This window comes from Gorilla gorilla, chromosome 7 (genome assembly GCF_029281585.2).
Source record: "Gorilla gorilla gorilla isolate KB3781 chromosome 7, NHGRI_mGorGor1-v2.1_pri, whole genome shotgun sequence".
Taxonomy (NCBI): Eukaryota; Metazoa; Chordata; class Mammalia; order Primates; family Hominidae; genus Gorilla; species Gorilla gorilla.
In genome coordinates, this window is record NC_073231.2 from 133,949,605 (window position 1) to 134,021,693 (window position 72,089).

General features: G+C 41.8%; 1 long non-coding RNA gene across 2 annotated transcripts; it reads left to right on the top strand.

The window, feature by feature from the left end:
- Positions 1–1,723: 1,723 nt before the first annotated feature.
- On the top strand, positions 1,724–53,810 carry LOC134759122 (uncharacterized). Of its 2 annotated transcripts, XR_010135044.1 has the most exons (4): positions 1,724–1,846; positions 6,526–6,666; positions 39,986–47,089; positions 53,342–53,810. It is a non-coding gene; the product is annotated as an uncharacterized lncRNA (long non-coding RNA). The 2 variants fall into 2 exon arrangements; XR_010135045.1 differs by having other exon boundaries at positions 1,724–6,666.
- The last annotated feature ends 18,279 nt before the right edge of the window (positions 53,811–72,089 follow it).

Sequence of the window (72,089 nt, forward strand, 5' to 3'; positions counted from 1 at the left end):
CCAGGCCCAGCACTGTCTCTGAGCAGATATTTGATGTGTGAACATATATGCTGCAGTAGATCTCTGGAATTAAAAGGAAACAAGAACACATGGGCCTTGCCCCCAAGGAGCTTACCATTTAGGTGGGCGGGCAGACTTTGGTAACAGGTGCAAGAAAGCAGTGCCTAAATGCCTGTCACACAGCAAGGGATTTCTACTCTAAATGGGAGGGGGGATGACATTCTCTTTGCTGATCCAGCCTTTTAATTTAATCAGGCTAAATCACTTGGGGATACAGAATTTTCTCAGGACCCCTGTTTTACTGCAGTTCAGGTTGTCTCTTTTTCCCCAAACTCTGACATTCCTGGCTCTATCCCTGTCTTCTCTATCTGCCCCATTGCTCTGTCACTCTTCAGACTTTGGGCTCAAACTTGCCACACAGATTCTCTGCTCTCTTCTTTCCCTTTGGTGTCTCTTGCTGTCTGGATGAGAATCTACTGCTCCAACCTCAGGGGAGCAACCATCAGCTGGACCAAACTCCACTTCACCACCTCCAAGTCAAGAAAATGTGGTATGTGTACATGCACGCACATGCACATACACACACACACACACACACACACACACACACACACATATATATATATATATATACCCTTTATATAATAATAATGATATATAATCCCTTTTCCAAGAACCCATGTCTTCTTCAAAACAGAGTCTGGGGCAGGGGCTCTTCTGGGTGGCATAGACCTCCTTGGCAGATTGGTGAAGCCTATGATCTCTTCTCAGAATGACTTTAAATGAATTAAATAAAGATACATGGGATTTCAAAGGAAACTAATTATAGCAAAAAAACTGTTATGGAACAGTACACACACATGCACACACACACAAACTATATTAGTTATCCATTGCTGAGCAACAAAAAGTGTATTAGAGCAACAGGCATTTATTATCTCCCAGTCTCTGCAGGTCAGGGGCCTGGGCGCGGCTTAATTGGGTCCTTTTGCTGAGGTCTCTCATGAGGCTGCAATTCAGGTGTCTGCCAGAGCTGTAGTCATCTTGAGATGGACTAGGGATGAGCCTGCTTCCAAGCTCACTCACAGGCTTGTGGGCAGAATTTGGTTTCTCACAAGATGTCTGACTGAGGGCCTCATTTCCTCGCTGATTCTTGGCCAGAAGCTGCCCTCAGTTTCTTGCTATGTGGGCCTCTCTGTGGACAGCTCACAACGTGGCCTCTGGCTCTGTCAGAGTGAGGAGGTAAGAGGGAAAGTGAGTGTGAGCAAGACCAAAGTCATAATCTTTTATAATCTCCTCGTGGATGTGACACCTCCTCATCTTTGCCCTATTCTATCCATGAGAAGCAAGTCACTAGGTTCAGCTCACACTCAAGGGAGAGCTGAAAATGAGTTGTGAAAGCCAGAAGGTGGAGTCATTGAAGGTCATCTTAGAAGCCTGAGTACCACAAGTGCTCTATATGCTATTTGAAGGCATCAAAGAAGATCTAGCAGAAGTTCAGTAACTAATGTAACTTTGAAATAGACACGAGGGCAATATTTCATGATCTCTGCCACAGCTGACATATGATATTAAATTATCTGTCATTTCTGTGGATGACAAAAATCACAGCTATTGCTAATAAACTGTGTGTTGTCTACATACACAAGTGATAGAAATACTAAATTTCAATTACAGGTGAGTGCAAATCAAGCTGTATTTTTTCCTTATTCTTCACAGGCCTCCAGACGTCTGCCTTCTGATCCTTGAAGAGTTCATGGACCTAAGTTAAGAACCTCTCCTCAAGAGACTGAATGCAGGCAGAGATGGCTTATTGGTTCATCACAGGTTATGTAAACTACCCACTGTAAGATCCCCAGATTCCTTGGGGCTAAAAGGTGTCCCAAGAGGGTTTACAACATTGCCAGAAATTAGTGGGGTCACTTCTGTCCAGGTTCTCGTTTTCAGCCTTGTGTGTCTAAAAAATATATTTTTTATTCTGCATTCTAAGGTGAGCAGGGTTTAAGATTAGACTCACATTAACTAGATTTGTAAGAGGCAGAAGTATAATGCATATTTTATCCACTCAATCACTCATATAGTCAATCATTCATATAGTCTTCCATTCCTTCGGAGCACACTGTTAGGCACACACTGATTGACCACTACTGTGTGCCAGGCACAAAATACATGCTAGGATCAGTGGTCTCTGAATAGTAGTTGAAGACATAATCCCGGATCTCTGGGAACTGATGGTGGTTTACAGTGGTCCTCAGCTTCCCTTTTCACCCATGACACATGCATGACCATGATATTTACTCTAGGGAAATCCATTTTACTTCCACCCATTCCTGCATTAGCTCACTTCCATATAGAAATTTTAATCTCAGAAGAGCTTTGGAGGAAGCTTCTATCCTAGTCTGCTCTTCCCCATGAAAGAATGGCTTTCAGAGTCACATGTGTTCTCTCAGCTTCTACCTCTTCTGTAAGGTCAGTCCCCTGGGACAGCCCTTTCCCTGAGTCAGGGTGATAGGAGGGGTGGGAAAGAGAAGGAGAGAGGAAAAGAAAGAGAGAAGCTTGAAGTTTTATAGCTGTAACTGAGTAAGTCATCTCTATCAGAAGAGGCAGGAGTGGGAAACCTGTTTTTGACTCATTTCTAAGCCATGTGTTCTAATTCATATTTACCAGCATGGGAAAACAGTTCATCCCTACCTAACTCTCAGGTCTGTGGCTCATTTGAGGGGGAAAACTATAATTATCACCAATTTACACTTTCCTATGGCCATGTCCAGGTTCTCCATGTCCTTACAACTCCACAATTTTTTTCCCCAATGCAAGAATGACATTATTAAGTCCATAATTCACTTTAATGGATCTTTATTCAACAAATATGTATTAAGCACTGGGCTAGACGCTAAGGATTGAAGCAGGAATAACATCAAGGAGGAAGTGCTGCTCTCCTGGAGCTTACATTCTGGAGGACAGACACTGGTTACAATTAAACCAAGATATGGATGAGATTCTGAAAAGTTCTTTAGAAAAAATAGGCCACAGGCTGGAGAGAGAATAACCAGATGACGTTTATGTTGACAAGGTGGCCAGGGAAGTCTTCACTGAGAAGAAGGCATTTGACTTGAGACCTGTAGGACAAGAAGCTGGGCAGGTGAAGGCTGGGCAGAGAACATTCCAAGCAGAGAAAACTGCATGAGGCCTGAGTTTCAGCTGAAGCTTGGCATGTCTGGAGAAAGAAAAAGTTTGCATATTTTTACTTAATTGTGTTCAAAGAAAAATACATGTGATAATCTTGGTTTGATGTACAAGTGGTATGAATGCACAGATTACTCCTAAAAGAATTTTTCTTTATGTGTATATATGTTACTAATTTTACCTATCACACTTTGGGAAAACTAATCACTTTTAGGCCCATACTAGAGAACTTATGGATAATTCTGGAGACTTGAATATCTACCAGCCTCAGTAACTGTCTTTCTAGAACAGCACTGGATAAGTCCTGCCTTAGTCTTCCTTTTGTCCTAGACTACAAATATTCTCTTCATGTTGATCCACTTTATCTTCAGTTTGACATACCTTAGACTTTTAAACAATCCATTCACATAGCAAGCTTCATGCAATGTCATCCAAAAAGATTTCTAATTTCTCTAAAGTTTTGGCCCTTCTTCCTGTCTTTGGTGAGATTCCTTCACCCCTAAGGACCTCTGCAATGTTATAAATATTCACCATTTATTATATATATTTTTTTTCTCTAGCTGTTTCCAAGTTCCTACTCTGGGAGCAAGCCATACCCAGCACTTCCTCTTCTCCCTCTCTGTGTCCCACTGCCACTGAGTGAAGCCACACTCGGTCCAACTGGCGGATCTTTCTACCCTCCCTTCCCTCTAAATATCCTTTGGCCTCAAATGCTAATTGAAGAGCTCAGAAAGAGGACATTAAGAAGGGGGCTTTCTGGTGGGCAACAATGAATCACCGGCAGAATCACTGTTCAGACAGGCGGAGACGGGTCTTTCTCGCCCTCTGATGAGTCACCACTGTGGTGGGGGGGAGTGGACAGTCAGCCAGACAGATAATGTGTCAGTCTCTCTCCTCAGCCTGACCCTGGACATCAAAATAGACTGCGGTTCCCTCCTTCTGGGCCCATTGCTGGCATTTGACCTAATGCTGTAGAAATTTAAACCAACAAGGAGGGTAGTAAAGTTAAGCTTTCTAGGCCATTGAGCTGAAGTTTTAATATTGTAACAGAGATTCTTAAGACAGGCTTGTCACCCTGGCCAGCGGCTACCCAAGTAATGTCTTGCTGACCCAGGCCATCCTCTCCACCGATATAAATGCTCTGTGCTTCATCTCAATGTTCTCATCGTTGAGGTCTCGTTTCATTTGACAGTGAAAAATGCAGACCAGATGAAAACCACTTTCTGCAAGGCAAACAATAACAACAGCTTCTGTGAATTAAACATCTACTGTGCCAGGCACTTGGCAAACATCATCTCATTTAATTCTCACACCTTCTCAAGTAGGTATGGCTCACTCTACGATACAGACCATGAAACTGAGGCTCAGAAAGTTGCAGCCATTTCCCCCAAGTGTTCACGGGTAGGAAAGGGTAAAACTGACTATAGAATAAGGTGATTATAGAACTTATCATCCAAAACAGGGCACTTTTGAAAGTAAAAGGGAGAACTAGTAATAATTTCACAGCCACAGATGCAAAGGGGAAATGTCCCAGCAAGCCAGAATATAAAAATGCCTGAGTTTTGAACCAGTCTTTTTGGCTCTACAGCCCAGCCCATTCACCCAATTGGTTGTCAGGAAGGTAACAGGAGAAGTTCGTAATCAGCTCCCCTCATTCTCTTATGATTTTTTTGCTTGCTGTTTCCTTTCCCTCTCTTTTCGTTCTGAGATAGTAGGATGAAGCCCAAACCTCTGTGCTTTCAAGCAGCCCTGTGGACGATTCTGATGTGCTGCCAGGCATGAGTACTCCTGACGATATGATCTTTGAGGACAGGCATTTGTTCTTGTTCATCATTGTATCTTAATAAGTAACATATGGGCATGCAGTAAGTGCTTAATAAATGTTCATTCAATGAATGAGTATGTTATTGAATGAATGCAATGATGTGCAGAAGCAAGCAGGGAGGAGTATCACTGTGTGTCTGAGGAATATAAATGAGTTTGGGGCATCCATATAAAGAGAAATGAGAAAGAGGAAACAGTGGACACATCTGCCAGGCTGAGCTTCAATTTCATCATTAAGGCAGAGCCACCAGTCTCTGAGTAGGAAAGTGACACAGTCTGATTTGCATTTTGGAAAGAACATTTGTGTGGTTGTGTTCCAGGTTAAGCCTATGAGAAACTAGACACTGAAGGTATTTAAAACATGTTTTCAAAAGGGCTACCGAGTGCCTAGCATAATATAACCTTTTACATATTTGAACAATTTCCAAGCTGGGGCTAGCACCACCCCTGCTGGGAGTCAGAATCTGGACACTTTCTGGACCGTAATTGCTCACCTTGTTGGGACACCTACGAGCCACTCTTTCGGGGGAATGTTTTCTGTCTGTTTGTTTTCTGGCTTCTTCCCCAATATTAGCAGTTCTACCATGGGGTGGCTGGGTGGGTGGAAGGGACCCACGACATTCAGGAAAGTGAGGAGCAGTTTCTGTGATTATAGCAGACCCATTCACTGGAATTTTTCCTGACATCTCTCCATGACCTTTATGCCTCCAAGGGCCTGGACACAATGCAGCAGCTCTCCAGCTGGGACAGGGCACATGAGGGGGTATCATACATGAGTGTTCCCCCAAGTGGGGCTGTGGCCACTGCAGAGCAGCCCAGGGGACCTTGCTGTGCACAGCCCTATGTCCTGGGGTTTCCCGCAAAGCTTTGCCCTGTCTGGTGAGACGGCTGCCAGACAGTATGAGATGAAAGACACCGTTCACACTTAATGGTGACTGGAATGTGCGCCATGTAAACCAGATGATGTGGAGACCAATTCATAACCACTTCACAGTTCAATGATGAATGGTGGGTCCCTTGTACTGACTCTTTAACTAGCTCCCTTCAAGGAACAGGCGGTTTCCGAGATCGTCTTAAAGCAGCGTGGGATGTCCAGGCCCTGCCCAGGTCCTATCTTTTCTTCCAGCACCATCCACCTCCCTGAAATCTTCTCATAGCACCTGGTCCTCACCTCGTTCTTCTCGTTGAATTCTGTTTCCTCCTTGGTGTCTACCTTGCTACATTCATTCCACAGGCATCTCTGTTCTATTAGGCAGTCCTTTCTGTAAGCATTTCCCATGGATATTATAACCTAACCTTCAAGCTTTGTCAAAACTTATCAGCAGAATTCTGCTTGTATCTTGGGCCAGAATGAGTCACAGCCCATCCCTGGATGCAGAGAAGGGTAGGAACTCTGATACTTGGCTTCTCAGCTTCCATACAAGAGGTAGCAATGGAGAAGAGTGTTGGGAGAAGATTTTAGTAGGGAATCAACAGTGTTGACTCCACACCTACCATTGTCATTCTATTTTACAGATTAAAAAACCAAGTCACATGGAAGATAAATAACATGCTCAACATCACCCAGCCAGAAGTGGTGGAGACATGGCCAACATCACAGGGGACAACTCCTGAGCCTGTGCTAGGAACAGCCAGTCTTCCTGAATTCATGATAAAGTAAGAGGTAGAACCGTGGCCAATTGTCTTTGGGAGAAAGTGGGATCAAGGACAACTCCAGGATTCTGCCTGAGATGGGACACACTAGAGCATTACTTGGGAATGTAAATAATAATATCAAATTATTGAATGATTTCCATGGGCTACTCTCTTCATACACCAGTTCTAATTCTGATAAGCTTGTATCATTATCTTCTTTTTAAAAAGCATGAAAACAGAGGCTCACAGAGATCATATTATTTTCCCCAAGTTGCAATGATGGTAAACACAGATGACAGCTGGACATCAACTAGGTCTGGGTGGCTTCCAACTCCAGTGACTCAATGCTGCTCCACACGGCCTTCTTACAAGGAAAAATGAGAACAGGCCGTGGGCCGGCTTCTGTAAATCGCGTGTTGTTGGAATTCCTGTCCTTCCTTGACCCAGATTTGTAAACAGAGGCTGTGGAAGCCAAGGTACACATGGGCAGATGCAAATGAGCCGTCTGCTGAGGAGAAAGTCGAATGTGCTCGGGGTGGGTGCGCGTCTGCCTGAAGCACGTGTCCCTGAGGCCTCCTGCTGTCTCCCCAGCCGGCTGACGGGCCCGGTGGTCTGCAGATGGCCACGAAGTGTCTCCGGGCTGTCCAGCTGCAGCCTGGGCGGGCTGGCGGTTTTTTTTTTTTTGTGGGGGGAGTGATTCTGAGGGTGCTGGGTGGCCACTGACAGAGCTTCCTTCTGCTACTTTTAGGCTTGTAGCTGAGCCTTTTTAAAGGGAAGGGGCGGAAATAAGCAAAGATATTTGCTGTGACCTGGAACTGAAATGCCTCACTTTAAAAACAGCTATCATTTACTCACTCATCCAAGAAATACAGGTTGAGCCCCTTCAGAACAACAGGCCCTGTCCTCAGTGCAGCGGATGCAGCAGGGATGCATACAGAGTACCTGTCCTCAGGGAACTTGCAGTTTATTGGATGGAGACAGACAACCCATAATGATTTGTATAAATGTCTAATATATGCTATAGAAAGAGAAGCAGCAAAGGAAAGGGGTGAAGGATGAAAAGGCCGGGGGATATTTTTCTGATGAAGTGACATTTGAGCAGAGACCCAAACAAAGCAAAGCAGTGGGCCCAGCAGATATCCGAGGCCAGGATGGTCTCTGGCAAAGGGAACAGCGAATTCATAAGCCCTGAGCAAGGCGAGCCTTCAAGGGTGTAGGCCTTCTTCAGATGTGTAAAGAGCACCGTGCTTGGGGAGGGTCTGGAAGCCGCGGCCTGGGAACAAGTGAGAGAACTGAGGTGTTTAGGGCAGAAAAGGGAAGTCTTGTGAGTAGCAGGCAGCTTTCCTCACGTAAAGGGTTCAAATGTGGAAGAAGGATAAGACTTTTTATTACATAATGCCAGAAGTTGTAACCAAAGACCAGACCAGCTGATGGAAGTTGCTGGAGGCTGTTTGCAAAGGTATGTTGAATAATGCCCAAAGCATTGGCTCTAAAGAGAAGGAACCCGATATTAGTGTACTAGGGCTGCCATAATAAAATATCATAGACTGGAGGCCTCACACAACAGAAATATTTTCCCACGGTTCTGGAAGCTGGAAGTCTGAGATAAAGGTGTTGGCAGTGTTGGTTTCTTCTGAGGCCTCTTTCCTTGGCTTGTGGGTTACCATCTTCTCTGTATGCCTTCACATGGTCCTTTGTAGGACCATCTGTGTCCTAATCTCCTCTTTTTTTTTTTTTATTTTATTTTTTGAGATGGAGACTCGCTCTGTTGCCCAGGCTGGAGTGCAATGGTGCAATCTCCGCTCACTGCAACCTCCGCCTGCAGGGTTCAAGCAATTCTCCGGCCTCAGCCTCTGGAGTAGCTGGGGCTACAGGCATGAGCCGCAATGCCTGGCTAATTTTTTGTATTTTTTTAGTAGAGATGGGGTTTCACCATGCTGGCCAGGCTGGTCTCGAACTCCTGACCTCATGATCCACCTTGCTCGACCTCCCAAAGTGTTGGGATTACAGGCTTGAGCCACCGCACCCGGCCCTAATCTCCTTTTCTTATAAGGACACCAGTCATATGGGATTAGAGCCTACTCACATGACCTCATTTTTACGTACTTACCTCTTTAAAGGCCTTATCTCCAAACAGAGTCACATTCTGAAGTACTGGGGGTTAGGGCTTCAACATCTTAATTGTAAAGAGGGGACACAGTTTAGCTCCTAACAAACTTTTCCTCACAATTTAAATTTATTGAAGAAGCTGAGTTGTCTGTTCTGCACTGAGTTATTCATTCTGTCTGGATTTCTCAGATTGCCTCTCTGTGGTTCACTGTTTTCCTGGTAAATGGTACTTAGATCCTTGATGGAATTTAAGTTTGATTTTCAGGCAAGAATACTACATCAGGTGGTGGTGCATACTTCCATCCAGAGGCAAATGATATCTTCTTGTCTCTCTGTAATACACAAAACAATTTTCAACCAGAAATGTAGATGAGTGAGGATTCTGACGTACCTAGAATATTTGGATGACTGCTGCTTGAATGGGTGGCCTTGAGACACCTGAAGACCCTGATGTGCCTTCTGAATCACACCACGATTCAATTACATCCACCATTTAACAACAATAACAACTCTAGAAGGTACTTATTTTGTAGATGTCATTACATTCGTGTATGAGACTGGAGTCTGGAACAGAACCCCCGACTAACCTGTCATGCAGAAGGACAAACATAAACAGGCTTCGGGGTGTGAAGGAAATGTTCCAAGAGCTGGGTTTGGCTCCTGACCCTGACCCGCCACATACTAGAATGTGATCCTAGCCAAGCGACCTAAAACGTTGAGTCCATATTCCATATTGGTGAAATGTGTATTACACTTCTCTCTTCAAAATTTGCTTCTGGTGTCACCTCCCCCAGGTAACCTCCTCCTACTCTTCTCCCAGCCTTGCCTGACAGCTCATCCCTGGGATGTCCCTCTCACCGAATGCTCACCTCCAGCATGCACATAGCTTCCCTTTTGCTATTTATCCATGTGTCTCCTCCTCAAACTAGGAGTTCCTTCAGGTTCAGTACTGTGTCCTCAAAATGGTTTTCAAGACGGTTGCTTGTTCATGGTAGCTGCTCAAACAATAATTCAATGACTAAAAGCGTTGCTCCCAAGTAGTGTTCTAAATCTAAAAATCCCAGGAAGCTTATTTTTATTTTTATTTTATTTTTTTTGAGATGGAGTCTTGCTCTGTTACCAGGCTGGAGTGGAGTGGCACGATCTTGGCTCACTGCAACCTCCACCTCCCGGATTCAAGCGATTCTCCTGCCTCAGCCTCCTGAGTAGCTGGAACTACAGGCGCATACCACCACCCCCGGCTAATTTTTTGTATTTTTAGTAGAGACGGGGTTTCACCGTGTTGGTCAGGATGTCTCGATCTCCTGACCTCATGATCCGCCTGTCTTGGCCTTCCAAAGTGCTGGGATTACAGGTGTGAGCCACCGTGCCCTGCCAGCTCTTCAGCAATTACTGATATACCCCAGGGCGCAACACTAGAGCTCTCCAGGTGATTCTAATATATAGCCAGAGTTGAGAACCACTGTTGTAGGGCAGTGGTTCTTAAAGTGTGGTCCTTAGACCAGTGTATTGGCATCTACCTGGGAATTTGTTAGAAGTGCAACTCTTGAGTCCCACTCCAGACCTACCCAATCAGAATTCTGGGTCTCGGGCTCAGCTACATCTGTTTCATAAGTCCTCCAGCTGATTCTGATGCACGCTAATGTTTGAGAAACCTTGTTCTAGGGCAGGAACCAGCAATTATTTTTCTGTAAAGCGCCAGATAGTAAATATTTATGCTTCGTAAATCACTCGGTCTTTGTGACAACTACTCAAGTCCGCTGTTACAGCAGGAAAGCAGCCATAGATGATATGTAAATACATGGATTTTTTTTTTGTTCCAATAAAACTTTCTTTACAAAAACAGAGCCTAGGCCGGGCGCGGTGGCTCACGCCTGTAATCCCAGCTCTCAGGGAGGCTAAGAGGTGGGAGGATAGCTTGAGCCCAGGAGTTTGAGACCTGCCTGGGCAATATAGTGAGACCCCGTTCTCCAGAAAAAGGAAAAACAAAAAAAACCAAAAAAACCCAAAAGACAAAAAACAGAGCCTAGGCCCAGACCTTGGTTTGCCGATCACTGTTCTAGGAGATGGAATTGGTCAGTCGTTGTTATGTAACAAGTCACCGTGTAAGTGGCTTCCTATCCACTAATTTGAACCATTTATTCTTACTGAAACATCTGTGGTTAGCTGATGTAGCCTAGGTTTGCCTGAGGGGAAGAAGTGGGGAAATACACCCCACCTTTAGGGACAACTATAAGTCACACGGCAAAGAATGTAAAAAAGGGAAAAATGAAAGATGAAGAACTGAAATCAATAATTCATTCTATACCAGGGAGTAAGTGAAATAACACACTAAAAGTGCCCAGAAGTATCTGAGCATATGATCCATGCCTTGTGAATGCTGGCTATTGTTATTATTATAATTATTAATTATTATTCTTTATTTTGTATAATTCAAGGCTAGAAATTGGATGCAACTGTCCATTCTTTTGGGAAGGCTGTTTCAGACATCCTCAGTGATGAGTGTCACTTATCATTAGCACTTGTGATAACAGGTGCACAGAGTTGTCCGTGCTAGCAGCCTGCTGTTGACAGAACAGTTTGTTCTCAGTGCTGTGTGCTGTTTATTCAGAGGAGGCCCCAGGACAGGCTTGTCATGTCATGATCAGTTGCTGCTGAGAAACAGGCAAATCATTTCTGATAGCTGATGTTCAGTAGGGATGGGGAACTTAGATCCTGGTTTGAAAGAAGAAATGACTTGTTTGGAGCTCAAGTAACTGGATATTCTTAATTAAGGAGAGTATATTTTTGGTATGCCTTAGGGAAAAGAGGCACATGAAGAGGATGCAAATTGGCCTTAGAGATTTATTAGTAATGATTAACTTGGCAATGTATGTCCTGGGCTCAGTACAACTTCCATCATCCCGGCTTCTTCACTGTGGTTCCCATGTGCTCTGTGTAGACCCCTTGTGTCTGAATCACCTGGGGGATTAGCAACACATACTCATTTCTGGGGTCTAACTCTAGAGTTTCTGACTTGGGAGTGTGAGGCGAGATGCTGGTTGTAAAATTTTTCTGTGCCGGGCGCGGTGGCTCACGCTTGTAATCCCAGTGCTTTGGGAGGCTGAAGAGGACAGATCACGAGGTCAGGAGTTCGAGACTACCCTGGCCAAAAAAGCGAAACCCTGTCTCTACTAAAAATACAAAAATTAGCTGGACGTGGTGGTGGGTGCCTATAATCCCAGCTACTTGGGAGGCTGAGGCAGGAGAATCGCTTGAACCCAGGAGGCGGAGCTTGCAGTGAGCCGAGATCGCGCCACTGCACTCCAGCCTGGGCGACAGAGCGAGACTCTGTCTCAAAAAAAAAAAAAAAAAAAAAAGTGTGATTTAATTTTATTCTTCAAAAAATAAAATCTGTCAAATTGGGATTATGAATTCCACTTTATGAAAGAGAAAATGTGCTGAAAGTCACATGGCCAATGAGTGGTGGAGGTTGAATTCAAATTGAGGTTTGTTTGATGTATGTAGTGACTGAAACAGAGCATGAGGCGGTGCTCCTGGGGGCCTGGTAATGTCCTGATTCTTGATCTGGATGTGGGCACCTCAGGAGAGAATTTCAGTGTGTAAACATTTATCACCATACACTTGGGCTTCCTGCACTCGTCTGTGGGTGTTTCTCTTCAGTGACAAGGTACAAAAACAAATCCAGGTGTGTCTGGTTTGCAAAATCGTGCTCTCCATTATCTCCTCTTGCTTTTTAAAAATAAGAGCTTAGTTCCTTCCCAACCAAGTTTTGGGACAGCTCCATGTGAAGTTACACAATGTGTAAAAGAACAGTCTGAGCTAGAACCCAGGTCTTTTTCTTCCTCAACCAATATCAACTGATACTCTTTTTTTCCCCACTAGTCACCTCTGGGGAAGCCCCAGCAGATGCTTCATTGTGACTGTTTCTGGGATAGTACAGAAGACCATTTTACACAAGACTAAGAGGCTTTCATTATAGGCCAGGAGCAGTGGCTCACATCTGTAATCCCAGAACTTTGGGAGGCTGAGGCGGGTGGATCACTTGAGGTCTGGAGTTTGATACCAGCCTGGCCAACATGGTGAAACCCTGTCTCTAGTAAAAATACAAAAAATTACCTGGGGGTGGTGGCATGCACCTGCAATCCCAGCTACTGGGAAGGCTGAGGCAGGAGAATCACCTGAACCCGGGAGGCAGAGGTTGTAGTGAGCCAATATCATGCCACTGCACTCTAGCCTGCGTGGCAGTGCAAGAGCCTGTCTCAAAAAAAAAAAAAAAAAAAGCTTTCATTATAATTGACACCTATATCCCTATGTCCTTTAGTCCCAGGGTTTTCTTAAAACAAACAGCGTTATTTAAGTGTGTATATTTCATACTTAAATTGAAAGTGTGTAGTTTGGTAAGTTTTGACATATGTCTACATCCATGAAATTAAGATAATGAACATGCCAATCACCCCCAGAATTTTCTTTTGCCCCTTTATAATCTCTTCTTCCAGGTTGTCCCTATTAACCTTCCTGTCCCCTCACCCCCAAGGCACCAATGTTCTGCCTTCTGTCACTGTGATATTAGTGATATTAGTTGTCACTTCCTAGAATTTTATATACAAAGAATTAACCATCATATACTCTTTAGCATGTGGTTCTTTCACTCTGCGTAATTATTTTGCAATTCATCCATGTTGTAGCATGTATCAATCATTCATTCCTTTTTGTTGCTCTGTGGTATTCCATTGTATGTATGTACCATGATTTGTAGATCCATTTGTCTGCTGATGGACATATGGATTGTTTCCAGTTTTTGGTTATCTCAAACAAAGTTGCTATGAGCCTTCTTGTACAAATTTTTGTTGGACATATGCTTTCATTTGTGAAAATACCTGAAAGTAGAGTGGCTGGATCATGTGGTAGGTGGATGTGTAACTATTCAAGAAGCTGCCAAGCTGTTTTCCGAAGTGGTTGTACCATTTTACATTTCCCCTCACAGTGTAGGAGAGTTACAGTTTCTCTACACCCTTGCCAATGCTGAATATGGTTAGTCTTTCCCATGTTAGCTATTCTAATAGGTATGTAGTGCAGACTTCTGCAGTTCTTTGGGCAGCTCTTTTCTGTCTGGTTCTGGGGTCTGTGAGCTCCAGCTACATTGTTCTACTTGGACTCACCTTTGTCTCCCCAACTCAGCCTGCCTGCTGGGCTCTGCCTAGATCCCACTCCCTGTGCTGAGACCTGGAAAAATTCTCAAGGTGGTCATCTGGGGCAATCATAGGACTCACCTGAGCTAGAACCCCAGCCTTTGCCTCTCCAGTCAACATTCTTTATATTTCCATACCATGCCTCAGGTATGTGTTATTGTCCTTTGTTGCCTGACGTCAAGTGTTTTCCAAACTATTGTTCATATTTTGTCCATTTTTTTTTGTTAGGTGAAAAGGCAGATCTCATCCCTGTTACTCCAATTTGGCCAGAAGTAGAAGTTTCCTCTACTTCCAGCGTTTTCACATCTCTCAGGCTCTCAGTGGAGATGACTCCAGTTTCCCTAGTGCACAAAGGTATCCATGACTCACAGACTTTTAGAGCCCTTTGTATGCAATGAGAGTTCAAAGCTTATACTAAGTGATTATACTCTTAGGATGAAATGCAAGCATCCACCTGTGGGTATGCTAATTCTTGCCCCATCTGGTTTATGAAAACGAACAAATAAACAAAAAAACAAGAAGCAGCTCATGAATTTAACAAAGGCAGCTAACACTAATGATTAAGTAAAGCTGTATTGGGTACCACTTTTTTTTCCCAGATGTTGTATTAGACTATGAAGATCTAAACATGAATAATGACTGTATTCAGTGAGCTCATATTCCACTGGCTATAAAAATTCATGGACAAGTAATTACAATCTAGTTTTAGAAGTATAAGGATTTGAGTAGGTGTTAGGGTGGTTCTGTGGACTAAGAGCTGAGCAATCTGCTCAGTGCGGTCAGTCAGAGACCCTAACTGATGGTGCTTATGCTATCTACCTCCCAAAGGTGGCTCTGGAGACCGCCCTGGTAACTATCCCAGTGACCTAGAAGGAATAGAACATGAAGGAGGTCACCCAAGGGAGGTTTATAAGGGCCAGGGCAGGAAGTGGTGCCTATCTCATCTGCTCCTTTCCCACTGGGTAGAGCCCAGCCATGTGACCACACCTAACTGCAAGGAAGAAGGGGAAATGTAGTCAATCTCTGTGCCCAGGAGCAAGAGGAAACAGATTTCAGTAACCTGTTCACAGAGTCTGTCAGATTATGGATTTCTCTAATGTTAGTTTGAAAAATTTACTTTTTTCTAAGCTATTTGTTACAGTGACTCTTACACAGCATTTGATGGGGGGGAACCATCACTGTCATGTGCATTTGACATTGGCATGTGGCATTTCTGAACTCAGAGGTGTGAGGAAAGGAGCAAGCGGAGTATAACCCTGTGTCCAGCTGAGCTGCAGGAGTAGGAATGTGGGGCACACCTGCTTCCCACCTTTTACAGCCATCCGGAATTAGAAGCTTGCCACAAAGGAAGAGTGAGGACCTTTAGTGACGTGGCATTGAAGCCTCACCAGGGCAAAGTAACAAAACCAGAGTCCAGAGAGACAGCAGTCCCCAAATCAGCCCTGTGCTTCAGTATATGACAGAGGCAAAGCAGTTATATAGTTATCCCAAACTCTGACTTTAGGTCACTTTTGGGTCTTGTCTATCTAGCATGTCAAACTAACATGTTATAGATGAACTTTGGAGTAAGGTAGACCTGGGTTTGAAATCCAGATCCCCAATTGCTAAACTCAGGAGGTTACTTGACCCCTCTCTGTATCTTGCTGTTATTATTATTATTATTTTTTGAGATGGAGTCTCACTCTGTCGCCCCGGCTGGCGTGCAGTAGCGCGATCTCGGCTCACTGCAACCTCTGTCTCCCAGGGTTCAAGCGATTCTCTCTGTCTCAGCCTCCCAAGTAGCTGGGATTACAGGCACCTGCCACCAAGCCCAGCTAATTTTTGTATTTTTTGGTAGAGATGGGGTTTCACCATGTTGGCCAGGCTGGTCTTGAACTCCTGACCTCAGGCGATCTGCCCCCCTTGGCCTCCCAAAGTGTTGGGATTACAGGCGTGAGCCACCACGCCCAGTCTGTATCTTGGTATTCTTATTTGTAAAATGGAACTAACAAAATGCCTATTCATCACACTGTTGCATGAATGAAATACGTTTATACTCAGAAGATACTTGGTATAGTGCCTGGCACATGCTAAGCTTTCACTCCATGACAGCAATTACTGTCAGTAAATTGGGAATTATAATTCCTGTCTTGTAGAGGTTTGTGAGGATCAGTGGGAGAATGTCACAGAGCCTGATCACAGAGCAGGCATTCAATAAGTAGTTGTAATTATTATGGCAGTATCACTGGCCACATACACCAGCAAGGCCTAAGATGCCCCAGGGGACACTCGGAGTAGGACCCAGAGATGGTGTTCACATAGGGTATGTTGGTGGCTGATTCGTGGTGAGGAGCAGAGAAGACAGTTATTAATATCAAAAGGAAGAAATGAATTAAAGTGTCTTTCGATGGTGACTACTACACAGCTGAGGTCCCAGGAGGTCTAGAATGGTCCTAGCCATTTCCTCAATCAAAGTTACTCAGCTTACTATATTTTCAGGTTGTCTTCTCAAAGACCAGTGCAGTGGATTTTCTTCTTCATCTTCCCATCAGCTTCCTCCAACTTGTGTTATTCTTCTGGGCCTAGCATCCTGTCACCAGCAGTATTGTCACTGGAAGTAGTTCCCTGCATTGTCTGGCTCTTTATCCTCATAAAAATCCTATGCTTGTCACTCCATATCCAGCTGAAATGCTACTGCCTTTTTGATATCCTTCTTGGTACTCCTGCAGATACAGTCCATTGCCATATCCCACGGTGATTTAGACATAGCCTTGTTGTGATACTCACCACCTTATATTAAAGTCATTTGTTTATGTGCCTGTCTCCCCAGTAAGCTAGTGGCCCTGCCACTTTAACTGCAGAGTTCCTAGTCCTAGCTTGATGCATTCATGCATTAGGTGCTCACTCACTGTGTGTTAAAGACATTTGTGGAATGTTCCCATTGCACCTGGAGCAAGAGAGTGAACAAGAGTGGTCACCACACCATGCCCAGGCAATATCAGGTCCTCCTATCCTTACCTCCAAAATATACTCTACTCCACTCTCTTCTTCCCATATGTATCACTCTCACTCTGTTTCAATCAATTCATTCTCCATCATCTCACACCTCCACTAATTCTTTTCTCTACAGCAGCCAGACCTTCTTCATAAGTACACATTATATACTTCCTGAGTTAAACCCTCCAATTGGCAACATATCATACTTGGAATGACATCCCAACATCTTACTATTTCTCATAAAGCTGAGCACTCTCTGACTTTCTGACCTCTCCAGCCACGGAGGTTTCCTTTCCCTTCATCTAACACACCAAGCTCTTTCCTCCCTTTGCTCTTGGCAAGGCTGGCTCCTCCTTGCCATTCAAGTCTCAGCTCGGATGTTGCCTTTTCAGAGAGGCTGTCCTTGAGTACCTAATCTAAAGTCATACCACACTTTCTCACCTCACCCTTTTATATTTTTTTCAACATTTGACAATATAAGACTTCATCTTGTTCATTTCCCTGTTGACTTGTTTATCACCTATCTCCCCAACTTGAATCAAAGTTCATTCTGCAAGAGACCTTATTTTAATCGTGGTTGTATTGCCATGAGTGTCTAGAACAATGTCCGGCATACAGTATATACTGAATTAGTGTAGGTACTTTTCTAAGGATTTTATCATTCTACATTTCTTTACATTAGGATCTCGGGTAGAACTGTATGTCTTAGGGGCTCAAAGGCTGAGTAGATGCTAGGCTTCCAAGCCAAAATGCAGAGTACTGAATTCTGCTAATGCAAGAGTTATTTTTTGAATTATCAACAGCTTTAAGTCCCATAAAAACAGTGCACGAATGAACAAGCAATAACTACACCAGACAAATGTTCTAATCTTGTATGAGTTGTGTTCTAGCAGAAAATGGCTCCTTCAATGTACTGAGAATAAATTTTTCCCTGAGCACTGGTCTTTGGGGACAATTTGCAGAAGGCAAACTAGTAAAGAGACAAAACCAGTGTGGCAGCTTGACTCTGTGGTTATGTTTCAGCAGAGTGAGAAGTGAGGCTCATTGGTGCACTGAAACTGACTCATTGGTTCATAAGAGCCTATTATGCTCACATCTTCCCAACTCCTCATGTCGCTAACATGAAATGAACATGGTGAAAGTGTTTATGTCCTGGAAACTGGCAGTGTTACAAATCAGGGCTTTGAAGAAATTGTGTGTGTGCGTGTGTGTGTGTGTGTGTGTGTGTGTGTGTGTGTGTTTGAAGTGCTGTTTCACTAGTACACAATTACAAATCTTCATTGTGTTTTGGTCCTGGGGAATGGGAAAGAATGAGGGGGCAGTGGATGGCTGGGCAGGACTCAGGATTTCTAGGTGCTGTGGTGACTGACAATATTAGCTAAAGTGCTTTATACACACACATAAGCACCCATGCACCTATTACCTAAGAGTAATTGCAGCATTTTATTCTGAAGCAAATGCTTGGCTGTCATTCTGATTAAGCCACTAAGAGGTTGTTTCTGCAGAGGCAGGCTGAGTGACAGTTCTGTAGGGCTTATAAAGAAATGAAGCTTAGAGTTTTTCAAGGAGTTGGTAATCCCTCTGGCTCCAGGATGATTTTTTTCCCTCACTTCAGATGCAGAATATAGAGGTTTGACAATTTTTATCCCTGTGATTGTGACAGATTGTAGTAGAAAAAGCACTGGAGGGGGAGTCAGGCATCCTACAAAACACCTGGATGACATTGGACAAGTCAGTTAATTTTTCTTAGCCTCTGCTTTAGTATCTATAAGATAGAAAACATGATCTGACCTGAGAACTCATTGAATAAAGATGAAGATTTTGCAAACAGACATGGAGCCCATTGGGATGCCCATAAAACATTAAGATATGAAACAGTGAGGGGTGTGACTGAGACTCCTGGAGAGTATAAGAGAGATACTGAGAAAGTCTTTGAGGAAGCTGGAACATAGACAGATATCAAACTGGTCTCTATAAATCTTGGTGAAGTCTCTGATAGATCACAGGCTTATCAAACAAGTTAATTCCTGCTATTCGTTGCTATAAAATAAACCACCCAACCTTAGTGGTATAAAACAACAACCATATATTATGCTCACAGATTCTTCAGGATTCCATGGATTTGAACAAAGCACAGCAAGAATAGCCTGTCTGTGCTGCAGGCTATCTGGGGCTTCAGCTAGGAACACTTGAATGGCTGGGGATTGTTCAAATAGCTGAGGGGTGGGATTTCTCTACTAGGTTAACTGGAAGCCAGAAATCAATTGGAACTGGCTACCAGGTGCCTACAGATGGCCCTTAGATGTAGCTTGAGCTTGCTTCAAGCATGGTGGCTTCAAGATGGTCATACTTCTCACATGGCTGTTTAGAGCTCCAAAATGAAGTGTTCCAGCAAACAAGGCAGAAGAACATGACCTTTTATCACCCAGCTTTAAAAGTCACACAGTGTCATTTATGTTCTACTCTATTAGTCAAAGCTATCCTAAATCTGCCCAGATTCAAGGAGAGGGAATATAGACTCCGCTTCTCCATGGGAAGACAGTTTAAGAATTTGCAGCCATTGTTTTAAAATCAATGAGCTAAAAGTCTTCTTGAAATAATAGGAGTTATTAATAAAAGTAAGTTGTATGCAAAAAGTAATAATAAAAATAATGACAATGATACAATGATAGCTCACACTGTAGTGTTTATGTATGCTAGGAACTGTTTTGTATACTTTAATTTACCCAATCCTCATAGTAATCCTAAAAGATAGAAGCATGGAGAGGTGAAGTCACTTGGTCAAACTCACACTGTGAGTGATTGACAGAGTAGGAATAGCAGCAACTAACGTGTATCAGGCACTTACCATGTGCAGGCACTCTGCCACACACTTCATGGATTGTCTTACTTAATTCTCAAAAGATTCCCATAATGTAGGTATATTATTTCTACTACCTTATGGGTGAGAAAACTGAGGCCCAGTGAGTTTAAATCATACAGTTAGGAAGAATTTAATTCTCAACACTGCCTTCCCCCAAAGTCTTGTGCTCAGCATGTATGCAACGTAAGAACCCACAAAGGAGAGCAAGTGAAGGGCCTGGGAGCAATGCTGCTGGGGCTGCTGGTGGAGCAGGGTTTAGACAGAGGAGTTCAGTGCTTTGATGGAAATGAAGGAGGAGAGTATTCTCAGATGAGATGATAATAACTCTATGTCTCTGAGTGTGTGTTGTGTGTGTGAAAAAGAAAGCTCAACTCAATCTAGCACATGTTGATGATGCTCATCTGGTGTGTCCATCCTTGTTCCAGTCTCCATGATGAAGGCAGAGGAGCATCATCCAGGGGATACCTGACCTGCACCTACTCATCCCTTCCCAGGGCTCAGCATGTTTGTATTTCCATACATTCTCCTGTTGAACCTTCTAGAGTCTCAAGGTTTGGCTATTAGCATCTTCATTTTACAGACAAGGAAATGGAAGCCTGGAGATGCAAGATGAGCAATATGAAGTTAATATGAAGTTACTCAGTATGAAGATCAGAGCTCAGGCAAGAGAGACCTTCGTCGTTGTGCCACTCCAACCCCCTCATGAGATCCAAAGAGATGAGATGATTTGCTCCAAGTCAGCACAGACAGAGGCAGAGTATGCACCAGAACCCAGGTTTCTTGATTCCAGCTCTTCATTCATCTCACTCATCATTTCAAACACATCTAGATTGCAACCTGCTTTTGGAGGCCTTCCCACCCCTTGATAGACCAGAGAAGTTAAACATTTCTATAACAGGGAAGCATCTTCCAAGCTCTTGTTGTTACTCCTATTACCCTCTATTGCCATGTATTTCTTATTCCTATGTGGCAATGAGGACAGGAGATGAGTAGGTGCAGGTCAGGTCTCCTCTGGACGATGCTCCTCTGCCTTCTTCATGGGGACTAAAACCAGGATGGACACACCAGGTGAGCATCTTAAACACTTACTGGATTGAGTTGAATTTCCTTTTAAACACTGCATCCTAATATCTCCACAGAACCCAAGAATAGAAGGTGCTTAGCAAATATTGGCTAAATGAATGATAGGATGAATCCATGAGTAAACAGACTAGGGTAAACAAATCTGGTCGAACAAAAGGGAATTGAGGGGGTCATCTTTGAAATATGACTCAGAGTCAGAGAGGCAGAGAGAAGAGCAAGAACATTCCTGATGGGGACCAATTCAGGAGCAAAGGCCAAAGGCCACATGGGGCTCCTGATATGGGCATCCTAGAACAAAACTGCAGCCGTTTGCATCTTAGTTTGAAACGAGGCTGGAGATGGAAGCAGGGAGCCACAGCAGGTCTCAGAAATGTCAGATAGCATGGGCACTGTTCTTCTTGTATCTGGGGCTGCTGCTGGTTTAGGCTTCCTCTTTGATCTGGAAGTCACCATGCTGAATCATGCCTCAGTCACTGGCAGCCTGGATTCCCCTTCATAAGCACTGGTATTCTAGAAGCCCCCCTCTGCCCCGCCCCAACCATTTAAAAGCAGACACCTCAGCTGCAATTCCCTGCTTAATTAAGGAGTGAGTCAGGGTGGTGGCTTAAGACACAATTTCCACTGTGCTCCATGCTCTCTTCCTCTTCTCTGCCTCCAATGTTATTTCAAGCACATAAACTCACAAGGCTTTGTGAGGAGTGGAAAGAATGTGGGCTCTGAGCTACCAGACCTCCTGGAAAATCCCAGCTCTGTAGTTCACTTGCTATGGGACCCTGAGCAGAGACCACATCTACTCTGGGTCTCAGTTTCCTCAACATAATGTAGGGTTGTTGTGAGAATGGAATGGTGTTAAACATAAAGGACTTTGCAGAAAATTTGGGGTACAGTGATGTGCAGTAAGGACTAAGAGTGCCTTTGGTTTGGGTCTGTGTGCCCTCATTCTTACCCTTCAAGATGTAGATGGCAGGGCCATTTTGATAGAGGTCTCCAGCGGATTCTGGGAACAGTTTTCTCCTTCCTTCTTCCTGGTTGGCCATTGTGGATCATTCCTGCAAAATTACTTTCTGTGGTTCTCCAGGGCTGGAGGGCATAGCTCAATTGCTCTTGAAACTAAACCCTTTCACAACCTCCTGGGCAGCTGCCAGACCTTGGTGCTAGCAGGACTACATGGGCCAGGTTTCTGCTTTGAGGATTTTACTGAATTGTACAGACACACAGTCTCAGGTCTTTTTTCTTATCAACTCTTTGGTGACATGAACAGGCACCAGAGTAAGGTCTCTTTACCTGAATGCTCCTGCTCAGAGTTGGTGAATCTGTGGAATTTGTTTTTGCTTCCTGACTTTTGGGTGGGCCTTCAGACTCGGCTGTAGGACCCGCCAACCAGAGGCCCCCAGATTCTTGTGTGGAGTGCCTACTCTTCCTTCCTCACTCCTTTCCTCACCTAATGTAATTTCCTTGGATTCAGACAAGTGCTAGTGGTTTCCTGCCTCTAGTACACCCAGCCTGCCCCAGACTGGGCATGCACTGAGTGTGTGCACTCTTTTTATGAGTATCCTCTTCTCACTCCATTCAAAACTGTCGTGTTTTGTACCTCATCTGCTCGGAGATCCTCTTCTAGCCTTGGCCTTGCTGTTCTTAGGTGTTAATGAGTAAATATATGCTATCTTTCTCAGTAGGCATAATGAACCACTCTCCCTCCACCAAAATAGCTATAACACAGGGTGCTGCGGCACTGAACTGAGAGTCATAAAACTCTCATTCCCAGCCCCACTACTCAGCAGTTTTATAATCTTGGGCAAATCACTTATTCTCTCTGAGCCACAAGTGTTCATATTTGGAAGGGTGGGGCTAATGCTAATTGCCCTATTTCTCCCCACCTACCTCCCCACAGTTTCATTTACTGTGAGAATCAAATAAGATAATGTCTGTGAAAGTACTCTGTAAGCCAGAAGCTGTTATTATACAGAGGCGACCTATTATTATTAAGAACTGGTTTTCCTGATTCTTCCAGCTCCCCGATCCTCTCCATCCCCTGAGCTGGCTCGAGGCTGGAGATCTGTAGAAGCACACCTTTGGGGCCAGAGCCTAGAAATCATTCTGCTTTGCCTACCAAGGAATCTTCTTAATTCCTCTTATTTAAACATGTGGATTCAAGGAAGAAGAGTTGAAAAAGTCTGACACCAAAATATTTCTTTGTTTGGCTTTTTAAAATCCTAGTGCAAGCTACCATGTTAAGCCCCACACCAAACCCAGACAGAAAACCCTGTTCATGCAGATGCTCTAGGTTTACATCCAGAATGAATGTGCTTGGCTGACACTGCTCCTAATGGTTTCCCCAATCTGACCACTTTCTGGGTCCCATTGCCACTCTCTTTTTGAAGTCACTACTATTTTCCAGAAGCCTCTGCCTCCAGGCTTGCTCCCTTCATCCATTCTTATACCCATATGAGCTCTCTAAATGCTTGTCTCTTCATATTACTTCTTTGCTTAAGCCTCCACACCATGAGTCAACATTCTCCTCAAAGTAAAGTGCACTTGCTGTAAAAGGGGCTCCTGATGAGCTTTACGGACTTGCTCCATGACTTCTCACCCCCCTGTGCTTGATCCTTAAGTAATTCTGTTCACCAGGCACCTTGTTCTCTGTTCTACCTCTTCTTCCTGTAGGGCCCGGCTTAGATATCACCCACTTACGAAGCCTACTTGAACTCCCCTTGACAAAGTGAGGAGCCCTGCAAATTGTTTCCATAGCATCCCTCTTTTCGCCTATAGTACCCTTCTCATCCTTGATCATTGTCATGTGTTAAGATCTGTCTTCTCCAGGAAGCTGGAAGCTCCATGAGGGCAGACACTATAATTGTCTTGCCCATTCATTTCGTAGTCATGGCACCTAGCCCAGTGCCCAGCCATGAACAAATGAATGGCACGGGTAAGTCAAAGTTTAAGATTTTTGCTCTGGAAGCCAGGCCACTTAAACACTTCATGGAAAAACACAGATGAACTCATTTTAGAGAAGGATGAACACATTATGGAACCAAGTATGCAACCCTTAATTTTCTTCTCCTAAACCTCTCAGCACATGCCAACTAGCTAATGTTGCCTGACATTTATTGAGTGCTTCACTTGTACTAGGCACAGTAATGAGCATTTTACATAAGTCAACTCCGTCAACCTTCATAGCCATACTCAGAAGTGAGTGTTATTATCCTGTAGCCACTGATGAGACACTGTGGTTCAGAGAGTCTGAATCACTTGCTTAAGGTTGCCCAGCCAGCAAGTGAAGGTTTACTATTGACCTGTGTCTGTTCTCCTCTAAAATCCATGCTTTTAATCACTGGACCAAACTGCATGGGCTTGGGCACCAGAAATGTACAGGTTTAAGTTCCCAAGACTTACTAGCTGTGTTCATTGAAAAAAGTTAGGTTTCCTTCTTGTGCCTCATTCTTTATTAGGTGTCTGTGAATGAAGCGAAATAATGTTGTAGAGCACTCGGTATTTAGTAGGTTCCCAACTTTCATTGCAAGTCAGTAAGTTAGAGATAGAGCTTAGATGCTTAAAGTTCAGGCAGTCCTAAGAATTAAGACCGATTGCTGTCTTCTTTAACATCCCTGCACAGTGGGGAGGTTAGCATATAATTGAGCTTCTTGCATCCTGTGGCATTTATCACTCCTTGAGGCACATTAATCTGTCCTTTGACAATTGAGTCTGTGAGAAAATGCTTTTCATCAGAAGTCTGCTGCCTTCTTGTCCTACTTGCTCAGAGCCTTTGGAGAAAGTCTAGTCACTGTGTCACCAACACCTTCCTGGCCATCTGAGGGCAGCTGTCATGTCACCACTTCAGCCTATGGACTCTCACTTTTCCAGAGAGGAGGATGCCAGTTTTTCCACATTTTTTTTTCTCATGGAATGAGTCTTAAACTCTCATCATCCACCCAATTGCTAGTTTAGAACAAACTCCAATGTATCTACATTGTCTTAACCTATAATGGCTAAGACAAAGACTTAGCAACAAGGATTTTCACTGCAGTATTGATTACATTGTGAACAAATGTCCAGCAACAGAGAACTGGCTGAACAGTTTACTGCTTATCCGTATGAACTAATGGCCTTCAAGAATGACTATGGGAATGAACATTTATTGATCTAAAAGATGGTTACAATGTAATAGTAAATGTAAAAACCAGGTTATAAAATAGAATGTAATGCATGATCTCCAATTTTGAATAATAGTATTCATTTATATATGGAAGAGAAATCTGAAAGTGTTTAAAAGAGTAAAAGTGTTTATCTCAGGGTCACGAGATTATGAGGGATTTTCTTGTTCTAAATTTTCTATTAAGGGAGGAAGTAATAACTTGGTGGTTATGAAAATGGACTTCAAAATCGGACAGACTTGGTTTTAGTCTATTTTCTGCCACTTAGCTTCATCACCTGAGTTTCATAATTTGTAAAGTAAGGCATATAATAGAGTTTGCTTTAGTATTGTTGAGACAGCGATAAAACTAGTTTTGTTTTTGGAGTGCTTGCTATGGGCTAGGCACTTTGTGAAGCAATTTACATGCATGCTTTTTATCATTATTCCCATTCACTATATGAGAATGAGGCTCAGAGAGGCTAAGGAACTTGTCCCAGTGCTACATTCAAGGGGATGGTGACTTTCCCTCTTCTTAGTACTTGAGTTATTTCAATGTTGTTAAAGTGGAAATCTGTTTTCCTGTCATCCACATCTCCCTGCTGACTCATTCTGGAACCACTTTGACTAAAACCCCCAGATATTTTCATACTGGCCATGTCTCCTCTATTCTCCGGTTGTGCTTTGTCTTATTTTTTTGGACTTAAGTGAACTTATTATTGAGCAGACAGGTGGATGACTATGAGGAAGTCCGAGAATAAGCTTGTAATTTGTCAGTAAAAAGTTGCTGATTAAATTCTACTATAATTTGGCAGTGAAAAGTTGCCAATCACACTGTAGAGCCACAGGGGTAGTAAAATGCATGAGCTTTGCATTTTCCTTTTTTTTTTTTTGCTCATCTGGAAAGAGTGAGTGCTTCTGATGGAAGAATGAATAGGGGAAGGTGCCAGGATGGATCCAGCAAGGATGTCATTGGCCAGGGCTCCCAGGAGAAGCTGGAGGATGGAGTCCTTGGAACATAATGCGGGGCACATTTGTAAGAGTGGGAGCCAGACCCCTGGCAGACCAGGAGTCTAATTCCTGCTCTTACTCACCTGCTATCTGGCCCTGAGCACCTCACTAAATTCTCTGAACTTCATTTTCTTATCCTCAAGATGTGATAGGGACTTGGCTGAGTTGATTTCAGCACATCCATATGAACAAATGCTAAGCAGCCATCAAGAATGACTACAGGAATGAAATTCATTTACTTAAAAAGATGGTTATGATGTACTGGTAAATGCAAAAAGCAGGTTGTAAAATAGAAGGACATGTATAGCACTCATTTATAGATGAAAGAAAATCTGAAAATCAGTGATATGACTTGGATGTTCAGCTTTCTGTAGCCAGTAGTACTTATTTTGTGGGAATTTTAGGAGGATGAAAATGAGATTGTGTAAGGAAATGGCTCAGACAGTGCTGGGATCAGTTTTAGTCTCATCTCTTCCCTGTGAGGCCTTCACTCCCTACTGAGTGACCTGATAAATGTTAAAGAACAAGAGAACAAATTCATGTACCAAGGGGCTCCATGACAAAGGTGGGAAAATTACAGAGTTAGAAATATAAGGGAGCTGGCCCAAACTCATCCTATGTTCTCATTTTAATAAATTTATTACTATTTTTAAATTTCCAACATGTCCATGATACAAAAAAATCAAATTATACAGGAACACTTAGAGAAAATAGTAAAAATTCCTCTTTATTACTCTTCTAATCTCTTTTGTCTCTCCAAAGACAACCAAGGGTGAAGGGCTCTTTGTGTATCTTTCTAGACATTTTATTAGGGATTTGAAACATGCATGTTCAAATATACAGACTTCCTCACCAACACTATGAATGGTCCATGACTTGAATGTTCATGACACTTTTGTGATGAAAATAAAATGCTGGCTAGAGAGAAGAGTCGAATGGGCGCCACAATCTTAATTGTTTTTCCATGACTTTTTGGCCTGGGTTGGATATTAACAAATTTAGATGCCTACTGAATTTAGAAATGGCAGGAATCCTCTTGACATTCTAACATTTCCATATGGCAAAGCTTTTAGCTCTAGTTATTATACTTCTGCTTTGGAAGACAGTGCCTCAAACCAGATCTCTCTCCTGAAGGACTTGGCTCCTTTAGCCAGAATGATCCTTCCCCATTCAAGGAGAAAAGGGGACAGGCCCAGGAGGAAATATGTGCCTGAATGACAAATTGCATGAGTCAAAGACATTTATGAAAATGACAAACGCTATTTCAGAGGAGGAAGGCAGTTGCTTCTGCTTTCTTTTTTCTTTTGAGAATGGGTGGAAGGCCTTCAGAGATGGTGCTGAACACAGCACTTTGCAATGAGTAACATTTCAGGGATAATATTAGCATTAATGCTCCTTTGATTCCTCAGTTTTGGAGAATATTAGTAATTGGGGCCAATCCAAAGCACTGAGTGGATTATTGAGGCACAGCAAAAGCTACAAGGATTTTCATTGCATAGATTATTTACCTCCCTGCCTTAAGACATTTATTGTGATATGCGATTCTAACAAAAGGCAGAGACACAATGCCTTACACCAAGTAGGCACCTAATTGCTATTGATTGATTTACCTCAATTGTCAGCATTCTTGCAGACCATTCATTTATTCATCTGCCCATTAATCAAAATGTATTGAGGTAATACTATCTGCCAGGTACTGCGTTCTTTGTATCAGTGTGGGCACAAAAGAGGAAGTGATCAGTTATCCTCAAGGCTGTGGCAAGGACAGGCTTTCAGAGGAGAAGACATCTGAGAAAGGTTTCAAAATAGGAATAGGAATTTGTTAGGCAAATGTGGGGGGATGGTATTTCATAAACCATAAACGGGGGAACAGAGTTAACAAATGTAGGAAATATAGGAGGGGCAAGATTGTGAGGTTGAAAGTCATGGCCCTGACTGATTGACCTGACCAAATATTCATTAGAGAAATATCACCTTTAACTCAACTCAAAACTGAGTTTCATTGAGCTGTCAATTTACTCAACAAACATTTATTCAACAACTTTGCACTGTGCTGGATGCTAGCAATATAATGCTGACAAGTTTCTAGTGGCAATTTTCCTAAAGGCTCGGTAGACACTATTAGAGCTTAACCTGACAGTGATTACCATTATACTGGACACATGTCAAAGCACACTCCTATTTAAGAGACATCCACTGTGGGGACAACATTATTCTGCGTGTCCTGCACAATGCAAAGGAGTTTTTTTTTTTTTTTTTTTTTTTGAGAGCGAGTCTTGCTGTGTCTTCAGTGGCACGATCTCAGCTCACTGCGATCTCCGCCACCTGGGTTCAAGCGATTCTCCTGCCTCAGCCTCCGAAGTAGCTGGGATTACAAGCACCCACCACCATGCCTGGCAAATTTTTATATTTTTAGTAGAGACAAGGTTTTGCCATTTGGCCAGGCTGGTCTTGAACTCCTGACCTCAGGTGATCCACCTGCCTTGGCCTCCCAAAGTGCTGGGATTATAGGCAAGAGCCACTGTGCCCGGCCACGAAGGAGAATTTGACACACTCTTTTACTACCTTCTCAAAGTACAAATCTAGATTTCAATGTGACTCATTGTTTTATCTATTGCCATATACTCTGATTAAACTCTGTCTTCTGAGAGATAACTTATAAATGCCTTTGTAGGAATCATAGCCATAGCTTTAAGTGTAATCTTGGGTTCAGCTCTTTTGTCCCATGACGAAGAAGTGACTTGTCTGATGTTACATAATGAGAGTTATCAGATTGTAAAGGAGAACTAAGGCTGCTGATATCTATGACACTACATTATATTGCCTCCATGAATAAAATGTTAATGTCACACAATCAGTTCATAACCAAAACCATAGTGGGATCGGCTCTGAGCTCACAGTTACTGTGATTCTATCTTCTGTTCCACCTACCTCTACCTCCTCCCTAATTCTAGAGTTTAAAGGGCAGTAAACTCAATTTTGAACATGCTGCCTTTGGTCTCCCTCAGTTGGCTGTCTGATCTTTTGTGCACCTGTCAGTTTTCCAAAAAGACACACTCAACCTCACCCTAGAATCTTCATTGGAAAGCACTTTCACTTGCTACTCTATATGTCTGTTTTGGTAGACAAAACCACAAATCCAGATAGGCAATTAGGGATTAAGGGCAACAGTGGTTTGGGATTGTTTCAGCTAATTGCTATCCTGTGTGAAAGAGTGCATCATCTCTGACAGCTGGCATGAGTAATCATCACTGTTTTAGCAGTAAGTTTATACCTTCTGTGTGATAGGGACTGCCAATGCTGTTTTGACTGGTTTATCATCAGAGTGGTGAATGTGAAAAGCTATTGTATGTATCCCATTGGTTGTTGTGACAATTAAATACAACAAAGCCATCACATTCTTACTATCTGCCTGTTTATAATATGCATTTGATTTAGCTTGACTGTTTTTACTTTTTAGACTCTGTGTATCTCCGATCCTTGCGAACATCGCACCCTGTGCCATTATTTTCTGCTGTTAATGGCAGATTGGCTACGATGCCTTCCTTTCTTCTGTATTGGGGTGGAGGAGTGATGTGATTTGCGTATAGTTACCCAGAATGCTCTGCCAATGATCAGTTCTCTGCTGGCTGGGAGACTGAGCTCGGGAACAAGCTGCAAGGTGTAAATGGGCTTTTGGGTATGCTGATTTATGTTCTAATTTATACTCATGTGACAAGGATTGAACCCTGACTATCTTAGCTGGGGTGGAAAAGGTCCCTGGACAGGGGCAGGGCGGGGAATTTGATGTCCACATATATCCACTTTTAGAGTTTTAGAGTTCTTTGGAAATAGGGATTTTTTTTTTTTTTTGGTCTGTCTCAGACTGCCAAGTAGAAGCCCAGAGAAGGAGGAAGTTAATTCACATTCTTACTTTTTTCTAAGAGCAAAAAAAAAAAAAAAAATGCACCAGCTCATTTTCCATCTCTGCTTGGGTCATCAGTGTGCATTGTGAGCCTGTACAAAGGCCTTAGAGGGGGAACGCTGCTGAGAGCATCACATTTTGTGTCTTCTTTTATATGAAACGTGCCACTTCCCCACTAACCCTGGCTCTGGGCTCTGCCTCTGCTCTCCTGATGGTGTGTTTATGGTGGATTCAGCATTCTGGGCCACACAAGGAAGCTGCAGGGGGTGTCCAAGTTCACATGTCCCCACATTCCAGGCGAATGTTTCTGACATTGAGCAATGATATGGCTCTGCCAGGTTTAGGTCTGTCTGATTGGAATGCAACCCGAAAGGAAAGTCCCGGAATGATTCAAACACTCACCTCCCCACAACCCCTTCTTGGTTTTTTTTTTTTTTAATTCCTTTTTAATTCTCCAATGACAAACTCAGCCCAGCACTCTCGCTGACCGCATGGCACTTGTTGGTGCTGATAAGTGCAACTTCCCAAGAGATAGGAATGCAAATCGTAATATTTTGTTGAGTCATGTGTACTCTGCGGCTGTTTCCCAAACATTGCATCAGACCTGTAATTGGCAGCTCCCAGTACTCTGCTGGATGACACCAAATGTCCAAGAAAAGCTCAGTCCATTTCTCGAAAAATGTAGTCTCACTCTCTCCATCTGCCTAGTTGTAACATCCTGTTCCTAAGGAAGTAGAACCCCTTGGGGGAGCAAGGGCAAAACCGGTTTTGCAGATAAATTTGAAAAATATGGCTGTTGGCCTTTCCCACCCACTCTGGTCTCTTAGCAACAAGACAGCTGATGGTATCCACTAGGGGGAAAAAAAAACAAAAACACAAAACAAAACAAAACAAAAATCATAGAACATGTGGGGGAGTCTGTCTGAATTGTTGCCTACAGCCTGATATATTTAAACCTCCACTACATTCTTGGATGTGAAGACCTAGGAGTCAAGTCATGGGAGCTTTCCCTTGCCCTTCTCTTGACCTCTATGAAGCAGATAGAGGAAAATCTCAGAATGAGAGGAACTTTCTTCCTCTTCAACAGTCTGCGTTATCCGGGATGGCCATTTCCTTTGACCTCAGGAGTAACCACTTGAAAACTTGGACACATTTATAGAAAATTTGGGCTCCTGGGATGCAGTGCTGGGAAAAGCACAGGGCTGAAGGGCTGGAGCTTGGGGTACCAATGGTGACAGTCTCTCCCTCCCTGTGGGAGCACTGGCAGGAAATCCACTGTGCCCTTGTCCCCACCGAGGGTTGATTTTCTCCACTGCAAAGTAAGGAGATTGAATTAGATCTCAGTCTTCTCTTAAGGTACCTTTCACAATGAGCCTATGGGAGTGGTGGTATGTGCGTGTGTGTGTGTGTGTGTGTGTGTGTGTGTGTATGGTGTGTATGTATTTATGTAAACTTTATATCATGTTTCAATCCAATTCTCTCTCTCTCTCTCTCTCTCTCTGTCTCTCTCTCTCCACAGAGCTAAGTGGTACCACAAGAATTCAAACCTAGATCTAGCCAAGTTTGAAATCCTTGTTCTCAGCTCCTACCCTATGCTGTTATGATCTACACAGAGAGGCACCACATAGCTAGTATTTTATGTTATACCTGGTGAACTTTCTATCTATGCTTATCAATTCATAGGAGTAGAATTGGGAATGTTGGCGTTTAGAACATGATACCCCAAAGTATGGCACCATGGCCTGCTGAGTACTTTGAGCTGAAGGACATAGGGAGTTCATAGAAGTGAGATCCTTTTGAACTTCTGCTCCCACTCCTCTTTTTTGCCCGGAACCAGCCACAGAAACTAGAAATGCTACACTAACTTTCTCCCACCTTACTGTGGAGGAGCTGGCCAAAAAGAAATTCTCTGCCCTACCTTATTGGATAGTAGGTCATCAGACTCTCATTTCGGAGGAATCCTACCCCAAACCTGGGAGGAAGAAATGCCACCCAGAGAAGCCGAGAAGAATAGGAACAGACAGATCATGCTGAGATCCCCTCTGTTACCATTAGATCATATCCTCTTGCCTGATCACATTTCTACATGGCAGTCCATTCTTCATTGAATCTAAGCATAAAAATGGATAGTTTTCTGTAGCTCATTGGGTCTTCATTTTGAAGGTTCTTATGTCACACCAAACTTTCATTTAAAAAAATTATCATGCTTTTCTCTTGTCATCCTTTCTTTTGTTATAAGGGTGCCATCCTTATGATGAGGAAGGACGAGGAAAGATATCACAAGTTTGTGCTCCTATAGGAAGTTATAGAGGACCTAGGGGTTAATAAAGAAACCTGATTTCACATCCTTGCTCTGCCCTGAACAGTTATGTGGCCTCAGGATTCTTTACTATGAAGTGTGAATAACAGATCCTGTCTGATCAGGTTGCTATGAGAATTAGGTGAAATGATGTAAAATACCTGACACAGTGCCTATAACCTAGTAAGTGCTAAATAAAAAGAGGAGAGAGCTTCAGAGAGACAGAGAGGGAGATGAGATATTGATAAAGTATAGGTTTCTTGATGACAGGAACTTGCCCTGTTTATCCTGTAACCTCAGCACATTGTGTGGCACACTGAAGATGATTGTGTTTTCTGAGTCAAACAGATGTCTCTCTCTCTCACACACACACACACATGCACACACACACACGTGATAGAGTGATGAATTCCACAATTTTATGCTGCTGGAACTTCTTCGTAGGGCTCTGCATTTTACAGCAATGCATCACGGTTAAAATAACCAATGTGATCTGGCTGTGATTATTTCTTTCATTATTTAAAAATATCAACAATTGCTTTTCAAAGCACTTTGATTTTTTTTTTTTTTTTGGCCAGATTTTGTTAGGGTGTTTCTCTCTTTCTACCACCACTCTTTTTCTTGAGCACTTACTATATATCAAGTCCTGGGTCAGGTGTCTTATATTCATTGTTTTATCATTATTCCTAATATCCTCCTAGCAACTCTATCATATAGGTTTTGTTATTTCCATTTCACAACTGAGGATCTTGAAGCTCAGAAAGTGTGAGTCATCTAAGACCACACACCTGGTCAGTGGCAGAGAAAGAATTTGAACCTACATCTCCCTGCTTATTAAAGCAGAGGGTGGGGGCAGGGTCTTGATAATTGAGCTCACTCCTTCCAAAAAAAAAAAACTAACTGTTTACTTCCTATCAATACTAGAGAACTTGGAGCACTTCTTGTTTTCCTGGCACTGAGCTACATTCATTATACACTATCTTATTTAATCCTATTAATGACCCTGCATGGTAGGTAACAATTATTAGGCACAAATTTCAGAGAAGGTAGTTATTGACAAGCAGGTTAAGTAATAAGCCTGAGTAACTGGGACTTAAACTTAGGTAGTCTGACTCCAGAGTGAGCTTTCCTCTCAAGAGTGATCCATTGATTTTATTCACGCCCACGAGATTATGTGGTCTTCATGCACTTGGGGAGCGTGATTGTGGCTCATCTAGAACTTAACTTCCGCTCTTTTTGGAGGTGACCATCACCTCCTTCTCTGCCCTGGGAATAAACAATAGAAATTGAGGATACAGAAGCTGTAGAACCATAGGCCAATAGAGTTTAAAACTTGAAAGACTTCTTCAAGAGATCATCTAGTCTAATAGTTTCCAACTATGGGGCATTGCTTGTTTAGTGGCTTATAAAATCAATTTAGTAGTTCATGGCTGACATTGAAAAAATGAGGTGAGTAGAATAGAAAACATGAGATTTTGTTGTACTTAGGGTGAAGTAGTCTTGAGAGCAGTAGTTTCAGTTATCTATATGTCAGTGTGTCCTGGGTCACTATGTAAAATGCATTTCTTACTGAGGGTTAAGTTTGAAAAGATTGAAGAATGTTGACTTCATCCAGTGTTTTTCAAATTTTATTCCGTGGCATCTGAGGAGGCCTCAGATATCTTATGGGAGATAAGGATGGAAAAAGTTAAGTAGAAAGAATTTCAGAAATGTCTTCTTATGTTTATCTGCCTTTCATGTTGAACTTTCATAAAATATTTTATCTTAAAAAGAAGAACTTTACTGAAAAAAAAAAGAATTCAAGAACCACTGATTTACCCCATTGGAATTGTGTTGTTTTGGGTATTGATTCATTCTTATGTAACTTCATGAGGTAACCGAGGACCAACTATGTGCTCAGAACAGTGATGGCTGCCATAGGATATGCAGGAAGACTAAAAAATGTGGTTATCCCTGTCCTTAAATTGTTGATAGAACCAATACGATATCAATTTATTTCTTACATCAACTATGATAAGAAAATACATGAAGAAGTTATTCAGAATATGGCAATTGATTTAAACAGGAATCAAAAGATTGCTACAAGAAGAGATATGAAGGGATCAAAGCTGGCTGAAGCAATGGAGATGAAATTGAATACGAAGGGTTGCAATTTGGTTCTAATCAGCTGCATAAATACAAGTGTAATATGAATTTAGTTGACAATAGTTCATCATTAAAAGTCTTAAGGTTGTGGCTGGGTGCGGTAGCTCACACCTGTAATCCCAGGATTTTGGGAGGCTGATGCAGGCAGATCACGAGGTCAGGAGATCGAGATCATCCTGGCCAACACGGTGAAATCCCGACTCTACTAAAATACAAAAAATTAGCTGGGTGCGGTGGTGCACACCTTTACTCCCAGCTATTCAGGAGGCTGAGGCAGGGGAATGATTTGAACCCGGGAGGTGGAGATTGCAGTGAGCTGAGACCATGCCACTGCACTCCAGCCTGGCAACAGAGCAAGAATCTGTCTCAGAAAATAAAAAAAATCGAAGGTTTTTTATTGACTTCTCTGTGAGTTAACAGTGTGGCATGGGCCAAAACCCAAGGCAAGCTGATTACATTCAATGCATTCATGAACATACAGTACGGAATACTTCTGTTGTGGAATTGCAGAAATGATCACTGCACTTTCCAGCTTCTCCTATATGAGGTTCAGTCTGTCATTTATTCTGGGTTGGCCTCATGACTGGCTTTGGCCATTAGAATATGGTTGAAGTGAGGTTGTGTCACTTGAGCCCATTTTTCAAGCATGCAGTCTCCATTCTCAAACTCGGGGAACGCTGATACAGCCATGTGAATAAGTCCTGGTTAGCCTTCTGGAAGAAGACAAATAGTGTTGAGAGAGATCCCACCTGTTCTAGCCCAGGTCACCCTAGACCAGTCAATCTCTAGCTGATCTGCAGCTGATGCAGATGCATGAAATTACCAAGCCCAATCCAGACCAGAAGAATTGCCTAGCTGACTTCTAGAAGTGTGAGCTAACTTTTGGAATGTTTTGTTAGGCATCAAATCCTAACAGACGGACCCATTGTCTTGCACTGGCAAAGCCACTCTGGAAGACAATACCATGACCACATTTGATTGCTAGAAACATTCATAAACATTGGCTACAAATGTTTACAAACTAAAAGATGTTCAGATCAGGGTGGGGAGAAAGGCTCTGAAAACCAAGGAGTTGAGAAAGCTTAGTTTGAAAAGTAAAGATGTTTTTAGGAACATGAACTCCACCTTCTGAGATCTGAAATTAGTAGGAAAAGTGAGTTGAATAATTTGTAACTTCTGTGGTTGGTTGAATATTTCGCTGCAATTCTTGCCCCGTTGCATCCATTTTGTCATAGCCTTATAACAGGCAGCATGCACTTTCCTTCCCCTTTACCTTGGGATTAGATGTGTGGCTTGCTTTGGCCAATGAGATGTAGGTAGATGTTATAGAGTGCCAGTTCTGGCCCCATAAGGAACATCTCATGTTTCCACTCATTCTCCTATACTTCTGCTATCACTGTAATAACCTAGCCCACTTGGCCCAGTGGTCCCAGATAAGGTGAGAAACGTGGAACAGAGCTACCTCCCACCACTCTTCAGCATGCTCCAGAGCCTTCCCAGCTAGCCCATACCTTTGTAAGTGAGAAATTAATGGTTATTGTACATGCCTCTGAGGTTGTGATAATGATTCATACCCAGAAATAGTTGGCCAACATACTGCTGAGATTAAAATTAGGATTAAAAAAAATAAAATAATTAGGATCAAGGAATAGCTACACCAAGAAAGTAGACTTCTGTTGCATTTAAGGAGGAATTTCTTTGCCAAGGAAGAAGAACTGGTGAAATTAGGAATTCTGTATCCTGAGGGATGTTCAACCATCAGCAAGATGTACATCATCTTTGTAGCTGGAATGAGAATCAGACCTTCATTTCCCGGTGACCAAGATATCAAGTAATTTAGGGGATGAATAGTAGGTCATTTCAGCTGTGTTTCAGCAGAGAGAGAGGATGAGCATGGGAGCTTATGTGTGTGTGCAGTGAAGGTGTTGCTTAGGAGAAGCAGAGGCTGGGGGAGGTTTGTATGCCTCAACAAGATGCTGACCTTTGATCTAAACCTGTGTGCATTTGTTATTCAATCTCGAATTCCTCCCTCTTACCAACAAGTTCTGCTCCTGAAGATCCAGCTTAAGTCTAATTTTCTCTGTGACAATTTTCTCTGACCTTTCTAGCCTACAGGGACCAATGCATTTCTGAATTTTTTATCTTGGCTGTAATTTATATGCTGTCTTTGCTTTTCCTTGACTTCTTTTCCAGGCTGTTAGATGTTTACCATGTACTCACATAGCGTTTCCTCAAATTAAAAAACCTGTTACTCTGATCATAGTCTTGTCTCTTTCCTTAAACATGTGAACTGGTAGAAGGCCAGGAGTATGGCTTATTCACTCTGGTGCCCCTGTATCAACCACAATGCCCAGCATGCCACAGGGCTTCAGGAAATAGTTCTTAAATGAGTGGACATGGATTTCTTTTGTCTTTCTGACTCAAGTATAAATTCCTTAAAAGGCTACTGGTACTCACATTCTCATAGTGCTCCAAGGCCTGTGCATTTATTCATTCAACACATATTTGATGAATGATCCTTACTGTGGCTTACAAAGTCCTATGTCACCTGGCTCCTAACCATCTCTCTGACATCATCTTGTGTAACTCTTTCTCTGAATCACTGACCTTCGCTAGCCACATTGATTTTTTCTCAGTTTTTGTAGCTCTTAAAGTTCTTTCCCATCTCAGGGTTTTGTAGTTTCTTTGGCTACAATATCTTCCCCTTGATTTTCTGTGGCTTCCTCTTTCTTGTCATTCAGGTTCAGTTTGAACTTCTCCTTTTTTGAGAATCCTGTTCTGAATACCCAATTTGAGGTATCCAGCCTCTCTCCATCACATCTTCCAATCTCAGTTTTCTGCATGATACGCCTCACTTTCTGATAATTTCCCTTTTTCCTTCTTTTATTCCTCTCTCTCTTGCTGCTTCCCTCCCTCTCTCCCTTCCTTCTTTTCTTCCTTCCATCCTTTCTTTCTTACTTCTAACTTGCTTATTTATTTAATTGATTGTCTTTCTCTGTTAAAATGTAAGCTTCAAAATAACAAGCACCTTTTTGGTTTTGTCCACTGCTGTGTCCCTACTGTCTAATAAATATGTTTTGAATGAATAAATGAATGAATATGAGTCTAGCAGTCAGATGAATGTTGGGAATAGAGAGGAAAGAATTTAGACAAAGTTATTGTCTTTGAGTATTTTACAATTTTTTGCTGAATGAACAATCAATGTGTAAATGATAAAGCAAAATGAACAAAAACAAAATAAACAAACAAAAACAACCAATGAACCAATCAAACAGCAAAACAAAACAGACTGGATTGCGTGTAGCCCATCTGATGTACTTAAGCCTCAGCTTTCTGTGCAAAATAGGAATAATAATACACAGTTTGCAGGTTTGCCATGAGGATTAAGTGAGGCAGTGAATGGGCAGCAGCATATCATTCCTAGAATATCATACCTGGAATTCAGCAGGTGCTGAATTCCCAGAATGGTATTCTTCACTCCCCTGCCTCATCTCCCTTCTGATATGTGAAATAAAGTAATTAAGAAGCTCATATTGGTCTCCCATCTGAACCACTTCAGAGAATTGAACTCCAATTCCAAGTATGACTCCTAGATTTAAATCCCATTATGAAAATCTCTCTATCCCAAGTTCTCCAGAGCGTTAACTGTGGAGGTGGAACTGATGATAGTTCATTTGTGTGGCATGCACTTTGATTCTTTCAGAGCCTTTGTGTGACATGGGAAGTCTTGTTAGTTGCTATTCCACCACAGTGTGGTGGGGAACTATGTGATAATTAGCTAAAAGCCACTGAAAAAGCATAAAGTGTCTGGAAATGCTATAGACAGGGCTGGTTTTCTGCAGAGGTGCAGTTGACAATGGCTGGCGTTTCCTGAAACACCACCATTGAAGAGTCAGTACTTTAGGTTATATCATTGCTAGATAAAACAAAACAAAACAAAACAAAACGCACTTTAGTAGTGATTTGCATGTTCATACAAGTTTGCTAAATAGCAGTGTTTAGTTCTAGACCTTTAAATAGATCTTGTTCAGCCCTGACATTCAAGACAATTGAAATATTCTGTGAGCAGAACTGTGACCAAAACTATAATAAGGTTAAGTGAATCCATATTTTGGGATAGTTCTTTCTGAGGCTGGCTGGCTGTGTCTAGTGAAGAGGTCCCACAAAAGCCCTGGAGAAGGGGCAAGTTTAGCCACTGGAAGGGGCAAGGGTCAAGGGCAGTTACACAGCAGAACTCCCAGAGTTAACTCATATCTTTTCCTACTGTTCCTAATCTATTTCCCTCCCCCCTCCACCTACACGGATGTGCCCTTTAAATATTTATTTGCCCACCTTTGCAGTGTGCGGTAGACTTTGTCTCACAAGTCAGCTTGATCCCTTTGAAGGTGTTTACTAATTAAATCAGGCTGGGAGGTTAGGAAAGTTCAGATATATTTATCCTGTATAAAGTAGTCCCTGGACCCAGGACCCCTAAACAGCCCCAGGGAGGTCAGCTACAGTTTCCCTGCTTACTTTCTTTGTTGGAGGAAGTCCTAATCATTGCCCAATTAAGCTGAATGACGCTGCTTCTTTTTCTACCATTGGCTCCTGGCACAATTCTAAGACAGACATCGGAATGGCTGGAGCCAGAAAGCTAAATGCTCTTAACAAGTATGTTTATGGGCCAGTTTCCCACACAGCCGTATGAAATTCTCACTCAGTAACACAGCATCTGAGCCACAGACACTGACTCAAATACAATATTGGCTTGGAAGGAAGAGTGCTGCTGTAGCACAGGTCATTTCCCTCTAATATTTTAAAATAGTATTTGTTTCAGGAGAATCGGTGCACATTCATGGATGTATGTGTCCGAGTGTATGTGAGTAGTGCCTGTGTGTATGTGTTTGTGTATATCTTCAGCTAAGAGAGCTTTCCGAAGAGGCGAAACACAAAGTGAGTGGGAGATCTCTGTTGTATTGGGTCTTAGGGCAGCCTCTGCCTCAATACAACTCCATTGTATTAAGTTCAGGCTTATTTGATTCCCTTCATCCACTTTGTTCATTTTCACTGGTCTGATAGAGAGTGAGAAATAGCTGATCATGATTACATGAAGTGTCTGGTTTTGGTCTCAGGGAATCCCCTTAGAGATTCTTGTCTTAAAGGTCTCAACTAGTTCCAACAGCAAGGCCAACCACTTCCCATTTCTGGAGCAGTGGCATGAAGCACTTGGGGGTGCCTGAAAGCACACTGAGAATCATGCAGTTAGCACTGTGACAAAGCTGTGGGTGCCCATGGGCTTTTCTAGGCATGGCCTTCCTCTCATGGACAGAGTCTGGAGCATTCTGCTTTCTGCATCTGTGGGTCATCAGTCACAGGGCTGCCATGTCCATAATCCACAGTCTCTTGCTATTTTTACCATGAAACTGGGAGCACCTTAACCCTGTAAACTCAATCCCTAGCTCTGTGCCCGTTAACACAGAATAAATAGCTAGTAGTGGTGTTTCTGGTTTAAAGGGCCTGCACTTTTTAAGGTTTTGATGAATACTCCCTAATTATTCTACAAAAAGACTTTACCAAGTTCAAGTTTCTTTCCCAATAATCTATGGCAATAATTTCAATCTCCCTCTTCCCTTTTTTTTTTAACTTCTAGGTAAACATAAGAAAGGAAAACTTTTGTACGGTGAACTTGGCTAAAAAGAAGAATGACGTCTCTGGGAACTTTTGCTGCTTAAAGGAATGAGAGCAAAATCCTGGCATGACCATGATCCTTCAATGAGCACCACTGTGTTGCTGCATTCTGTCTGGCCAATCTAGTCTATAATAGTTTTTTGTTTTGTTATGATTTTTGTGTGTTTTTTTTTTTTGTTTGTTTGTTTGTTTGATGGAGTTTTGCTGTTATTGCCCAGGCTGGAGTGCAATGGCATGATCTCAGCTCACTGCAACCTCCTCATCCCAGGTTCAAGCGATTCTCCTGCCTCAGACTCCTAAGTACCTAGGATTACAGGCACCTGCCACCACACCCAGCTAATTTTTGTATTTTTGGTAGAGATGGGGTTTCACCGTGTTGGCCAGGCTTGTCTCGAACTCCTGACCTCAGGAGACCCACCTGCCTCGGCCTCCCAAAGTGCTGGGATTACAAGTGTGAGCCATCGCTTTCGGCTATAATAGTTTTTATGCATCATATTAATTCTGGGTTTTTGCTTTAAAAAGAAGGCTTTTTTTTTTTTTTTTTTTTTTTTTTGTAGGGAAGTAAGACTGGATGGTGGGTTAGCAGGGGACTTGAGAAAAGGCAGTCAGTGCTACAGGTGAAGGGATATTAACCTCAGGAGTGACCAGTGGGATGCAACCAGCCGTTGGGGCTTAAAACTCAAGCACATTTCTCGGATGATAATTTCAAAGAAGTAGCTAGTTTTGGTTGAGGCTGCCTCTGGACTATCCCCAGCTTCTCAGTGGAACTCGGTGTTTCTGAATGAATCACAATAAAGAAGCATTACTTGTGGGATGTGGCCAACCTTTCTGTTCAGCTTTTATTGCAGAGCTGATGGCAACAGCTGGACTTTACAAAAGTGATGGTGGCTCAAAGTCTTTCTGTTCCACTGTGTCTCATAAAGCTTTTATGAAGCCTCAGTCATCTCTTCAGCAGATCCTGTGTCATGAAGAAGGATGCAGAGAACACAAGGAGCACCCCATCCATGGTGCATCCCAGGTTTCTAAACCTTCCAGGGAGGGGAAATCAGCATTTTTGGCTCTGGCCAAGAAACCAAATTGCTGAAGCTATGGGACTTGTTCCAAACTGCAAGATCTTATTTGACGGGAATGATTGTAGCTTTAGGTAATTCTGTGGCTTATTGGCTTGGGTGAGAGCTCCCTAGTGTCTGCTGGAATGTGATGGCTGTAAGACACAGGGAGGAGAAATGGAAAAGGAGGGTCTTTATTGACCCAACAGAGCCTTGTAAAAAAGCACCAACTACATATATGCAGTCTGTGCATTTCAAAAGTAACAAACAAACAAAATCAATTTACCAACTCTTGGGAGAGAAAATGGATTATCATTCACTGCAAATTCTCCTAGGTAAACAGGAGAGTGCTATATCTGTGCAGAGAGAAAAGTTTTATATATGCTCAACTGTGGGTCCTCAGTATAATACAGTCCCATCATGTATTTCCTGAGACATCTACTAAGGAGACTTCCTAGAATTGAATCTTTCTCATCTTTTTTTCTCTTCTCTTCCTCAAGTCTTCTGTGACATGTGATAATACAAAACAAAATACAGGTCTTAGAATAAATGTACCTGGAATCAAGTCATTGTGAAATGTTGGGCTTCTTTGACCCTCAGTATTCCCATCGCAAACCAGGAATAATAAGACCTGCATTTCTCCATTGACCATTAGTAAATTGAGCTTCAAATACCTAGTTAGAGAAAAAGTTAAATATTGCCTCCAAAGCTTAACATGCATTTTAATACTTTTACTTTCTGCTTTTAAAAATATGCTTCTCATTTTCTTCCCCTGACTAGCTCTTTGACTGCCAGAGAGATGTATAAGCATCTTGAGCTCCACTGGTAGAGTTATGAGTTCTTGAATTTAGAGGTTATTAGAAGAATTTTTTCCTACTGTTTTCATGTAAATTACCACTCAGGAAAAAATGGTGGAATAGAATCTTTTTTTCCCTTTTATAGTGTCTTTTTCATTGCTTCCAAATTTTTCATAACTTTTCTACAGCTACCAATACCATCTTATATCATCCAGACTGCCATTGCAATACACTCTTAACTCTTTCCATGCTAGCACATCCTATACATAGCATTCATTCATTCATTCGCTCACTTAGCAAACATACCTGGTAGAGCCTGAACATTCTATTAGGCACTAGACATATTAATGAGTTCAAATATCTTCTTCAGATTCCCATCACTTGTCATATAAATGTCAAGGCCCATTGCCTATGATTCAGAAACCTCTGCATTTACTTATTTCAACCTGCTTTGATACCTTTAACCTACTTTTTCCTTTTTTTTCTTTCTTTTAAGAAATATGGTCTTGCAATGTTACCCAGGATAGATTTTAACCCGTAGGCTCAAGGGATCTTCCTGCCTCAGCCTCTTGGTTAGTTGGAACTATAGGTGTATGCTGCTGGCCCCGGCTCAACCTGCTTTTTAATTCTTTCTCTCCCTACACGGTATTATGAACTCTCAACTCCAGGTGGACCAATCTCCTCTTGTGTCTGTGCCTTTGCTTTGGTGGTCCTCTTCTGGGTGTGCCTGCCTATCTAGATTTCACTTGTTCAAACCTAATATTCAGTGGGAAGTTCAGGTATTACTGCTTTTGTGAAACTCCCCTGACAACAAAGGTTCATAGGACCCTTGTTGTTTAATATCTGAATTTATATAATTAAAACTGCTAGTTATCTTTTTGAGCATATAGGAAAACAACAAGATTTCAAGATACTTAAATGAAAAGAGGGAAAGATACTGGTTTATCTGTTCTCTCACCCTCCATAACATCTCATACAGTCTTACTCAACAAATACTTGCCTATTTATTTTTTAAGCCACATAATAACACATAAAAATGGAAAGTGATTCACTGTTGGGGTTATTCCAGTAGTTTATTGCTTCCCTCTTATTTATTTATTTTTTGGATGACTTCAGATACCAACTTGGTTCAAACCCTTATCAAAAATGACCTTTCCAACTTGGCTCCTGTGGAGTCTTCATCCTTCTTCTGTCATTGCTATAGAAATACAGGATTCCCTAGTCTAGTCTGGAGAGCACAGTATCAGGTAGTGGAAAGAACTGCAGCCTTGCACAGCAAACTAGATTTGAGTTCTAATTCTCCCTGAAAATTGTTTGACTCTAGAAATAGCTTGCCTCTCTGAACCTCAAGTCCCTCTTCTGTAAAGCAGAATTAATAAAACCCATTGCAGGGCTGTTGTGAAAATAAAATGTGATAATATATGAATATAGTACCTATTTTGCTCACTTCACAGTAGGTGATTGCTAAATTATAGCTATTATTTATATCGACCATGAATGCTATAGTGTTCTGCCTCTTCTAGGGCTCTGGAAGAACCACTGAACTTACAGCGATGCATACCAGCCTACCATGTAGTGGGCTCTCCCAAATTGTAATTTTGGGAGCTGTCCAGCATGCAGACTCCTTCCTTGTTGGTACAGAGCCTCTTTTCTGTAGTATGGTTGGAGAATAGTGGCCTCTACTTATCACAGATGTCAGAGACTTCAAATCCTCCCTCTTTTCATCCCTAGGTTGATAGAGTTTAGTAAATGTCCAGAGTTTGGCCCATTATATCCCTCTGCCACCTTGCCTCTGAGATTTTGAATCCTGACTGTGTGACTCTTGCTTCTGGGATTTTGAAACCTGAGAATATGTCCCAAAGCTAAATACTCACGTAAAATTTATTCACAGCTCAGGCAGCTGCAGTGGTGGTATTTGGCTACATTCTTCCTTCTTCCTACAAGATCATTGTTGAGCTTCCTCCTCTTTAATCATCCAGACTGCTACAGTTCTTGTTCTTCTAAGTCTCCTGTTGCTGAGAACCTCTGATAAACTTCCAGTAAATCACTAACCCCTCTTCCCCAATTTTTCTCCCTATGTTCTTGAAACCAAGAGCTCAGAGTGATATACTACATGTCCCTGGTGCTTCATTCAATGACAGAGCATCCATGGTGCACTGGTCCATCCTTTGATCTTGTCCCCATGACTGACTGTAAGGCTTGGTGAAGTCTTCTTCTGTCATCGTTTTTGTATCATAGTTTCCAGGGAATCCTGGTTTTTAAGGAATCCTGGAATCCTGGAGCCAGAAAGAATGTTGAGCTGCCCTCTAGCTAAGCCATTGGCTTTCCAGTCACCTCCTGTCTATTTTCACAGTATGACATTTCTCAACTTGAATTGTTTCCATGTTCCGGTTTTCCCCTCCTCCTTTAGAAGAATGGCTCAACCAATAAAATTCTGGCACCTTCTCTTTTCAACACCTGAACATGTTATCAGGAGACACAAATTCTCGTGTAACCTTTGCTGTCAATAGTCGTTGTGTAAGCCAATTCATCTCTTTGTCCTTCAGTCTTCTCACCTATAAACTAGGCTAAGTGGCAGCAGAGGGTCATTTTGAGGGGAAAATTAAAAAATTGTCATGGTGGAATATTTCAAAAACACGACTGGAAGTAATAAGCAGATGATGCCCTGAATATTTTTCACAGACCAATGATCATAAAATGAATGGTAACAACATCAGGAAAGATGGGGTGACTTTTGGGTTTAGCTATTAGCCATGGAGAATTGTGCGTTGAGTGGCATTGAGGGGCTGGGGGCTGAATGAAAGCTACTGTTTTTCTAATCAGGTAGTGACCTCTTCTGGGGAAAGAAAGAGTCTAGCAGAGCCTCAGCATTAGGAGACATGTGCAACGTTTGTACCAAGGCAACCAATGATAGAGAGGATGGTCCCCAGAGGGAGAAGCTCTTGGGGTAGATGTTTGCCCTGGGCAGCCAGGTGGAAAACAAAAATAAATGAAATGAAACTAAAAATCACTTTCTGGGTAGCTTTACCCAAAACAGCTCTCATTGAGAGAGCTAATGAAACCTTGTGGACCTGTGTATGCATTGTGGTGAGGTTACCGTCCGCGCAAGCTGGCCAGATTCAAGAACCCAAGATTGGTTTTTAGGGCGAATGGTTCAAAAAAGGTCCAGATGGGAAACGTATTTGTGTGCATTCCTATCTGGAAGGAAAAAGGACTCTTTCAGAGGGACAAACCAAAATTCAAACGAATGGTGAGGTCTAGAGTGGCGAGTGACTTTTGCCCAGTAGTCCTTTAGGTGGTAGGAAAGGGGCAAGTTCCTATTGCAATCTTGTCAGTTGAACCAGAGTAGTACAAACTGTAAAAGTTTTTTTTTCTCTCTCTCTCTACCACACATCAGTATATTCATCTGCTACTTAAAGGTCTTGGAAGGAGGAAGAAAGAAAATCTCCAGGAAGTCTTCTGGGTGACTTCAGAAACAATTGCATTACCGTTTTCCAGGTACCCAAAGGACTTAAATTGTGCTAGAGAATGGAACATTAAATCAGACAGGTTCTGCATTGAAGAGTGCTGCACGACATTACTGAAGATACAAGCTATTGCTTTCACTTAGACCCGTGGACAGCAAGGTGCAAAGCTGGTGAAAATCATATTGTCTTATCTATTTTTGAACAGTATTAGAAGAATGGGTCTCAAAAGGTGAAGGGACTTGCCCAAGGCCAACTCAGAAACATATGGGCATAACTCAAATTAGAGCTGGGGTTTCTGACCATCTTTTTTTTGTTTGTTTTCTGTTAGCAGTCACTCCTCTTCCACCTTTCTCCAGCACCGCACTGCATATTAAATTGACTAGTCATATTAATATTAATATCACCTGGATATTAGATAGATTAATAATATGGTAGCTACAGTTTAAACAACTACCACATGCTAGTCTGTGTCCATTCATTCATTCAACAAATATTTATTGCGTGCCTACAATGTGCTAGGCACTGGAGATACAATAGCAAGCAAAAATGATAAACTCAGCCATTGTCAAAAATGTCATCAACAAAGATATAACTAAAACTGTGCAATCTCTGAAGGCAAGAGATTTGACGTGGTAAGAGGTTGTGATGGTAAGGGTGGGGCTATTAGTATAGGGAGAACTTCCTGAAGGAAGTGAAAATTCTGTTCATGTGTTGATCAGGCCTAAAAATTTCAGCATCATCCTTGACTTCATTCATTTTCTTACACTCTATATCCTATCCACCGGCAAATTTGATTGGCTCTGCATTTGAAATATGTTCAGAATCCAGTTGCTTCTTACCACCTCTGCTGCCATCCTCCTTTGCCCAAACATTTCTCGTCTCCGGTCTGTATTGTTGGAATATGGTGTCTCTGCTTTCACTCTTGTCTATCCATGCTCAAATATATTTGGACAATGCTGGGTCAAAATTAATTTCCAAGTCTTGTACTGCCGCAGGACTTCTCAGAGGCTTTCACATACTAACCAATGTACTGACTCTCCAAGAAGTGGGGACCACAGGGACTCTTTTCTTATAGTGCATTTCACACAACTGCTGTTTCGTGGAAGACATTCTGAAAAACACAGAAAATGTTTATGAAAACATTAATACATCACATAAAGGATTATTATTATTCCACAGGAGTACATGACGGGAAATGGAGCCACCTACAACAGTTTCATGAACAGGGAGTCAGGTTTACTGAGTCCTAGCTGCAGTTACCTTTTTCTGAGCTGGGTGGCATTCAACAAGTTATTTAATATCTCTGGGTTTCCTCATCTGTGAAATACGGACAATAATTCCTGTCCTGTCTACTTTGCCAGGCTATTGGAAGAAACACATAAAATTAAAAATGTTAAAGAAAGAACTTCCCCTTCCCTCCACTACACCAAACACGAACTAAACCTGACACCATTACTGTGCTAGTGTGGACACTTAGAAAATCATTAGTATTTTCAGTTACACGATCTCTGCACTTAATCAATGAGCAACAAATTAACATTTGGTTTATTTATTTAAGCAACCAGGAGTAAAACCCAAAGAGTTGCTGGCTGTTGGCTGGAAATCAAACAAAACAAAGAATTAATTGGAGCTAAGGCTGTGGAAAGTGCCAGTCTGTGACATGCACAGAAGAAAGCAAGGAAAGCCTGGAGTGACCTGGATTGCATAGCAGAAAGAAGAATCCCTGCAGGGGCAGTGTGAAAAGACTAGGGAGGTAAGAGAACCTGAAAATACAGCACTGTAGGTAGAAGGCTGTAAAGCTGGAATGATGCTAACAAATACTGTATTATTACCTTAGCTGATAGCGGTGACATAGTGGCCCACACAGAATCATTGAATAGCATCGGGTGTGGTAATTCAGGGAGAGCCAGTGGGGCAATGTAGAAACTCTAAGCTGGCAAAGTTCTGTGGTTTTTGTAAAGTGCCTATCCAGAGTACATGGTTCATTCATGCCAGGTCAGCAAAAGCAGCTGCTGATGTGATGATGATTTCCCTTTTGAGCTAAACCTCTACAGAGTTCCTTTTTTCTCTAGGGCTTTTGGCTGTGACTGATGACGTAGCCTTAGGCTCAGGATTCTAACACCCCACAAAAGCAAAAATTGACAAATGGGATCTAATTAAACTCAAGAGCTTCTGCACAGTAAAAGAAACTATCAACAGAGTAAACAGACAACCTACAGAACAAGAGAAAATATTTGCAAATTGTGTATCCAACAAATGTCAGTATCCAGTATCTATAAAGAACTTAAACAAATTTACAAGAAAAAAACCCAAACAACGCCATTAAAAATGGGCAAAGGACATGAACAGACACTTCAAAAGAAAACATATATGAGGCCAACAGGCAAATGAAAAAAAGCTATATATTACTGATCATTAGAGAAATGCAAATCAAAGCCACAATGAGATACCACCTTACACCAGTCAGAATGGCTATTAATAAAAATTTTAAAAAATGAGAGATGATGGCAAGGTTGCAGAGAAAAGAGAAAAATTATACACTGTTAGTGGAAGTGTGAATTAGCTCAATCATTGTGGAAAGCAGTGTGGTGATTCCTCAAAGACCAAAACACAGAACTATCATTTGGCTCAGTGATCCCATTATTGGGTATATACCCAAAGGAATAGAAATCGTTCTGCCATGAAGACACACACACACATATGTTCACTGCAGCACTATTCAAAATAGCAAAGACATGGAATCAACCTAGGTGCCCACCAATGGTAGACTGGATAAAGAAAATATGGCACATATACACCATGGACTACTATGTGGCCATAAAAAGAATGAGATCATGTCCTTTGCAGGAACACGGAAGGAGGTGGCAGCCATCATCCTTAACAAACTGACACAGGCATAGAAAATCAAATACGGCATGTTCTCACTCATAAGTGGGAGCTAAGTGATGAGAACACATGGACACAAATGGGAACAACAGACACCGGGGCGTACTTGAGGGTGGAAGGTCAGAGGAGGGAGAGGATTAGAAGAAATAGCTATTGAGTACTATGCTTGGTACTTAGCTGATGAAATAATCTGTACAACAAACCCCCGTGACAAGAATTTACCTATATAACAAACCTGCACATGTTTCCTTGAACCTAAAATAAAAGTTAAAAGATAAAAATAAAAGGATTTGGATGCCCCAGACTAACTTACACTCAGTAAATACATTTTGATGTATTTGTGGGCCAAAGCTCCTAACGGAGATGATGATGATGATGCTGCTGATGATGACGATGATGACTGTATTGATAATGGTAATAAAAAACATAGCTTTCATATGGAGTCAGGTTACATGAGATACAATACTCTTTCAGAGGGACAAAGCAAGATTCAGAGGATGGTGATGGTGAGGTCTAGAGGAGCAAGAGACTTTTGCTCAATAGTCATATAGCAGCTCAGAAACCACACTCATGGCCAGGCATGGTGGCTCATGCCTGTAATCCCAGCACTCTGGGAGGGCAAAGCAGGGCAGATCACGAGGTCAGGGGATTGAGACCATTCTAGCTAACATGGGGAAGCCCTGTCTCTATTAAAAATACAAAAAATCATCCAGGCATGGTGGCACACGCCTGTAGTCCCAGCTACTCAGGAGTCTGAGGCAGGAGGATCGCTTGATTCTCCTGGGAGGCAGAGCTTGCAATGAGCCGAGATCGCACCACTGCACTCCAGCCTGGGTGACAGAGCGAGAATCCATCTCAAAATAAATAAATAAATAAATAAACAAACAAACAAATAAATAAACATACTCACCTCTAAACCCCTTAAATGATGGCCTGAAGTTGGTATTGAAATCCCCAATGAATTTAAAAGGGGAACCCAAACTCCAACAATTTACTGGAGGTCACATGGCAGAGAGAGACAGCACTGGGGCAGGAAGCAAATCTTCTGTCCTTCCATTGTCTTTGTTTTGTATGATGTGCTTCTCTGGCCACAACCCGGTGGGACCATTAAACCTTTTGGGCACTCAGTGCTGGGAAAAAGTCTCTTGCTGGACTCTTTCATATTTGAAATGAATCCCAATGGATAAGAAGTTTCATGTTTTGGGGCATTTGTAAGTCAAGATATTCTAGGCTGATGGCAAAGTTAAGTTGTCATTCAACCTCTAAGTTAATGCTTAGAAGTTTTACTTGAGGAACCAACGTATGGTCATTAAAAACTACAAAGTTTTCCTCCTCAAATGTGGCACTTAAGTGCTGTGTGACCTGATGTGTCCATGGTTCAATTTTCCAGCTGTAAAGTGGGGTTCATAATACTTCCCAACTTTGTAGGGTTGTTGAGAGAGTTACACAAATATGTGTAAGGTACCTGGCATTGTACAAATATATGTGAGCCACATTGTCAGGCACACTCAGACTTTACGATTCTTGTTTATTTTGTATCTGTTATTTTTGTCTTCCTACAATTCACCATTCTGAATGGTAATTATCTGGCCCTAACAGACTAACAGGTCTTGGAGGGCAGGGAGCGTCTCATTCACTGCTATATCTCTAGTACCTGGAGGATAAAAAGTCTCAGAAAACAATCGTTGATTGAATGAGGGAATAAATAAACATATGAATAGCTGTTTAATGTAGCCAATTAAAAAATAGGCAAAATATTTTCCATTACTTGTTTTCTTATTTGTGAAGAGTCATAATTTCTTCTGACACAGTAAAAAAAAAATAAAAAAGCAAGAGGTAGATAACTTCTTAAAGTCTTGTCTTTTCAGTACTCATACATTGACCAATTCAAATTAAACTACTGAAGGTGACAGAGCCAGTGTTTACTGGCCAAATACTCTGCCATTATTTCTATCATCTAGAATATTCCTTGATTGGAATCTATCTAATCACCTGGATATTAGATAGATTAATAATATGGTAGCTACAGTTTAAACAACTACCACATGCTAGTCTCTGTCCATTCATTCATTCAACAAATATTTATTGCGTGCCTACAATGTGCTAGGCACTGGAGATACAATAGCAAGCAAAAATGATAAACTCAGCCATTGTCAAAAATGTCATCAACAAAGATATAACTAAAACTGTGCAATCTCTGAAGGCAAGAGATTTGACGTGGTAAGAGGTTGTGATGGTAAGGGTGGGGCTATTAGTATAGGGAGAACTTCCTGAAGGAAGTGAAAATTCTGTTCATGTGTTGATCAGGCCTAAAAATCTCAGCATCATCCTTGACTTCATTCATTTTCTTACACTCTATATCCTATCCACCGGCAAATCTGATTGGCTCTGCATTTGAAATATGTTCAGAATCCAGTTGCTTCTTACCACCTCTGCTGCCATCCTCCTTTGCCCAAACACTTCTCGTCTCCTGTCTGTATTGTTGGAATATGGTGTCTCTGCTTTCACTCTTGTCTATCCATGCTCAAATATATTTGGACAATGCTGGGTCAAAATTAATTTCCAAGTCTTGTACTGCCGCAGGACTTCTCAGAGGCTTTCACATACTAACCAATGTACTGACTCTCCAAGAAGTGGGGACCACAGGGACTCTTTTCTTATAGTGCATTTCACACAACTGCTGTTTCGTGGAAGACATTCTGAAAAACACAGAAAATGTTTTTTAAAAAAAGAAGACAGAGCCTATGCTATATTCTCTGTTATATTCTGAACAGCTAAGAACTGTGCCTGCCACCTAGTAAGCACTCAATATTTATTTAAATGAATAAAGAAATTACTGCTAAGTGTTCTTTCATTTTGTTATAAGCTCATTTATAAGGTAGTTTAAATCCAAAGCACTTTTTCCACCTACCCCTGGACCTTAACATTGAGCCTCTAGTGTCACAGGCAAGAACCCAATAGAATTAAAAGGTTTTTGTTTGCACAAAGTTATTTGCCAGGATTACTAAGCAAACAGGAGAAATGGAACAAAAATGATAAAAACAATTTGTGGTGCTTTCCTGTGGGATTTTTGGAGGTTTTTCAAAGCATGACTAGTGAGTAATGTAGTTGACTTTTGGAGGAGAAGGGGAAGAAAAATGGGCACATGATTATGGACTTTGTCTCCTGTGAGCTTTGTGGCTGTATCCAGCCTTTGCAAAACATCACTTTTTTGGAATGGCCTGTAGCTAGGTACATAGGCCAATGGTATTCACTGGAAACACAGGGAGCTTGGTCTTCCTCAGAAATGAGGGTTCATTACATAACAGAATCCAGGTGGCAGCAAAGTCAAGGGACAGGGAGCAGTGGCTGAACTCAGGTGATCAGTCGTGGCACCTTAATTGCCTGGATCAGTAATGGACACAAATATTTAGGTAGCTGTTGGATTTCTCACAACTAGAAGGACCATAGCTCACAAAACAGGCTGACAGCTCATTCAGTTTGAGGTGAACATTATTGTTCCCATTGAACAGACGAGGAACCTGAACCCTGGAAATTATATTGAACTTGCTTGAGGTTACTCCACTAGTTTACCCAGGTCCAAATTTTGAGTTTTCAGTATTGTGTCATGAGCTCTTTCCTTACAGAAAAAAACTAAATATCCTCAACGTTGTTTAGCCACTAGCCGAGAGATTGACAATGAGTCATTCTCTAATTACTGGTTTACTCTGAAGCTGGTTGTGCAGTGCAGCCTAGTGAGGGGATGCAGGATAGTTGATCCCAGGGGCTTTAAAACCCCTGGAATTTTAACAACTCACAAATATTGAGCACTTGCTAACAGCAAGGTAGAACACTGAAGGCTCTATGTGCAGGAACTCCCCCAGTCATTGCAATAACTTTTTGAGATATGCATTGTTATCATCTCCATTTAATGTTGATTGAGACTGAGGCTCAGAGAAATTGACCTGCCCAAGTTTGCTCACCTAGAAAGTAGAAGAGCTGAGCAGCGACTTCAGGTAGGTTGACCAATTCATCCTGGCTGTGCAGTTCTCCAAATGGTGTTAGGACCAGCAGTATTGGCATCGATGGGTAAATTGTTACAGGTGCAAATTCTTGGTTCCACTCCAGACCTACTAAATCAGAAACTCTGGCAGTGGAGCCCAGAAATCTGAGTTTTAACAGTTTTCCTATAGGTCTTGCTGCATACTCAAGTTTGAGAACTTCTGGACCATATTAAATCACTGTGCTTTCAGGGAAGAAAGGACTTACACAGAGCACTGAGCATACCAGAGGAGCTTAGAGCCTTGGGAAGATGTTCTTCCAAAAGATGCTATTATTTTGGGCTTCTGGACCACAACTGAGGGAGTAGAGTGGAAGCAGAATCTCTTAAGAAAGAATATGTGATGGGAGGAGATGGTAGAAAGAGGTGACATCACAGCCACCTTCTGAGAATATGATGTGTTTATAGAACAGGTGTTGATTATACACTAGACTCACTGAGGTCAAGTGACTTGGCCAAGGTTGGGTAATAAGTGACAAATGAATGGACTCAAACCCAGTCCCCTGGCTCCTTAGAGAGTATGTTAAAGCTACATTTCCTCACTAGAGTAGGGTGAGGCATAGAGGTTCAGTGAGCCTCTGAATCATGAGAACCTCTCCTCAGTAACTGTCACAACTTCTCCTGACTAGATGAGCTAGAATCAAAAGAAGAATTAAAAAGATAGTAATTTGGTGGTCCCAGGAGGGAGAGAAGACTAAGGGAAGAATTCAGAGAGAGGCACTAAGGAGGCGAGGATGTCTTCAAGGTACCACTCTGGAACCCATGACTGTCTCCTTATCTTGATCATCATTGTCACCATTTATTGGGTTGCACATGCTCTAGTATGTTACCAACCAGAAAATGCAACACAGGTGACCTTGAGTTTAATTCCCAACTTTGCCAGTGACCCCAAGCAGGTTATTGAGCTTCTCTGAGATTATTTCTTCATGTACAAAATGAAGATCATGAGAGTTCCAACCTCACGGGATTTGAGGGAAGTTTTAAAAGAAAGAATGTATGTAAAACCCCTAGTAGATTGTCTAGCTCATAATAGGTGCTAAATAAACATTCACTGTGTTGTTGTTATTATCTTATCCAAAGGCTGGTTCACAGGACAAGGCAGCCATGGACATAAAAGGATGCCTCAGTGAGTGAGGATGATGATTTAGCTGTTTGTGGACATGTAAGTCTCCCACTATTTGTCCGTTGCCATTCTTATCTTTACTCCCTCATCCACCACTTCTGTCCTCTCAGACCCTCACTCAGAGAGAGTGATCTTAAGAAAGGACCCCTTCAATCTCTTGTTCCCAGAGAGGCCATGGGTGCATCTCATCTGCTTCACTGTGTCACCCAACACTGTGTGCAGCATCCAGGGTATTAGAAGCTCACTCATCTGGACACCAGCTGCCAGGAGGTGGCAGGTAGACAGAGAGGAATGTTTTCAAGGGATCTCATCTGAACATTCCTTCTGATTGATTGCTTAGCAGATTCGTGGCAAAACAAAGTTTTCTGGACCCTCTTACCTCCTTTGTCTACTTAAATGACAATAATATTTATTGATCAATTGCAATAGGCCAACCATTTTATGATACTTTAAAAATGTTATTTCATTCAAATGTTGCAATGATATTTGTAAAGTAAGTATAATTATTTATACTCTATAAATGATGTAAACAGTAATAGATTTTGGAATCAAGATTTAAATCACATTTCTGGATCCAATTTAGTTTATCAGTTGATGTCTTAAATGGCTGCTTCCTCTTAAAAAAAATGAATATCTTGATAAATAGGTCCCTTGGCAAGGCACATGGAGGAGTGTTTTGCAGGGAAGGGGCCTGATTCCCTCTAAATTACAGCCATCTTTCTGCTCACGCTGGTATGTGATTTGGCTCCTCTCCACTCCCAGGCCATATCTTTGTGATTATGCCTTTTTACTTAGCCTTGAAAATGGGCAATAACTCTACTCTGAGTCAAATTAAGGGGTGGGCTAGACAGGAAGTTTCCAGAGGATTGATTCTATAATAGGCTCTGAGACATCACTGGAAATTTAATGACACGGAACACAGTTTATTTATTAATATTCCTTCCGTGGAGAATTCTGCTTGGAAAAATGTTTGATAAGACACTGAAGGTGGAAAGAGGTGCCAACAGAGTTATCTTCTAGGGACAGTGGATCAGGTCAGTGCCAGGGAGGTATGCAAGTCTGGGTCAGAGCTGAATTGTTTGAGAGGACAGAGGGGAGGCTGAGGTTGCTACCAACAAGCTATTTTCTCTGATTTTCCCACACAGAATAGATGGCCAAACAGTTAAAAACGTATTTCCTTGAAGGAGCACTGAATCATTACCCTGTCCAGGGTGCTCCCACCCCTGCATGGAGCCCTGATGCTGCTCAGAATGCTGCATAGGCCCTCATACCCTCATATTCTTGTCTCTTTTTCCTTCTTTCTCTCCTTTTCTGGACATTGCTGTGCAGTGTTCCATTCTGATCTCCAGCTCTAGGTCATTTTCCACTACAATACAGCACCTGCAGCCTGGACAAGAACAACAGTGTGTGAGGGGCAGTGGTGAGACCTGAAAGGCAGAAACAGAGGGCTGGGTTCCAGGACATTTCTAGCATTAAGAAGAGGAGGCTGGGATTTGGAATCTCTTGCTCTGCCTCTGCCTACAAGCCTTGACCAAGATTCTTGGGCTCATCCATAAAACAATATGAAAAGTAAACATTGAGCACTTAACTGTATTCCAGGCACTATTCTCAGTGCTTCATGTGTTTATGCAAATAATTCTCATAATAACCCCACAATATAATTACTGTCATAATCCCCACTTTAAACATGAGAAAATGGAGGCACAGAGAGGTTGAGTAACTTGTTCAAGTTCACACATCTAGCAAATAGGGCTCAAATGCAACCATTTTGGTGCCAGAAGTTTCATTCTTAACCACTTTGTGATACTGCCTCTCTGAAAGGGACAAAAAGCAATGGTGAAGGTGAAATGAAGTCATGTATCTAAAATCTTTTTGGAAATTGAAGTTGTTTGACTGTGAGTATTATTATTAGCCCTCCCCACTGCCTACATCTCTGCTATTGGCAGAAATAAAAATGTGCATCTAGAGATGCCTAGAAGGGAACGGAACTCACCCAGATGGTGCCTGTAGATGGAGAAGGGGCTACCCCTTTTGCCAAAGAGTGAAGAGAGATTCGAGTGTTGCTAACGACTGTGTTCTCTCTGTTTAGCCCATGCCCAAGGCACAGTAGAGCATCAGGTAATATTCATTAAATAAGTCTAGGTTTGAATCCTTGCTCTGTCTATTACCTTTGGTGAGTTATTGAAGTTTTCTAAGCTTCACTTTGCTTTCATTTTGGAAATAAGGATTTAGGTACCTACTTCAGAGGTCATGAGGCCTAAATCTAGATAAATGTAGATTTTGAATAACTGATAATTGCTGATATTATTATACTAGACCAGTGGCCAACAATCTTTTCCTGTAAATTACCAGGTATAAAAAATATTTTAGACTTTGCAGAGTAGACTGTCCCTGTCACAGAAACTCAATGCTGCCGTTGTAGTGTGAACACAGTCATAGACAATTAATAAGCAAATAGGTATGGCTGTGCTGCAATAAAACTTTATTTACAAAAAGAGGTGGCAGATGGGAAGTGGCCCTTGGTTTGTAGTTTGCTGACCTCTGCATTCTATGGTCAGAGCGGTGTGAATCTGAAAGGTGCTAAGCCATATTAACAGGCTGAAAATGTTCTTGAACTTCCTAGGCAGATCTCATCTCTTCATTCCTTTCCAGCGTTAAGGAATGAGCAAAATTTTCCTGGCAGAGACAGTGTGCTTGCAGGGGAATCTGTTCTCGGAGTTTGTGTTTGTTTGTAATATTTCTTTAACAAGTGTGAGTGGTGAGAGCCCTTCCTCCCACATATTTTCCTTCTAACTCCTTGTTTCCTGGTAACTGCACCTTCTCCACATACCTCTAGAGCTAGTCTGTGGTGAGAACACATAGAATTTGGGAGGCTGGAACTTTGCTTGACTCCCAAATAGAACCTTAGTAAGATGGTATATTTATCTAGAATAAGTGATGTGCTGAAAAATATATTAAAAAGATGGTCCTTTAAAAAAATGTGGTGGGGTCTTGGAAAAAGAACAAGGTAAAAATATTATATTTTATATGTTAAAGAGAATGAACCAAATGTGCTTTGGGGTGTAGCGGAAGAGAGAACATCAGTAGTTTTTTTAGTGTTTACTGTTTCTCAATTATCTAAAAGGGGCCTGAGACACCACAGTTGATGGTTCATCCAGAACCACATGGGATGGGTAACTGTGGCTCCCCATGGGAACATCAAGGGGCTGTTACCACAAGAAGGAGGAAGGAGGACAGAGACGTAAAAACTGCATTTGGTTTAGGTAAATACGAGGGGGCTGCCCAATCTCACTTTTTTGAACATCTGTTTGCTCTCCTGTGCAAATGAAAATAGATAATGTGAAAAGCACTTGGCCCATTGCCTGGCACAAAATAGATCTAGAATAAGTGGATACTATAAGTTTTCATTTTGTTCATTGATATTATTAATAAAACCTGACAGGTATTAAATCTTCACATGCATTAGGCCTCTCTGAGCTGATCACATACTTGCTGGATTCCGATGCATGTCACCTTTTGATGTCATCGAGGACCTACATCCTGTATATCTTTCTGTTCTTCCATTCTTCAAGTTTCAGCAGTGTTTCTCCTCATGGTTGCAATATGGCTGCTTCACCCCCAAGCATTCTGTCCTCTCAGAACATCACGTCCGACAAGAAGAAAGGGGGAGGGCTGACAAAAAGGGCCTCTTCTCCTATGCTTTTCTTTCTATCTGGGAGGCAAATATTTCCAAGAAGGCCCCTTTCAGACTTTCTCTTACATACCATTGACCAGAAGTGTGTCACATATCCAGCTGTAAACAAATGGCTGGCAAAGCGAGTGGGTAACCAGGGTTGGCTGAGAAGACTCAGGATAGACCCATGGGACCAAAACAAGGAAGGCCATTGGGTATGCAGGGTCTGATGAAAAAGGTACTTCCTTTCTCATCCCTCCCTTTATCTCAAGAAACAAGTATGCTGTTTTCATCAGTTCCTAACACAGTGCCTGGGCTAAAATGGCACTCAGTTTATATTTGTTGGGGATAAATAATGACTAAATAAATCATGAATAGAATGCTCTTCTTTTTGCCTTTTTTCCATCTAGAATTCTGGTTTCCTCTTTTCCGAGTCTGGAGTAGGCAGCCATGGAGCTATTCTTCCAGTCTGACGATGACTCTTTCTAAATTTGGTAACATGGGAAGAATTGAATATGGCCCGTCACACTGTCCACATTCAGCCTTTGATATGAGTTGGTCAGTGTGGTCAAAGACAGACCAGCATGGGTGAGGCTGATGGTAAACTCAAGGGTTGCATGCACAGACATGACCAAGACCTTTCTAAGCAAGATTGGAAGTCAGGATAAGCTTGTTCCCTTTAATCATCTCTTTGGGGAGTTTCCTATGGCTTTTCAAGCTCCCCTGTTAGAATGTGAACGAAATAACAGGGATCTGCAGAGAAAAACCTTAAAAGAAATGATTTGAAATGCACTAAGCACCTTGGAAGCATTAGTTGTCAAGCCTTTAATGAGATAATTATAAATGTCCTCTATGTAGCGCATAGCTCAAATGGTCTACAATGCCTTTTTAGGTATCACTTTGTTGATCTAGTTTGAACGAAGCACTGGAAAATATTTCTTTAAATACATGGCTATTCTGGATTATTTGTGGTTTCAGTCTTGTTTACCCACACTGCTAGGCCAAAATGAGGATTTTTGTGCTCATATCTGGAATCCCCGGCGAAGAAGACAGAATGGCAGAGTGGTTGTCTAATCTGGCTTGAATCTGATCGCTATCACTTATTAGTGTGACACACTGGGCAAATGGCTTAATGTCTCTAATATCAATGTCTCAGTTTCCTCATCTGCAAAATTGGGCAATAATCAATGGTGGTTCTGGCATGGTGTATGGCACATTGTAAGGGTGAAATAAATGCTATTTTTAATGGCTTTTGACAGCATGTTACATTCTTCAGTTTGTCATTGAAATGCATACTTAACAACTGTAGTTGTCATCTTTGAAAAATAGATTATGCCATGTGGATATCCCAACTTCAGCCCATCCAACAACAATCCGTCAATGTTGTAAGGAGGTTTCTGTAGTCTTGAAATGGTTCTAGGCACTGGGATTATATTGAACAACTCGTGAGGCCTCATGCCGCTGAAGACTTTGACCAGACAATTAAGGTGGTTTAAAAACACCCAAGAAATAGATATTTCTTTACTATGCAGAAATGAGTTTCTTTAGGTTCAATGGACTGATTATGTTACTCAAAATAGATACTTCAGGTTTCTTGATTGTGTCCCGCAGTTGGTGTGAAACATGAAGTCATGTAACACTGCAGCATGGAGTGCCTATAAAATTAGGGGCTGGGCAATGTCAGTTTACCATACCTGTTTACTAATATCATGGCACTTCACACAAGTCATCTCACTGTTCTGGGACTCGGCTCTCTGGTCTCTAAAGTGAGCAAACACCCATTCACGTCATTCAGCTGGTTATTCCAGAGTAAAAGACAAAAATATTTCGTCATAGCAATTATTGCAGTTACTGTGGTATTTGAGGAGTTTTTTCAGAAGCCAGAAATTTCTTGGGCAAAGGGTATGAGAATCATTGTTTTTCTATCATTAATTCTTTCCAACTCTCTGAAGATGAGTTAAAAAAACCATCTTGATTATCTGAAAGTCTGAATGAACTAATGTGGAAGTTTGGGCACTCTGAGAAGCACACACAGAGGGTAAGATTAGCTGTGCAGGAGATTTATTAGAGGAAACACCCATGAAGAAAAAGAGGAAGTAGAAGGCAGGGAGAGGCTTCAGACCTGCTGCAGGTCTTACACCTGTGAAAGGAGAGGAGGAGGAAAGAAAATTGAGTGGCAAAGAGTCTCAGATTGTAGTACAGCTCTAAATTCTAGAATTTGGCAGGATCAGAGGGAGTTCTTGAGCATGTCTGAACATTTTCATGCCTTAAAACAGGGGTCCCCGATCCCTGGGCCATGGACCTGTACTGGTCCATGTCCTGTTAGGAACAGGGCAGCACAGCAGGAGGTGAGTGGTGACCCAGCCAGCAAAGCCTCATCTGTATTTACAGCTGCTCCCTATTGCTTGATTACCTCCTGAGCTCCACCCTCTGTCATATCAGCAGTGGCATTAGATTCTCATGGGAGTGCGAACCCTATTGTGAACTGCGCACATGAAGGATCTAGGTTACACACTCCTTATGAGAATCTAATGCCTTATGATCTGTCCCTGTCTCCCCTCACTCCCAGATGGGATCATCTAGTTGCAGAAAAACAAGCTCAGGGCTCCCACTGATTCTACATTATGGTGAGTTGTATAATAATTTTATTATATATTACAATGTAGTAATAGTATTAGTAGAAATACAATGCACAATAAATGTAATGCAATTGAATAATCTCAAAACCATCCCCCTGATCCCACAAGTCTGGAAAAATTGACTTCCATGAAACTGGTCCCTTGTGCCAAAAAGGCTGGGGACTGCTGCCTTAAGGAATGGGCCCGGACCAGTCTCTTTGTGGTGTTCAGTCATTGGCTGGGGGCTGCCTACGGGAGGTGTGGCCGGGACATGAACACAGCAGATATCAGCAGCTGGGGCATTCATTCAGCTTCTCATGGCAAGAGATCTGAACAGTATATTTTCATGGCCAGGCCCTAAATTTCCTGAAGTTTTCTGTTTGGAACACAGACTTATTGAGTTTGAGAAAAACCCAGAACATGTGTGATAATAGAGATTTTTTCACTCCAAATCAGTGTTTCATTCCTTCCTTTGATTTTCACTTCCTCCTCTGTTTCAGCTAGGCCAACCATGTTGAAAACCCCACCCAGGTTTGTAGAGTTCCTCATTTCACAATTAAAAAAAAAAATCTCTATGTGAATAAGCCACTTGTACTTCCTTTGTTTTACCTGCGCAGGGAGTTATGATTACTTTCTTGAGTTTCACAGGTTTTCTCCCTCCACTCCCTGGTGGCAAGGTCTTTGTTTTAGGATGACATGTAATAGAAAAACCATACGTTTTGTTCCATGAGCAGGCACAAATAGTTGTGTGACCCTGAGCAAATTACACACCTCTAGGCCTAGGTTAACCCTTTTGTCTAATGAAGCTAATAATAGTATCTACCTCGCTGAGATGTTATAAATATTAGGAGAGATAATAAATATAAAGTTCTCAGCACAGTGCCTGGCACATTGTAGGTGTTTAATAAATGTTGGATGAATGAATAAGCTTGAATACTGGAGGCACACAGGTCTTTGTTCCTTTTCCTACCTTCTTCCCTACCTCTGTGTGTTCCTACCTCTATGCAGTCAGAGGATTTAGATGAGAACAGGTGGATGGATAAGAGACTAGAAACCTAGCAACAAACAAGCCATTCTTGAGCATTTATTGTGCACAGCCACTGGGTTAAACACTGCAGGACAAGAGGAGGGCACTGACTGGGGCACAGTCTCTGTCCTTGTAGAGGCTGCATTTCCCCATGGCATTAGGCATTCAAAGATATGATGACTGGGGACATGGGGTGGGGAACAGGGTGATTAAAGCCATGGTCACAGGCTAAGGGTGGCAGCTTGGGAGATGGTGGAAAGTCTAATGTGAGGAAACAGAAGATGTAGCTGGAAAGTTGTCTTGGCATCGAACCCCTGAGAGTTCGAAAAGCCAAGCTGAGGAAACTGGACTTGATTCTGTAGATAGTAGTGAGTCAATACAGGCTCTCAAAGAGAGACTTGAAATGGTCCAGCTCGTGATCAGAAGGATTCACCGAGAAAGAATATCCTGAAATGGCATGCCTGAACAACCCCAAGGCAAGAAGTCCCCCTTGGTGGGTTGGGTCAAACACCGTTGTCAATAAATGACGGTTATAATATCTTTATTTTCATTTTCAATACAGGCAATCTCCAATAATAGACCATTGAGAGCTAGCATGTTGCTCTTCCCTGTGGGGAGAAACACTGGGAGTGGAAGTTTTAATCTCTGTTATAAATGAGCTTGCTTTAGTAGAGAGGAGAAGAATCACACTCACCTACTAAGTCACATTTGTTCAATCAGTGACATTTGCACCAAGCTCCTACCATGAGTCAGCCCCTATGCCAATGATCGGGGTGTAAAAGCGGGCACCTTGCCTGCCCTCAACGGGCTTTGCATGCTATTGGGATAGCAAAACAAGTAAGTGACTGCAGTAGGACAAGACTAAGGGCCAAAAGGAATAGGAGAGAGACAGGGAGTGATATGGAAATTTGCTAGGAGAAAGAGAATAATAGAAGATAAAATAGTGGAGAAAGACTTCTCAGAGGGGACGAGACCTCAACTCGGTTTTAAATTTATTTATTTTTTATAAATAATAGTTGTACATATTTGGGGAGATGTGTGATATTTCGATACCCATATACAATGTGTAATAATCAGGATATCCATCACCTCAAAAGTTGATCTTTTCTTTGTCTTGGGAATGTTACAATTCTTCTCTTTTAGTCACATTTTGAAATATATAATAAATTAGTGTTAACTGTAAGTTCCCTTCTGTACTTTCAAATACTAGAACTTATTTCTTCCAGCTAACAGTATTTTTTTTACTCTTTAACCAATTTCTCTTTGGGGGGATTTGAGGTGTAACACAGAAGCTTAGGAATGTAGTATATAAAGAATGAGATTATACCCATTGGAGTCTGACTGGGTAGTGTAGACGCTGAATCCACTTTCTAGCTGTGCTCACTAGAGCATGTTATCCTCTGTGCCCCAGTCTCCTCACCATTAAAATGGAAACACTGGTGGGAACTCACATGTAGGGTTGTTAAGTAGACACAGCACAGGTCAGAAGTTCTTTTCTGCAAAGGGCCAGATAATAAATACGTTAGGCTTTGCAGGCCATTTAGTCTCTGTGTCAACTTCTCAACTCTGTCACCACAGTGGAAGGCAGCTGTAGGCCACAGGTTAACAAATAAGTGGCTGTATTCCAAGAAACTTTATTTACAGACACCAAAATTTGATTTATATCATTTTCCTTTGTCACAATCTATTACTATTGTTCTGATTTTTTCCAATCATTTAAAAATGTAAAATCCAGCTGGGCACGGTGGCTCCTGCCTGTAATCCCAGCACTTTGGGAGGTCAAGGTGGGGGCATCACTTGAGGTCAGGAGTTTGAGACCAGCCTGACCAACATGGTGAAACCCTGTCTCTAGTAAAAATACAAAAAAATAGCTGGGTGTGGTAGCACATCGCTGTAATCCCAGCTACTTGGGAGGCTGAGGTAGGAGAATAGCTTGAACCCTGGAGGTGGAAGTTGTAGTGAGCTGAGATTGTGCCATTGCACTCCAGTCTGGGCAACAAGAGCAAAACTCCATCTCAAATAATAATAATAATAATAATGTAAAAACCATTCTTAGCTCTCTGGCCATACAAAAATAAGTGGCATGCTGGAGTTGGTCCACAAACCATAGCTTCCAGCCCCTGTGATAGAGTAACAGACTCCAAAGGTCAGCTCTCGTTATTTTCAACCTTACTTTTTAGACAGGAAAATGGAGCCTAGAGAATTTATACAAGACTCCAGAAAGAAATTTTTGCCATGTGGGGTCTCATCAAGTATCTTCTATCAGCTATATATATATATGTACAAGGGAAAGGCAAAGGATTCTGTAAAAGACTGATTTCTTTTGCTAGCATAAATAATACATCTGAATTCTAAAGGATCCTCGTCTTCCATGCAAGGCTTTATTTAACAGAATATTTGATGTGATACGATTATGCTCTGCAAGACCCAAATGAAGAGTTCTGCCCAGCTAAGGGGGAGGCATTACGGCAACACAGGGCACCAGCTCTGAGTCCCTTCCTGTATTAAGTTGTTCTTGCATTGCTGTAAAGAAATATCTGAGACTAGGTAATTTACAAAGAAAAGAGATTTAATTAGCTCATGGTTCTGCAAACTGTATAGAAGCATGATACTGGCATCTGCTTGGCTTCTGGGGAGGCCTCAGGGAACTTAAAATCATGGCAGAAGGTGAACAGCCAGTAGGCATGTCACATGGCAAAAGTAGGAGCCAGAGAGTGCTATGGGAGAGGTGCCACACACTTTCTCCTTTCTTTCTTTCCTTTCTTTCTTTCTCTCTCTCTCTCTCTCTCTCTCTCTCTCTCTTTCTTTCTTTCTTTCTTTCTTTCTTTCTTTCTTTCTTTCTTTCTTTCTTTCTTTCTTTTTAGACGGAGTCTTGCTCTGTCACCCAGGCTGGAGTGCAGTGGCGCGATCTCGGCTCACTGCAACATCCGCCTCCCTGGTTCAAGTGATTCTCCTGCCTCAGCCTCCGGAGTAGCCGGGACTACAAGCGGGAGCCACCACGCCCAGCTAATTATTTTTGGTATTTTTAGTAGAGATGGGGTTTCACCGTGTTAGCCAGGATGGTCTCGATCTCCTGACCTCGTGATCCACCCGCCTCGGCCCCCCAAAGTACTGGGATTATAGGCGTGAGCCACCTTGCCCGGCAGGTGCTACACACTTTCAGATGACCAGATCTCACAAGAACTCATCACTATCACGAGGACGGTACAAAGGGTGATGGCGCTAAACCATTCATGAGAAATCTGCCCCCATGAGCCAATTACCTCCCACCAGTCCTCACCTTCAACATTGGGGATTACATTTCAATGTGAGATTGGAGGGGCGGGGGGGCAAACATCCAAACTCTGATCACTTCCTCAACTGAAATTTCTCCCCACTGATCAGCTCTCTTTATGTATGATTTCTAGAGCTCTAAAAATGGCAGCCACAGGAAAGCAGAATATTCCAAATAGCAGAGAAAGGTAGCTGAAACGAAGGCACATACCTTCTTCAGCGAGTGGTAGTTGTGTACCTGGGGTTTGGCCACAAATCCAAGACAGAAATGAAAGACATATGAGTAAAACAAACTCGTGTTTCTTTTTGTTTGTTTTGCTTGTTTAAAGGAGTTAAATAAAACAAACAAAAACCACTTTGGAATTTTTTACTTTAAAATAACACCTACGTATTGAATGATCTGTAACTTACTCTTTTCCCCCAGCTCAGCAAGCTCTGTGCCCTCCTCCTCACTTTCTGGGGAAGAATGCATGTTTCAGTTAAAAACAGGTGTCAATCACTGTGTGAAGAAAATGAACAGGCAGGATGTGCCTAGGAACAGTACTTAATTTGAAGCTTCATTTTTCCCTTAGCCTGAGGGAATGGGTATCTTATATTTGTGTGTTGCCTGGATGTTTGGAAGGCTTTTGGGTACAGTTAGCCCATTTGTTTTTCAGAGATTTTTTTATTTGCAAAAAAAGTGCTTGCATGCCATCTAAATTTACTACTTCTCCTTCTCCCACCTAGGGTAAACCAAAAGAGATGGTACATTCAAGGAATCTAACAAACTTTCCCTTAGCTGATCTCCCTGACCCCCACTTCCCATCCGTCTTTGTTCAGAAAGCAGCCAGGGTCATTTTTCAGAGCCTCACTGTTGCCTCCTCTGCTTACCTTCCTTGGGGGGCCCTCAGTGGCCGTAGGATAAAGTCCCATCTTCTGAAACAGCATGTAAGTGTGTCTAGCATCTGAGGCTGTTCCTATATTTCCAGTTACATGTCTTCTCTCACTGTGGACTCTGAATTCAAGTCACCCTATGGTTTCCAAAAGTCACAGCAGGCTCACATCTCTGTGCCTTTGCCCATGCTTTCCCCTTGGAATTGAGTGCTTTCCACCCAAGATCAGCCTAGCTTGGGTGAAGCCTAGATAGAACAAAGGATCCAACCTGAGGAAGTTCTCTAGCAACTAGGCCTCTCAAATCCCCCTCACTCCTTTCAAATAGCGGATGTGTCCATTATTTTGAAGAATGAGAAGTGCAAGAGTGGGTGGAAGAACCCATCCCCGCATCCGCCTCAAATGTCCTGAGCATCCTGTCTGTCCTGGGTGTGGGAATGTAGCAATGAATTAGCCCTCAGTGAACTTGCAGCTAGCAGGGAAGATGAGAGCAGACCATGAACTCCCAAAACACCAGGCAGGAACTAATAAGAATATGTACAAACAGAAGGCTCCATAGAAAGCTCAGAGGAGGGAGAAACTATATGAAGCTGGAATAATCAGAAAAGACATTTTGGAGCATTTGCCCTGTGACTTTAACCTTGAAAATAAGAAATATTTGAATATGCAGAGAGGGTGGGAGAGTTTTGATGCCAGAGTTCAGTCTGTGCAAAGGCAAGGAGGTGGAAGATAAGTTGGGCTTTCAGAGAACAGAGAGCCTCAGCTTGGCAAGAGCAAGTGGGACCTGAAGAAAGAAAAGATAGACTAATGGGTCAGGGTCAGACAATGGAGGAACCAAAGGTGTTGGCTGACAACTAACCTGCAGATTCCCTGCTCCCAGCCATCCACAGACTCAGAAAGCTTCTTTCCTGATTCAAATTGGAAAAGAGGTTGCTTGGCAGTGGTAGGAACCCAGAGCTTGATCAGGATGCTGCTGGTATACCTTCAGGCCACCAGCAAGACAGCACCAATGTCTTAGAGTTGTATTAGAACAATTTTGTCTATTTTGACTTTCTACTGAGTTTATTAAAAGCATGTTCCCTGAAATGGGAGATAAGGGTCAACCGCTGATAAGAACTCATTGCATTGAAAAGAAAAAGTCAGGCTGTAATCCCAAATTTGGGAGGCTGAGGAGGGCAGATGATGAGGTCAGGAGTTCGAGAGCAGCCTGGCCAATATGGTGAAACCCCATCTCTACTAAAAATACAAAAAAGTAGCCTGGTGTGGTGGCGTGCGCCTGCAGTCCCAGCTACTCAGGAGGCTGAGGCAGAAGAATCGCTTGAACCCAGGAAGCGGAGGTTGCAGTGAGCGAAGATTATGCCACTGCACTCTAGCCTGGGAGACAGAGTGAGACTCGTCTCAAAAAAAAAAAAAAAAAAAAAAGAGAAAGAAAGAAAGAAAAAGAAAAAGTCAGAGGAATATAAAGTGATCAAGTGATCGTGTGTGTGTGTGTGTGTGTGTGTGTGTGTGTGTGTGCGTGTACTCACCTTCTTGCAGAGAGGTCAAAGAGCTTTTCCAACATCATTTCTTCTTTAGGGCTCGATGCTCTCTGTGGCTTGGTAAAGGAGGAAATATTTGAGCAGTACAAGATAAATCTAAATGAGAATGAAGGTAACCAAATAATTACTTTGATATCGAGGTTTTCCGTGCAAGACAGTATTTAGTTGCCTAGAGCTGGTCCTTGACTCCTGGGCTGATTGGACTCTGATTAGACTTCTACCACCTGGTATATCTAGTCAACAAACATCTTCTGGGCCCCAGCAAGGCATCAGGAACTGTGCTATGTCTTAAAATAGGGAGTTGAGTGGAGGCACAAAGAAATAATGGAAATGACCCATCTTCTTGAGAACTGTGCATCTAATGGAGTGAATACATATGTCCAGACACTTTCAGTTCAATGTATTAAGGGACCAGATGAAAGTCGGCACTGGATGCTATGGGAGCCCAGAGGGGAAACACCTCATCCAGCCTGAGCTAAGGATGTTGGAAAGGGCCAGGGAGGGTTATCTAAAGGAACTGACACATCAGTACAATTAGCATCTTCCAGTGGTTGGTCCAGCTTTAAAATCACAGCACCTCAAAGCTGGCTATCCCTGAGGTCACCGCATCTGTCAAACTTAATAGTCATCACCTGTTTAATTATCTGATGTTCCTCTCAGCTTCAAAGAACAAAGATGGTTTCTGTTTTGCTTATTATGTGTCCCCATCACATAACAGTGTCCAACACTGTTGTGTTGTGTTGGGTTGTGTGTCAAGGGAGAAAATATTAGCACATGAATTTTCACCTTCTTTCCAAGCGTTAAGGGGAATCCTGTTGTAATATTTAATGACGGTCTACTGCATTCTTAACTCTGAGCCAAGTCTAGAAGGAAACAACAAAATCAGGAGGAACATAGTAGAATGTTTGGACACAAGAAAACTTGGACATCAGCTGTTTCTATAACTCATTTCTACCATAAAAAACAAGTTCAGAAAAGTTGCCTTGTAACTACTAGTACAAGGTCATCCAGGTAATTAGTAGCAAGCAAGTCTGAAATCCAAGTATCCTGAATTTCAGTCCTCAGTTCCTTCCTTTGAGCCATGGGTATTGTATCAGTTACAGACATGTGCAGAGGAAGCACAAAGGAGTCTGGAAAGTATGTACTTCTTTTGCTGGCATACAGAATATGTCTGAATTCTAATGCAGCCTCATCTTGCAAGTAAGGCTTTGTTTAACAGAATATTTTATGTGATAGAATTATGTTCTACAAAACCCAAAATTTTAAAGGATGCTTTCTTTGCGCATCTGTAATTGCTTCTGGCGGGTGCACCTTCTACTTTATAAAAAAGATTCCTTTCCCTCTTTCATCTATCTCAGAGAGGCTCCAGAGGGAAATGTAGGAAACAAATGCTTGTTCAAACTGTAATGTTCCCTTGAAAAGTGAAGCTTGAAATCCTGTAGGGATCTCTGTGTTCTTTCAGAATTGATTTTGACACTGTAGAACTACATCCTAACTAGCTTTCATGCCAAAATATATTGTGACTAGTGATTGGATAGCTTAAAAACTATTAAAAAATATACTTTTTCATATCAAGAGCAAAAGATAATGACTCATATCTCATAACTTGGGAATTATTCTTAAAGAACATTTTCTATTTTTTTAATGGTCACAGATTCAAACCCAGTAAAGAACATTTTCTGAAGTAGTGATAGAAATTGTAAGAATGAATTACTTGGAGGGCGTGAAACACTGTCTTAATGGAAAACATTAAATGACAAGAAAAAATGCTTCAGGTAAAAACAAAATAAATTTTTTTTGTTATATTATCAATAATAAAAATTCATAATTATTTTATAATTTTGTTTGTTGGTTGGTTTTGTTTGTTTTGTTTTGAGACAGAGTCGTGCTCTGTCACCCGGGCTGGAGTGCAGTGGTGCAATCTCAGCTCACTGCAACCTCTGCCTCTCAGGTTCAATCGATTCTCCTGTCTCAGCCTCCTGAGTAGCTGGGATTACAGGCATGCACCACCATGCCTGGCTAATTTTTTGTATTTTTAGTAAAGGCAGGGTTTCACCATGTTGGCCAGGCTGGTCTTGAACTCCTGATCTCAAGTAATCCACCCGCCTCAGCCCCCCCAAACAAAGTGTTGGGATTACAGATGTAAGCCACCATGTCCAGCAAAAACAAAACAAGCAAGCAAACAAACAAACAAAAAATCATAATGTTTTACACTGATTAAGTGCTTACCCTGTGTTGGCACTGTTGTAAACTACAGGAAACAATGCATCTAACCTTTACAATAACCCCATAAGGAAGGTGCTTTAATATCCTCACATTCCATAGTGAGGCACAGAAAACTAATGTAACTTGTTCGGGGTCATATTCTGGGAAACATGGAGTTTACATTCAAGCATAGGTAGCCTAGCTCTAGAAACAATGCCTTTTTTTTTCATTTAAAAATTTAAATACCGCAGTATTTAAAAGTACACGAAGTATACATATCCTGTGGGCATGTCCCTTGATCCCAAAATTTCACTTACATAAATTGACAGACACACACACAAATATTTCTGTATAAAAATTTTCATCAAAGTATTTCCACCAATAATGGAAACTGGAGACAATCCAAATGCTGAACAGTTAGAGCTCTATTAAGTGCCCAACTTTAAAATGAAAAAAGTAACATAAAGTACAAAGGAAAAAATAAAAATCAGTCACAATTTCTGTATTCAGAAATAACCACAAGGACATTGCTGTGTATATTTTTCCAGCTGTTTTCTATTTTTTGTTTCTGATACAAACTTGGGGTCATACTGTATATATTGTTTTATGACCTGACTTTTCTATGTAGATAATGTTATAAATAGTTTTCAAGTCTTTAGTTATTCTTTTACCACTTATTTTAATGGCTTTATGGTATTCTATTACTTGTACATGTCAAGATTTATTTAACAAACCTTTATCGTTGAACCCATGCTCATTTAGCCATTAGTTCATCGTGCCTCAATTGATGGTAACCCATCATTCACAGGAAGTAGCCCGGACTCTCTAACTTAGAGTTCGAGACCTTCCATGATCTGCCCTCACTATTCCAATTTAATCTCTCCGTGTTTTGTTTCCCTAACCATGAATTATAGCCAAATAAAAGCACTTGCTCCAACAGTGTAATTGGACATTTCTTACAGCACCCATGCAACTCTTCTTATTGCAAATATTTACCTACGGATCTAGCTATACTATACTAGATTGAAAACTTGCAAGCAGAATATCTGCCTGAATCAATTTCCTAACCCAACATTGAAGAGTCGTGTCTTGCACTTAATATACGCTCAAAAATTATTTATGGAATAAATGAAGGCAATGTAATATTATTTTTGATAGTGCAAAATTGTAAATGATTCAAATATCTAACAATAGGGGGCAACTTAAATTAATGATAACACCTTCATTCTACAAAATTTTGAGCAATAATTATGAAAAATATAACAAATAAAAAAGTTTGTAAATAATGTTAGGTGAAAAGAAGCAGAACGTGTAATTAAATGTATACTAGAATTTTAGCTATTTTCAATATCTAAGTCTGGGGGCATCAAAAAACAGAAGGGAGCTTTGGAAGACTGTGAGGGGACTGATGTTTAGTGTGAGTAAACATAGTGGGTAAATATTTTTTCTTAATTTCTTGTAATATTCTTTTAAAAAGCTAGTGCATTAACAAACTACATATACCAATATATTTATGACTTTGAGATAATGTTACTGGAGAACAGGACATAAAGATTAAGTTTTTTCTTAAGTAAGATGTTTCAAATGTTTTTTATATTACTGGAAGTAGTATAATTATCAAAAACATCCAATGAAGTAAATACCAGCATAGCCCCCGTTTTAGAACATTGAGGCACAGATTATGAAATAGCTTGCTTAAGGCCACACAGCTAGGAAATGTCTGAGTTTGGACCTGAGGTCCAGTCTGTTGGACTCCTAAGCTCATGTGATTCACCATCATGGAGTAACAACAAATATATTAAGATTGGCTAGGACCCAACAAGAAAAAAATCAGCTTATCAATAAAAACAAAATTAGAACCTACTTTCAAGAGACTTAAGGTTTTGTTTTTGAATCAGTACCTACATGTATGAAATACTACTGGGAGGAAAAGTGTGGTAATTTCTTCATAGCACCCTCCCTCTTCCACCTTTCATTGTCCAGTGAATTTCTGCTTATTCTGTAACACTCAAATGTTTCCTCCTAGAAAATAGTTATCCATATCCCCCTGGCTCATGCTGGTTCTTAGAGTTTCCTGTTAAAACTTCCACTATAATACTTAACATTATGCTATCGTGTTCCCTGGAGGTAAGCTTCTCTATGTTAGGGATCATCTTCAGTCTCTATGTTTTTGTGCCCACCTGGCACAATGGCCAGCACGTGTGCATTTACATTTCTTTTCAATGGGTTCTTTTATTACCCCTTTACCACAAGCATTCTTTCGAAAAACCCCAAACCCCAAAATGTGGCATAGCAATTTATCAGTGCTAAACAAATATGTAAATATGATGGTTATAATTACCTTACTGCTCCTCAGAAGCCTTCCTTTCTTAAACACAGGCAAACACTCTGATTTGTCACATTTCTAGAACACTTAATTGTCACAATGTCCCTGTGCCACATTTGAACTCATGACAGCAGGGACAGGATGCTTCCTTCCTAAGATTTTCTTTACCAGGGTCTTTTCTGTCTCCTGAAATTACCGTAATGTGGAATACAGCATTTTGTTCAAATACCTTCTCCAGGTCAGATGTGCAAGTCCTGTTTCTCTGGTATAATGATTCTCAATTTGTTTTCTTACAATTTCGAGAGTACAATCCCTTACCAAGGTCTCTGTCTCTCTCCCTTATCTTTTTCCTATCCCCTCTTCCTTGCTTCCTCTTCTGGATGATGTGGTCCTTCATTTGTCTTCTCGGTATCAATTTTCTCTGGTGTCTACATTAGAGACTGCCTTCTGCTGCTTATTCATGCCTCAGTATGGTCTTTAGCTGAGTCTCCAAAGCTCCAATATTAATATCCAGGATTTTCCAGGATATGGACAATTAAGTCTTTATGCCTTTATTTAAGATGTCCCAGGAAAGAAAATCTGGCCCATTTGGGGCCAGGTGTCTATCTCTGGTAACTAAGCTGATGCTTGCTTGGAGAGGGTCGCATGGGACATGGCACTTAATGACCTCAAAAAGCAGGCTGGAAGTGACCGCTAAATTGACAGAACACTTACAGCGCTTTTAAATTCTTACTTCCTGCTCCTCTAGTCCTATCTAATATTCTAAATGCTTCTCACATCCATTCCCATTTACCCCTCTCTTCCCACTGTCTTGGCCCTCATATATCCTTGCTTAGATTACTGTGATAGTCTCTGACTTGATCTCCTTGGTTCTGATCTCTTCCCCTAAGCTAATATACACTCCACACGACAGCCTTTGAAAAACATAAAGTGATAACATCATTTCCCTAATTCAGTATCCTCAATGACCTCTCAATGCTTATGAAATAAGGTTCAGACTCTGTGGGATGATGCTATATAAATTCTTTTAAAACTAGATCCTTTCCTACCTCCTTCATCCGTCTGCTCACTATTTTTTCACTTGGCCTTACTTGTGTGAATGACTGCTATTCACGTGTGCACAATTTTCTCTTCTCTTCTCTTCTGGGAGCGTCTGCAGCTCTTTGTATCACAGT